The following is a 70,272-nucleotide window of genomic DNA, read 5'->3' as shown; positions in this document are numbered from 1 at the left end:
AGCCTACTGGAAACTTTTAAAAGTGCAGTTACTTAAAAGAGCTCACAGTACCCATAGGCAGAGAGCAAAGATGAAGGCAAGTCATGAGCAAACCATCATGTGTTACTGTATCAGTCATTTGCAGCAATAGAAACAGATAATGAATGTTAAGTTCACAGGTGTGTGGCATGACAGCATCATTCAACAACATGGCATGCAGAAACAATACCTGTCAGCTGTCATGGAAAAAATAGGTAAAAGTGGATATGGTTGATGCAAGGTAGTGTAACTTGCTTAATAAAACATATTGCACGTCCTTAAAAACATTAAGAAATTAAACACATAAACTGGGAGGGCAAAGGATAGCAAATTTAGAAAGTCTTGACAAAAAAAAAAGGAACCTGAACTAAATGCAGTGAAATGATAAACAAGTTCAAGATGGATTACAAAGATTTCGTAGAAGCAAGCTGTCTGTAGTGTTTCAAGACAGAACAAAGCAGTTGCAAAGGCTAGTTATGGTCAGTAATCAAAGTGGGAGATGGTAGCTCCTAGTTTGAAAATTCCCAATAGCTATGTTGGGATTTGAAAGGTACACAAAAACCAAATTCTAACAAAATCAGGAAAGAAAGACACCTGGCCAGTTGTCAACAAGTTCATGGGGGGAAAAACAAAGCAAACAAATCAAATGCCTAGCCTTGAAACACTCTTAAGTGCTGTCTTCAGTGATTTGACCATGTTTAGATAAATTTAGATTTTTTAAATGAAACAGTGAAGTATAATGTTAATATATTGATTACACAGTCACTGCCTACCTAGGATGCCAGTGTCTCAATGAGTAAACGAAAATAGTTAATATACTGTTAACATACAGATCTCTATGGAAGATCGCTCATTGTGAATTTTTAAGTTTAAAAGTTTAAGCTATTTCTTACCGTCCCATAGTCTCCAAAACTGAGTCTGTTAAGTCGTATGTTGGCATGACAATGTCTTTTGATTCACTGGACCCACACCATGAGAAGATCGGGTGCAAGTTCTGTGGGGGCTTCCTTTTCTCCAGAGGCCAGTCCCCCAAATTAACAAAAAATTCTACATCTGGCATTTTCACCTAAACAGGAGCAAAATAGGCACAAATGCATTTTAGCACAAACAGCATTCTGCTGGCATCTTGCATTTTGAAAACAACCTCACTAAGAGGAAAAATAGCCAGGTGTCTAATATACTTAATGTACCTGTAATGAATCACTGACATTTAGAAACCTGTTAGAAGTACTGAGACCACAGAGTAAAGCCTAAAAACCAGTATTTTTTTATAAAAGGTTTGTACAAAGTCACATAAGGCATAGGAGCACCCTTTTTAGAGGATGGTTTCCTGTTATACTTTACATGATTGGCCACACAATCTCTTTATCAGGCTAGCACTGGGACCTAGTCAGCAACTGTATAGTTCCAAGGTAAGTTGGATCACCTTGTTACTACATGGAAAATTGATGCTGGCTGGTAAATCGGTTTTCTGTCACATCAGTGATCTGATTCACCCTGTGTCTGCAGGATGCCTAAATCAAACAGAAGAGAAGAAACAGAAATATACAGCCATGATGGCAAGACCACATTTAGTCAGTGCTTCAGTTAATTATTAAGCATAACATCATTACTTATTTAAAATACTTGGTAGTGTGGAACCATACCTGAAATCACTGTCATAGCGAAAAGGCAAGAAAAATACTGTTGATGGCCAGGAAGTGGGACAGAGGGCATAATTTTGCTGCTTTATGAAACTGTGATGCACCCCTATATTAGACATTGTGTGTGATTTGGGTATTTTCAAGTGAATTAAGAAAAGATAAAAAGAAAGGCAGCTTTGTAGATTTCCAAAGAAAGAGCCAGCTGCCTTGTGAGGAAACACTGAAAATGGTGGAACAGTTCCGTTTGGAGAGCAAAAGGCAAAACATGACATATGGCTGTGTTTTACAGAACCCTGAAGGCACATATAAGGTCAGTGCAGAACTAATGTAGTATCTCAGTTCACTCTCTTCATTTCATTTTTAAAAAATATACACCTCTAATACATCCCCCTCAACTACCTCTTTCAAAGCAAAAGAAATCAATAATTTGCCAAATATCAAACACTTCTAAATGGTGGAAGATAGCCTTTCCCTTTCAAAGGGTGTTTGCTACACAGTCTAATGCTCAGCACTAGACTTCATTACTACGGTGCCATCTAATGGCTGTAATGGGTATAAACCCTACAAATTGTATTTCCTACACATCCTCAGCAGCAGAATCAATCAGCAGCTTTCATCTTCTTCTCCAACCAACTATCTACTGTCACTCAGTGACACTATCCTAATAAAAGCTCTTATTTAATGGTATTTAACGGGAATGAGACAAACTGTGTTTTCTAGATCTGTAAACAGTTTCTAGTTTTGGAGTTAGCAATCCTTTTTTAAACTTTTAGTCTAAAGTCCTTATATGCAATTTAACTCCATTATTTGTTGTCTAACACTACTGACACAAAGAACAGTTTACTTCCATCTTCCAGAGAATAATCTTTTAGGTAATTGTAGTCTACAATCATATCTTCCCTTAGACATCATGTCCTGCTGTAGATAGTGTTAGATGAAACAATCCCCAGTTAAATTAATGTTCATTTGTACATTTAGTCATTTGTCCCATTTTCCTGTGCAATGTTAGTTCAGCAATGTTAGTAGCTGAGCAATCCTTAAAACATGACACCCAAAGGCAGACAGAGTAGCATAACTGATCCATTACTAATTCTGAGGATAGTGGAAAGGTTACTTGGTATTTCTTTAACATGTTAAAGAATCCTTAAAACATGACACCCAAAGGCAGACAGAGTAGCATAACTGATCCATTACTAATTCTGAGGATAGTGGAAAGGTTACTTGGTATTTCTTTAACATGTTATGTTAACTTGTGTTCAGCTTTTTGCAGCAATGTACCTGCAGAGACAGAATTCTCTGTTAGATGCTACAGGATGATTTATTTATTCTACAGAAAAAAAAAAAAAACAAACCAATAAGCCCTGTCCTGACTTATCAAAGTCACCTATAAAAGCCTACTTATTCAATTAATTTTTGTGATACTCAATCAGATGGCATTCTAGAACATGACAGCTTCAAACAAGGAAAATCTATGACCTTTCCATAATTAATCAATCAGCAAGAGTTTTTTAACAGAAACAGCAACAAATACGCTGACGTGTATTTAAGCCCAGGATTCTATAAATTAGGGCATGCAGAGTAAGTGGCTGTACAGATATACTCACTTTTCTGGTCAAAGACAGCAGTATGGCATCCATGAAAATTCTGAAGCCAACATGTTCCCCATATGTCTTTATATAAACCTGAAAATAAACAAAGGTTTTACTGGGTGATTTCATTTCAGAGAATGGCTGGCACAATTCAGAGCTCTTTTAATCGCATAGTGGCTAGTCAGACAGATTATATGGCTGCATAGATTTAAGAATCAGCTGGGAAGCAACAGAAATCTCATCACAGAAAAGTGATTAAAAAATTACAAGCTTTTCTTGCTTTTGCAGATGTTTGAGGTCTGTCTCGTGAAAGCAGAAACTGTTGCCTATTTCTGTGGTGTTCCATTCTTCTAATTTCTATATAAAACTCCACTGAAATAAGTACAGTATATACATTTCTTTGTTATAAAGAATTGCAGCTCTGATCCTCAGTTCAGCTAAAAGTGGTATCTCAGAATTATGCATGATGTAATTTATTGAGGTACTTCAAATTAGATGATTGTGACACATCACAGCAGTATTGCTCAGAGAAGAGGAAACTGAATTAGCATTTAGGAGACTTGGGTGTGTGCCCAGTACTCATACTGATTGCCTGGAAAGTAATTTGCTTTCACTGTGTTTCAGCTGTAACGTGGAAAAAAAAAGCACTTACAAAGTAGGACAGACATTGCTGAGCTCATATACAAACTGCAAAGTATTCAAGGACAGAGAAGCAAGCAAAGTCTTGTTCTTAAAGAAACACTACATGAAGCTTTTACAACTCGGACAACCAAACTGCCCGTGGCTCCCCACCCAATTCCAATATGGCCTTCATATCAACAAGATTCCATACCTCATTGTCTTTGACGGTGTAGTGACACAAACTCTGTCTTTGTCCAAACCTCTGTGGAATTTCTTTTGCAATCTTATCTGGGTCAACAATGGGAAAATTTGCTAGGTCTCTCTGAATCTGTGGAATAGTTTGAGGGCAGTTCATCTCTTCCAGCCATGCACTGCTTTCCTCCTGAGGGCAGTCACAGTTTTCATGGTAAATAGGTCCTATTGGGAACACAATTATTATTTTACTTTTAACGAGTCATAATATTGAGCTGTTGAGATCAAAGAACAGGGTCAGGCATTGAACATTCATTGCTTAGGGCCAAAACTTCAGCAACTCTAAATGGACATGTCTGAATTTTTTTTTTAACTCTAATGGAGTCACGTCATCCTACATCAGCTTATGTGTGAGCCCTCTACCTGTATTTATTAGGCAACAGCTTCACAGCACTTGCTGCCTTTTGTGATTTTGAATACTATGCATAGGATGTATATAATGAATCCATAATTCCAATGGGATTTGATAGTCCAGAGAAGTACTGAGGTCTCAAAGAATCCTATGCTTCTAGTAGAAGACATTCTGGGACACGCTTTGTGAGGAAACCTGTGTGTAGTGGTGCCTCTTACCTTTTAAAATATATGGAGACTTTGCAACATGCTTATCTCCAGTTTTGACTTCTATCCTCAGACTTTTGTAGCTCGCATACATCCTGTACCTCACGAGGAAGGAACCATCTTTCCTGTCCAATACTTGTACACCAACACGAGTGAACTGTTCTTCAGGAGCAGTGATCTTCACCTGGAATGCATTTTCACCTGGTGATGAAGTGAACCTACCCAGAGAATAAATGGGAGCTTAATGAACAAAGGAAACGTACAACAGATTTCTTAGTCTGGTCCATTCCTTTGCAAGGCAACAGATTTCCAGTGAGCCATGTTAGCCATGATTTCCTCTGAGCCATGTTAGGCCTCCACAAGCACATCCAAATGTCCACTTTAACAGGTCAATAAGTCTGTTATTTTACATTCAGAAGCAAAATGTTTTCAGATTACCTTATTTTCCAGGTATTATTTAAGGAAGTAAAGAATGAAGTTACACTTCTTAATCATTATGGTAGCTTATATGGAGAAAAAAACAGGGAAAAAATTATAGAGGGATGACATAATTCAATGTATAAATGAGATATTTTGGTATAATTCACCATACACCAAACAGAAAAACCTCCATAAAACCAAATAAAATAATCTGAATAATCATGAAGTTATCACATATCATTGAGGTATTAACAAAGATAGTGCAGTCAAAATGCTGTCAACTTCCTTCCACCTTTCTTCCAGGCAGTGACCAGGCTCTCAGGCTGTAACTCCTTAGTTCAGCTACTCCCACCACCTTTCCTAAAACTTGTCCAGACATACTCGAGAGCTGCCAGTTCAATTAAATGCAAGAAATATTTACTATCCAAGTTAAACTGAATTGGCAGCTCCCATACTCACACAAGCCATGATGCACCTAATCTGGATGACCTTGATGGAGCATTCTGAACACCTATCTAGGTTGCATGACCAGGTTTCCTAAATAAATGGAAAGCAATGAGTATCCTCTGAAAAATCACAGAATCACAGAGTTGTTAGGGTTGGAAAGGACCACCGGAGATCATCTAGTCCAATCCCCCTGCCAAAGCAAGGACACCGGTAGCAGATGACACAGAAATGTGTCCAGGGGAGTTTGCAATTTCTCCTGAGAGGGAGATTCCACAGCCTCCCTGGGCAGTGTGTTCCAGTCCTCTGCCACCCTCAGGGGAAAGTTCTTCCTCATAGTGAGGTGAAATTTCCTGTGTTTTAGTTTATGGCCATTGCTCCTGTCCTACTTCATTCCTAAGAAGTTTACCTGAAACAGAGATTTTTGGAGTTAACAAAATGAATTAAGCATTTATAATTTAGCTTGTAGAGTTATGTATTGAATTTTAACCTTTTACTTAAGAAACCTCTGCCTAGTACAAAGGGCATAAGAAAATGCAAATTTCTGAAGCTTCTTGTATAAAGAACAATACCAGACGAGGCAAAGAACCCAGATAAAGAAGCTCCTCTATCTCCAAGCTTATCAAGACTGACAGACGTACTCAGATAAGCACCAAAGGACCGAAAGCGCACGCGCAGAGAGGAAAAGTTCAAAAGTTCAATCATGAGGAAGACCACAATCTTCAGCTTCAGAGACCACTGAGAGACCCCCGTACGACCACCACAGCAAACCACGCGTGCTCAGAAGGGTGTGGACCTATTTAGCATGAGAGGCGAGGACAGGCGGGGCCAGGGGTTGAATATGCATGAAAAAGTTGTGCAATGTATTGCATATGGAACATCTTTGGGAATAAAAGTGTGGGTCAGACGGAGGCTCGAAGCACAAGTTTTGGAGAGCTATCTCACTTGTGCCGGGTGCTGACATATGTACCCACTTCATAGCTACCCCAGGTTATGGAGTCTATGTATTTATTCCGCATATCGCTTCATACCTATTGGCCTATTGAGTAATTCGTAAATGATTCTACTGATCTTGTGCCTCGGCATGTAGGAGAAATACTAATGTTCCCAACCGTGGAAACAAGCAGAATGCCCAAGCCTAATAAATTAAACGTATTAGTCACTGCTAAAGTTTTGACAAAGGAGAATAAATCATGAATTTTTCCACTGAGTAACAAGTATGTTTTGCTGCTGAATGTTTTCATCCTCTTATCCTCTCGCGCCGTTATTTGATATTCCTTGTAAAGATTAATTAGCGCCTGCCAAGTGATATGCAGAAAGAGTCACGTAGAGAGAGCTTTTAGCCTGCACCTTCTACGAGCAAATCACAAGCCTCTCGTGATTCTCTCGAGATTCTCCCAGAATCTCCCCGAAAAGCCGCCGCCGCCGCCCTCACCTCAGCCCTCGGGCGTCCACGGCCTGCACATAGAAGTACCGCGCGGGGAGCGCGGCCGCGGCGCGCAGACCGGGCCCCCACACGGCGCTGCGCTCGGCGCTCGGCCGCCCGCCCCCGCCCGCGGCCGCCGCCGCGGCTCCCAGGGCGAGGCACAGCGGCCACAGCGCACGCATCGGCAGCGCAGCTCCCGAAGGACGAACACCGCCAGCACTCGCCTCCCGCCCTCGGCCCGCCGCCGGGCAGTCCCGCCCACGGCGCGGCTCCATGGGGCGGGGCCGCGGCATCGCGGGGCGGCGCTGCCGGGAGGCGCCGGCTGAGCCCCCGCGAATTATTGGGACCCAGCATAGAAAACACTGAGGACAGCTGGCTCTGACGGCCCGCGGCCCTGACGTACGCATCTGGACATCTCTGAGCCGCTGTTTAACCCGTGCCAAGAGCTGATGCTCTTCTCCCCCGCCCCCCAACCGCCCTTCACTCCGCTCCCAAAAATTAGGGTGGGAAACGGAATTTACAATCAGGAAAATGTATTTTCAAAATCCTTCCCAGAGCAGCTGGAGTGAAGAGCTTCTTTGCACTGAGGGTGGCAAAGCCCTGAAACAGGCTGCCCATGGAGGCCGTGGAGTCTTCCTCTGTGGAGACATTCCAAACCCACTGTGTTCCCATGCCACCTGCTCCAGGTGACCCTGCCTTGGCAGGGCGGTTGGATTAAATGATCTCCCGAGGTCCCTTCCTCCCTTAACAGTTTTGTGACTCTGTGATGTGTGGCTGCCGGTAGTGCAAGTCTGGAATTATCTGGAGCAGAGGTGAGGGGGCACCTCGCTCACTGCCACCAGGGCAATTGCCCAGTGCGGGCCTTTGGTGATTCCATGGCCCTTTGTCTGTCAAATTATTTGTCTGCCTCCAATTGCAGAGAGCTAGTCCCAAAGACTAATGCCGTTCTTAACTACATACAGAATCATTTAGGTTGGAAAAGACCTCCAAGATACTTTAATTACTGCTTCTCTCTTGTTAAGGCAAACAATAAAGAAAATTGAAACTCATCAGCAAGGACTCATGAATTTCAAAAAGATTTTGTACTTTTCATTTTGAAATACTGCAAATATGCTTTAAGAGAAAAGCACACAAAAATCCTTTGTTTGAAGTAAATTTCAAGCTCAGAAATCACAACTTGGGTTGATGAAGAGAGTCTTTTCTAACTAACAGTGTCATTACAAAATGCCTTAAATATTACCAAGCTCCAGCTTTTAAATACATAATTTTTGCCCTGTTATATTCTCATTAACATGAGTTTTCAGGACATTCAGCAGTTAGAAGACTTAAAATTTCCAGTCTAAAGATTCACACAGGCTCTATTGTATATCCATGACCCTTTAGCTCCTCTCCTTTCCTCATATTTACTCTTCTGATGTGTTTTACAGGCAGAAATCACACTCCTTCACAGCTTATATTTTGCTGTATGAGAGAAGCCAGTCTCTTCTAGTGGAAGAGAACTTTAAAGATGTTTTTAATTTAAAAGAAACTTGGTAGCTGTAGAATTCACAGATCATGTTTCCTCCTCTCAGCAGGATGGCACTGCCATGTTAAAAAAAGCACAGCAGCAATGAAGTAAAGGTGACACACTTCCACCCTCCTTCAGCTTTTCCTCCCCCCACATAAGTGCAGCTCAGGGAATCCATGCAGGGATTTGGCACTATTTGTCAGCACCCAAACAAGTTATAAGATAAATCATGCAACCTAATTTTAGTATTGGCTGTCAAAGCCAACATCGCTGCTATCCTAATGCCTACAATTTGGCTCAGATAAAAACGCTTTGGAGGCAGAATTATTTAATTATATCAAAGGCTTTTGGCCGACTAATGCTCAACAGGCTTCCAGCTGGCAAAGGCATAAGGGATGCTCTCCTTTACAAGGGGCAGGTTGCCTCAGGATGAAGCCACATAAACTATGGAATGGGATCTAGGTCTTCTCATGTCCAGGGGATGGCAAACATGGCTGTGCCCACAATTGCTCAAGCACTTTGGCAATTCACCTCTGCCTAACCACTGAGAACCATCAAGTAACACTAGCAATTCAGGAGCTATTAAGATTCTGGTTTTTTCCATTAATTGCAGCACCTCTCACAGAAAGTATTGCTGCGAGTAGAGGCTCTGTGGACTGAAGACACAGGGTTGTAATTGCCAGGAGTGAGTCTTCTGTCAGTAGTTTGATATTTTATTTAAAATGTTATAACGACTTTGTTATAAAATCAATCAGAATATTTTAAAATGAATTAATTTTACATATTTGGGGCAGTAGCAGAACAGCTCCAGTTGCATCTTCAGTGTCACTATGTTTGTTCATGTTGACTGCAGTGAAGGGTGAGATGACAAATATTGACAGCGATTCCAGACAGTGTTACCTGAAGTAAACTTTTGTTCCTTCATACAGTTTTACAGAAGCATTGTTGTTACACATGTTCTTACTACTGTCAGGGGAACCGAGAGAACCCTGGTGCAAATATAATTATCTGGTCCAAGCTCCCTGCCCAGACATGGTCAGCCCAGAACACATTACACAGGATTGCATCCAGACGGTTCTTCAGTATCTCCAGTGAGGGAGACTTCACAACCTCTCTGGGCAATCTGTTCGAATGCTTGGTCACTTATCTTCATATTCAGGTCGAATTTCCTGTGCATCGGTCTCCGCCCGTTGCCTCTCGTCCTATTGCTCGGCACCACCGAGCAGAACCTGGCTCCATCCTTTTGGCACCCTTCCTTCAATACTTATTGATGACATCCCCTCTCAGCCGTCTCTTCTCGAGGCTGAGCAGGCCCATCTCCCTCAGTCTGTTTCTCACTATTCTGCGCCAAGCCCTCACATCGGAGACACTTCCTTCCCCCGCCATCTCCGACCTGCTCCTCCCCTCCCTCCCCCGCCCGCCCGCGGGGCACCAGCGGGCGAGACCATGAGGGCGCATATGGGGGGAGGGCTACCGAAGAGGCGCAACTCACGGCGCCGAGGCGCAGTCGCGGCCCAGCCGGGAGGCGCTCGCCACTGGTTCCTCCGAGGCACCGGGAGGCCCCTCAGCGGGAGCGCGGCCGCCGGGCAGCCCTACGCCTCCCCCCGTCCCCGTGCGGCGGCGGGAGTTGGTGCGGGCCGGCGGCGGAGGAGGCGGGGGGCGGCGGGGGCGCGCAGGTGAGCGCGCGGCTGAGTCTGCTTCCGGCGCGCCCGCGTCCCCGCTCCGCCGCGGCCGGGGAGGCGACGCTGGCGAGCCGCGCTCCGCGCAGGTAACACGGGCCGGGGGCAGCCCCGCCGCCCCTGCCGCCGCTGCCCCTCGCAGGCGCCCAGGAGGGGAGCGAGCCCACGGTCCCGGGGGACCGCTTCCCCCAGCCCGCGGCTGTTCACTCTGGAGCCGACTGGCAGCGGCGCAGGGGGAGGGGCGGGTGCTTGGATGTGTCCGTGCGCTCCGTCAAGCGGAATCCGGCCGGCCGCGGGGGGACGGAGGTGCTCCCGGGGCGCTGCAGGTGCGGGGCAGCGGCCCCAAGCCAGTATTGCAGGAGGAGGCTGTGGAGCGGAATTCCTGCCTCCCTCGCGCCAGGTTCCCATCTGCGGCGCGTCTGCAGACGTGCGAGATGCTGAGATGACAGATAACACACACGCTGTCAGCTTGCCCTTTAAAAATGCTCGTTTAAAGCAAGCCAGCCAGCCGTCTAAATTTGGTTTTGGTAATCCTTAGCTGCCATAAACAAAACCCGCTTTTCTTTTTTCATTTTATTTTGAAAAATAAGAGGCACGTAAAAATAAAAGGGAACCTTTAACAGGTATAGGAAGAAAGCACTGGAACAGATTGAGGGTGGTGTTGTCAATTTGCAGATGATAAGGTTATAGTTACTGTAATTGTATGCTTGAACTACACTTGCAGTAGCAGTTTCGCAATTAAGACCTTAAATTATGACCTTAAATTGCTGTATGTTGATTTATTAATTTGTATAACTTATTCTGGGCTCCACAGTGTATTGTGACCGTAAGGGATAGAAGAGAGCAAACACAACCAAAAACATGAGAAAGCTTTTAATTTTTTAATTTTTTTTATTCGTGTGCTGGTTTATAAGTGTAATTACTTACTGTGTCCTCATCATGATACTACTGTGGTGTATGCTGTTGGCACCTCACAAATGATAAAAAGTGTATGCAAAACTTTTAGAGTTCTAGAGATGCTTAGGGAAAGATACCACGTGGGTTGTGGTACCTTGAAGGGTATTTCAGCATTTATTGGCTATGAGTTCAAAGATAACCTTTGTGTATATTTTATGCTGACTGAGACACCTGTACTAACTTTACATTTTTTTTCAGGTACCTCGTTGATACCTTGCAGAGGCAATGGAGGCAATGATGAAAACCCTGTTGTAATTAAAACATAAAAAGTATTCTTCGCTGTGCAATATTCTTAGTATCATTCAATGCCTACTATTTCAGAAGATGAAAAAGAAAATGGTTCTGGAAGTAATGGAAACACTGAAGACAGACCTGGGAAAGAATCCCCGGAAGCTTCTCTTCACGATCCTGTGAAGCCATACTGCATGTCAGACGCCTCCACTGCATCCTTGGTGTCTAGGGAAGATGGGCATTATCCATGGGGATGTCCTGTGACTCATACAAGAGAGAAATTTTATACCATCTGCTCAGACTATGCTTTTTTAAACAGAGTAACATCTATTTGTAAAAGTCCAAGTGCTTCAGTTAGTGCCTGCCTATCAAGTAGTGCTGCCTTAAATGTTGGAAATAACACACCTAACTTACTCAGCGTTCAAACTGGTGCTTCAGAGATTATCTACAATGAAGATGCTAACTTGGAAAGCCTGCCTGGAAAACTTGGAAAGCTTCCACTGGCATGGGAAATAGACAAATCTGAGTTCAATGGCGTGAACTCAAATCTGAAGAACAAAGCAGGTGAGGTGGTGAAGTTTTGGTGTGAAAGAAAAAGGCTTCATGTTTCTGGCTTGTTTGTGAAGGGAGCTGGCCAGCACATGTGTCCTGTGAGGAAGTGCTGTGTCCTGTGATAGAAGATCCTGTACTTCATTTCAAGGAACTTGCGTGCGTTCTGGTATCCTCCTCCCACAGCCCTTCCCCTGTGTTGTTGGAGTGTTTTTTTTTCTTTTGTTTTAGTAAGACCTAGTATATTATGCATCTGGATGTATGGCTTCAAAAGAAGACAAAAATATTTCTGCTGTAGCACGTGGCCCAACTCTCCATTTTCTACTGTCACAGTGGCTTATAAAAAGGAAAAGACTTTGGGTGTATATTATTATTAATGGATTTCATATAACTTTTTGTCAGAAACTGTAGCTGGTTGCAAGGCTAGCAGTAAAAAACAAGCATTTCATTATGTTCTGTGCCTACATAATGTTAGGAGGCGGGAGGTCCATGTTGGTCTGAGAGTCTATTTTTGGGATGGGTGGTTTAATGCATTAGGATAATCAGATTTACTTATCTCTCTAAGCAGTTGGGCAGGTCATAATTAATTCTGTTCCATGATCTAAACACCATTCGTTTACAGAGCTAATAGCAGCTTTACAAACCTGTTGACAATTTAGGTTATGTATTTGAGCTTTCTCCTTTCAGTTAATGTTTAGTCCCATTTTATGCTTACTAACACAACTGGTGTCTCTATTTGAACTGTATGCTATTACTAAAAGTATTTAAGAAGAAAGCTGTGAATGGCAAACTAGACATTAATTTGATTCTGAAATTTGATTTGCAGGCAGCATGAAGAAACAAGGGACAAAGAAAAAATCCGTGGACAAAAAAAGCAAACAATACAGGGAGTGTCCTCAGCGTTCAGCTCTTGAAGACGTGAAGGAGAGAAAAGTATTGGACCTTCGGAGATGGTAGTATTTATGAACTCATTTATGAAGTTATGAATTTATGAACTACACTAACCATGTAGTTTCTCAGTAAACACTGTTGCTAGTTACCTGATTTCAAACTTCTCAGTAAAGTCTTTGTAATTTTTTTTTAGTAGAGATGTTAAGCATACACACACTGTCTCATGCATTCTAGAAGAAGAATTAGAGCTTCCCTCCCATCTGTTGAAATTCTCAAAACATTTTTCTTTCTAAACATTCCTTTTACTTTCAGCAAAGGGAAATACTTACATGGGCATTCATTGCAAAAAAAATACAAGTTCAGTAGCATGGTCAGGCAAAAAGTAACCTTAAATGTACCATTGGTATGTTTTAATTCTGATTTTACTTTTTATTGGGAAATACTTGCTCAGAGTCTGTAATTTCTGTACAACCATTACTGTATTAATATAGCTCATTAATTTAGTTAGTTTAATGCATCTGTCTGGTTCTAACTTTTTGTTTGTGACACCAGAAAGTTAACCTAGGGAATCTGTGGCCCAGAATGACATTCATTAGTAAATTGGTAGAGATGCGGTTTGCCACAAGTGCATGTGTTAGAAGGGACTGGATAAAACCATTTTTAATATTAGTATAGAATCATATTTTCCTACACGATCATTTGTACAGATCTCCCATGGGGCTGTTATAAATTTGTTTTATATGAGATAGGTAGTGGCATCTGGCAAAGAAATTGATTAACATATTTGCTTAATTTTTGTTTTTAAGGATAGAGTTGTTTTGGATTTTTTTTGTTTGCTCTTTATTTTAATACAGGTGACATAAAAACATTCAAAATAACATGGCACTTTAGTGACATGGCACACAAAAAAGTAGTTCAGGTTTGTCATATACGTGAGTCAAAATTGTGTTACTAATATGTTTGAGGTTTCTTGTTCAAGGTATTGTGTTAGCCGACCTCAATACAAGACTTCCTGTGGAATTTCATCTTTAGTGTCTTGCTGGAATTTCTTATATAGCACACTAGGAGCTGGAAGGTAAAGTCACACATAGACTGCTTTGCTTTGCCTCTAGAGTGTCAAAACTATGTTTCTAATTGCAACACTTTTTTTTTTTTTAAAGTTTACCCCCCATCACTCAGGAAGAAGCCTTGCATATACTGGGCTTTCAGCCCCCATTTGAGGAGATTAGGTTTGGTCCCTTCACTGGAAATACAACTCTAATGAGGTATGTTTGGTCTTTTAATGCAGCTAAGAGATAGAACCTTTAAAAATTCAGTAGTAGTTGATGTGTTTAAAAACAAAGGGGCTGACATGTTAATCCTCTTAAGTTTTAGAATAATGAAGCATACCTGAGAACTCTGACAATGAAACTTCTTAAAGAGTTGTTTGCACTGGCCAATTTGAATGGTGTCATGTTGTTACACAGGTCAGGTCAATGAGAAATTCTATTTGATTTTTGGTTCAGTTTGTGTAATGGTTATATAATATTCTAATGAGTCTAGTCTCCTGGTTAGGGAACTTTCTCTTTACACTTATTTTCCTGTTTTTGAAAGTGCATGTTAAATTCTTGCTAATAGCACTGAAATGGCCTGAAAAGACAACTGATACACTGTTAGCTTAATGTAAAATGTAATTTAAGAATTGAAAATGAGATAGTGCTGAATCCGTGCTGCAATGGAGCTGTTCAGGAACAAAAACATGGGGCTGGAGTCACAGAACACTTCGAAATTTTTTATCACTTCTGCTCCACTGTTTCCTGATATTTAAAGGTTGGACCTAAAATTCTTCGTCGGTTTTTTTTTTTTTTTTTTTTTGGTATTGAATTAAAAAGACATTTGAGGATTAAACAGAGCCAAGAAGCATATTGTACTAGAGTGCTGAACATTTTGACAGGGCTTTGGAGTGTTACCTTTTGTTGAGATTACAAACTTTTGCAGTATTCTTGCTTACTTCATGAATTATATTTGGTTTAGTTAATTTTTTTAGGACAGTATATAATATTTCGCAGATCAGGGTTGTGCTGGATTTGAAAATGTGGCAGCAGTCTATTCTCCATCTAGCATACTGGCTAGATCATTGGGAAATGTAATGAAAATTTCCTTACCTGCTTTAGGAAATTCAGATCCAGGATTTGTATCTCTTCAGGAGTATGTCAGGGTATAGCAAGTCTTATAGACCAAGCTGATCTAATGTTCTGTCTCTTCATGTCAGCAGTTTATACTGTTGAAAAAGTTAAACTTATAATTCTCTTTTGATTTCTTCCTTGAGCATTCTCTATGCCACAGAGAAGTTTTGTTTTCTTTTTTTTTTCATGCCTGGTTCAATAATTTTGAAGTGCTTGGCAGATTGGGAAACAGGAGGGCTGGGAGCCAGCCCCATTACCCAACATAGCTTTATGACTGAGATATTATCTTCAAACATGTGAATTTGAATCTTCTAATGTGGAAAAATTGCTGGCCTGTCCTCACTTAGTGCTGGAGTGAGGAGTTGCAGTATGAAGCTCCTGTAATGCTCAGGCTTTGTGAAGTTTAGGTGAGAGAAACCCAGCAGGATGAGCAAAAGTCTCACTTGGAGGGTCTCTTCTCTTAGATTTCATTTATGTACCCTACAAATCACGATTGAAGTTTGGCACCTCAGAATTTATGTGTCTTTCTAAAGACTGAGTAATTGAACATTAGAAGTGACTGGGCTAAATACAATAAGACCAACATTTCACATCCAGATCTTTGGTTATTATGTATCTATGTCAAGTCTGGAAAAGCAAAATGAAGGAAAAGGCTCTGTGTGTTTACTTTTCTGTCTAGGATATGTTAAGTTTTGTATTGGGTGCTGTGGTCATCTACAATCTAAATATTAGTGAGGTAGGTACTTTGTAGCACACCAAGACTTTTTTCCCTAAACTGTCATATGTGAGAAATGAAATTGCATTTAATAACTCTTGAGTTACTACAATCTTAAGCTTATTGTTTCAGATGGTTTAGGCAAATAAATGATCACTTCCATATCAAGGGATGCTCATATGTTCTGTATAAACCTCATGGGAAGAACAAGACAGCTGGAGAAACTGGTACGTAGCTAATGCTAAAGTATCATCTTACAGCGTATAAATTGAAAAATCCTGCAGTGTGTAGCATTTGACAGGATGAAGTCTGTAAGTAGTACTTCCAGTCCAATATAAGGTATCAAATAGCTCCAAGTTGGCTGGTTTTTCTGGTTTTACTTTATCTCCTATTTAGCTAAAAATTTCATTTACACTTTTATTATGATAAAATACATTCTGCTATGTATTCTGCTGTCACATAATTGGAATTTTAAGATATCCAGGAAAACAACTGTGTTTGCAGTTCTGTGTTGGTGTGTAGGAAGATTTCTTTGCTGTCATCCACTGGGAGAACAAAAAGAATTTGTCCTTACGTAATATTTTATACTTTTAAAAAGCCCAGTTTTAAAGGTAACAAACTTACGTGTTCTGCCTGGCTGTAGCTAACATCTCTCTTTAAAGCTAGGTGATGATTCTCAATTAGCATATGAAGCTGCATTTTTGTCTGCTTTTTAAGTGTGCTGTTTAAAAAATTTTACTTTTGTGCACAGTTTACTAGCCTTCAGTATGGTCTGGATAGTTACCTTCTAACTGAAAGGTTCTTTGAAAGCACAAAATCACTCTGAAAAGTTTTAGATATTATTAAAATGGATTTTTCTTTTCCTTGACATCTCACTTAAGAATTATCATGTTTCAGTGCCTCTTCTAGTCTTCTCCTGAAACTGACCACTGTGGTCACATTATAAACCATTGCATGCCTCTATGTCTTCCTGAGACTAGGAAGCTCCAAGGGGCTCATGATACCAAAATGTTTGAGTGTTTTCAGTGGTTTCAGTATTATCATCAATGGGTGCCCCATCTGACTTACGGCAGCTGGGACTGCATTCTGTTGCAGTGTGTATTTCCTAGGTTAAGAGATACTTTTGGTTCTTTTTTAAATTTGATTTTGATCTAAACACAAAGCATACTTTATATTGCATTTCCCTGGTACAGACTGTGCAGCAGATAGTGTTTCATTTCCTGCCTGGTACAAAAAAATAATACGTTAGAAATCAAAAGTGTATTTTGTGCATGCCTGTCAGGTCATGTCCTCCCACTTAAAAAGCAGTGTAACTACTTTGTTGTCAAATAGGTCTTTTTTTTCTGCTGACTGTGTTACACAGGATCCAAAGCACCCTGGCCTGTAACCTGATCTTTCTGTGTAGCTGCAGGGGCCCTAGCGAAGCTAACACGTGGACTGAAAGACGAATCAATGGCCTACATCTACCATTGCCAAAACCATTATTTTTGCCCAATTGGATTTGAAGCAACCCCAGTAAAAGCTAGTAAAGCCTATAGGTAAGATACTGTGTTTGTGCTTATTTTAGTGGGAGCAACACAAAAACTTACTGCAAATTGATACAATTTTTCTCCATAAATAATGGTTCGGTTTGTGTCATACAGGCGTCTGTCTGAGCTAGAAAAACACTACAGTGTGCTTTGAAAGGACTGACTTAAAATGAAACGTAACTAAACAGACTACACTGAGAAAACTTAAACCAGAAAACTCTAAGTGGTATTAAGAAATTGGTTTTTTAAGACCTTCTAGCCATGTAGAGAGAAGGTGGTTATTTTATTGAAGGACAAGTGAAGGTAACTAATCTGAAAAATGAAAACATACAGGCTGAAAAAAGGCCAGGTGGGTTTTTTTTTAAGGCTAAACAATAAAAAGCCAGCTAATTATAGGGACAATCTGTTCCTAGAGCGCTTGGAAGGGAAAACAAAACTGTGTGTATGTTGCAATTTTCCTTTATAAACTAGAAGCAAAAAGTCTGCAGTGATATTAATCCTTCATGAGGTGGACGTGATGAAATTTACGTTTAGAAACCAGTGCTTGTTTATGGCAAGATCAGGAGTTGTGTAGGTATCACAAGATGGTGGTTATGTAATTTTGTTGCATTAATGTTGACTAATAATGGTGGTGGTAAACTCCAACTACTGGCATGTAAGGCATAGAAAAGTAAAGATGTGTGAAGAATTTGTTACCAGGAATTGGGAGGGAATGGGAGGAGAAAACCAGAAGAGATCTTTGGGCTAAGACATTAGGTCTGGCTTTTTTAACAATGCTTGAAATGCTGGAGTACTTCTATAAGCTTAATATGCCAGTTATTTTATAATAAAAATACAGTTCCCTGTATAATAATTTCAGATTTGTCAGAGTGACATTACTAGGATAATATAATGCAATAGTTGATATTAAATGCAGATTTAAAAAAAAAAGGTAATAGCATGAATATTCTACAGAAATTGAGGAGAGTCTTGCATTAGAGCCACAAATTTTAATTTTGCAAATATTAATTCTTGAGATATGTATTAGCTTTTGTAAGGCATTTACCTTGCTGCTTGATGTAGAGTGCTATATGTTGTAGAGTACTCTATGCACTCTCTTCAGGATAGTAGTTTGTTTTACCTCATTCACCAAGTCATATTAAGCTGTTTTTCCTCTCTCCAAGTAGTTGCAAACATGGTGTGTGTTAAAGGATTCTGTTGGACTTTCTCTGTATTCGGCCATTGGTCATTATTTATTAGTATTATCATAGAGCATAAGTAGTCAATCCCTGAGAAAATTAGGAGATACCAGAACTGGGGAATGTTAAACGATGAAAAGCGTATGTCAATAGTATAAGGTGAATTTCTGCCTATTTGCTTGCTGAGCAGTCTGACTTCGACTTTGTTGAAGAGGTAGGGTCACATCAAGGAATAGAGAATGCTAGCTCTACTTTTTGGAGTTCAAAATGGTCATTGATTGGGGTGATAAAGCTTAATCATCTGAATCTAATTGGTTCCCGGTATGAAGCTTATGATAAGGTTAATGAAAGCTTTTAAAATTTGAACAAAAGAATACAGTTTTTTATTGAGACTGAGTTCACTGACTTGCCAGGTGTGTGAGAAGAGTGTAAAAAATATTCCCCAAGTAGAAATCCAGCACATCAGTCTACTTGAGTCTACCAAAATGTTAATTTCTTGCTTACTCAATCAGTTAGGAAGAATCTGCACTAGAAGACCAAAGTAAAAAAAAAAAGAAGTTTACTAACTCCAAAACACAGTCTGAGAAATAATGTGGTCCAATGTGTGGAAGCATAACATGCCTTTTAACTAATTCAAATTTATATTGTTTAGTAATGAGTGAGAACAACTTTCATTCTTTACCCATGGCTGAAATGTATTCTTAGTCACTAGTGATGTTATTTTTAAGTTAATATTAGCTTTCTTTCTTAACAACAGTTCTCTTCTAAAAATATAACATGAAATAATAAATTCAAGAAGCTTTTACAGCCTTACTTTAGGCTGGAGGTCAGACCAGATGAGCATCCTGTTTTCTTTGTATTTTCTGATCCTACTGAGGAAAAAAAAAGTTTTGTTTTTAGAAGGACTAGCAATAGATTCTGGAGCAGTTCTTGTTTGCCTGTTTTTGCACTCTACTTACTAAGTAAAGTTTTTATTTAAAAATCAAGCTAAGAAACATTTTAGGTCCCAAAAGAAGTGGGTGGATAGGTTGCTAGGCTGAGCTTAGAGACAGTTTTTAGGTCACCCACAGACTTCCTGTATGATCTTAGGTTGCTGGATTTGGACTCGGGAGACCTGGGTTCAGTTCCCAGTTCAACCACAGACTTCCAGTGTGACTTTAGGTAAGTCAATAAATCTATCCTGTGTCTTGGTTTCCCATCTTTGCACTGATGGAATACATTGTTGTTTTACAGGAAATTTTTTGTAAGTAAACAAATTGTTCCAAGCAATAAGACCATATGCTGTCTAATACCCTAGGCAGAAAAACATCAAGTTTTGTCACAGTTGAAACTGATGTCGTTTTTCATGAGATAATTATACACAGGAAGTCACAGAGCAGTCCTGTGTATTTTGTCAGTTCTGCCCTAATACCTGTCAAAAATTTTCCTTGACAAGGTTACTGCAAGCTTTGAGCTTTTTGGAAGTTGATTACAAAGTAGTATTAATTCAAAGGTTTGGATTTTAGTACCTGGTTGGATGTTTAGGAGGAAGCGTTTGAAGTCACCAGTTTTGTTCTTACAGGTTACCCTACAGCTCTTAGTAACAGCTGTCAGCCAAGGTATAGTTTAAAAATAATGGAAAGGACTCTCATGATTGTTAGACATCACTGATAGGGAGGAAGCTGTGTATGCCACATTTATGTGGCGTTCCACAACTCTTATTTCTCTTGTTTCCTATATACTTACATTTGCATCATGTACCAGACTGTCTTTCATCCCAATAAAACTGCATTTAGTGAAAGTCTGTCTTCCTCCCAGATAACGTGTACTAGCATCCCCAAGGTTTGCTTTCAGGCCTTGAAACAAAAGGCTCCCTGTGCACAATTGCAAGCGCTATAGCACAGGAGCTGGTTTTTAGTTTGGCTGGGGAAATAATTTTAAATGTTAGAAAATCTTAAAAAGAACAAGAGACTGTTAATATCTTTTTCTTTTTAGTATGCACAGTAAATCTTACTGGGATTGCATCTTCTATTGAACAGGGGTCGTGTCTTGCAGCAAGAAGTAGAATACTGGATCTTAATTGGAGAGCCCAGCAGAAAGCATCCAACAATACATTGTAAAAGGTATGTTACTTGGTAAGAATGTAAAAGAATGTTTTCTTTCAAAACAGTTTGTAGTTCTCTATTCAGAGTCACTGAATGACATTTTAGTTCTTTTTAATGAATATAAACGTGTATATATATGTATCTAATAGAAACAAATGCTGCTTTAGTGAGAAGCTTGTGTGTTTTGACCTCAAAGCTGGCTCTGAAGTTTTATATCGCCTGTCAGAACATATGTGTGCTGCTGAGAGCCAAAGCCCATATCTCTTGTTCGAGTGTGACACAACTCATATTAGACAGGAAGAAAAGGCAGTCTCAGCTGTCTAAGGTCGTGCCAGTTGTGACTTTAGAAACTGCATGGCACTTGGAGGAGTTAACATTGGAGCTGAGGACATCCACAGGCTGTGTCTGGGCTGTGCACAGAATATTCTGCTGCTGCTGAGATATCCTAGCTAAGGTGCAGCCTGTGCTCTGTTGTGTTATTTGCTTATCTGTGCATTCAAACAGTACATTTATGATGAGGTTTGACGCAAACAAATTGTTGCCTAAATTAGACATACAGACTAGGAGAACTACAGGGTGCTGTGTAGAAATATCATGGATTACTTATATTTAATAATTTTTTTGTCAGTGATATGACCTTATCAATAACTGCAAACACCTGGGTATTCTGGACTACAAGATGAAGTGCAACAAAATTAAAATCACATTATGCATCTGATTAATGAGAAATGGTATATTATAGGTCCCAAGGGTAGAACTTTGTTGTGTGTTATGTTAGCTACAAATGGCACAGGAAAAGGTTTCTGAATATGTAATAAAACCCTTTGTAATACTAATTTTGATTGTCGAGACATTCTTCCTCCTGCTGCATTGCCAGTGAGAACTGGCAGAAAGTCCTGTGCTTAAGGAAAGGGGGGCAAAGGTTGGAGTAGTAATGCATTTTCTGAATTTGGAGGGTGGTATTAGAGAGAAACAGGTAGTTAGACCTTGATAGAAATTAAAAAGTCATGTGCAGGTTTAAAGAGATCTGGAATATAAAAATATTTATTTCAGTTAGGCTGGAAGTAATTATGAATCTTTGAAAAGCTGAGTGAATGGGGAGTGATTGAATTGATAGTTTAGAATTAAATAAAGTGGAGGAGTGAGTTATGATGAGACCTGTCTGGTAAAAGCACATTTAGTGTGTGAAAGAAACCAAGGAACTGAACAAAATAATACAAAAGGGTAGGAGAGGTTTAAATTTAAAAAAGGCTCATGTTTCTCCTTGCCTAAACCACACTTAGCCTCTTTCTTTCCCAAACTGATGGATTGGTAAGCGTAAGGAATGTAATTATGACTCATGGTGCTCTTACTCATTTTGGAAGGTGTTTCCCAAGAGCAGGAATAATCAGTGTGAATGCTTTGATTAAAAGCGACACTTCTGCATCTAGCTTGATGTCTTTAATAGTGATACTTTTGTAACTTTACACATTCATTTATCTTTAAATCACTGATAAGACTATTTTAAGCTACAGATCTGTATTTGCGTGTATGTGTACGTGAGTCTTTGTGCTGCTGAGGTTTCATAAATATCAGCTGAGTAGTAATGATTTTATTCTGTAGGTGGACAGATATTGTCACTGACCTAAACACTCAAAATCCAGAATATCTAGATATTCGACACCTAGAGAGAGGATTGCAACATCGAAAAACAAAGAAGGTAAGGTAAACTCACTAAGATAGGAGGAAACTCATCTTAGGTTTTTGCAAACTTACACATACTTCAGCAGTGTAAGATAACTTCACTAAAGGAATTTGTTCTGTTATGAAGTGTTGCTGAGGACAGAAGTATGATGTGGGTTCTTGCATACCGAAGTCATTTAGATTTACTTGATGGACAAGATAAGTATCAGTAGCTGTATCAGTAGCTTGGTATATGCTAGGATGAACCAGGATATCTGTGTATACAGAATGTATTTGGTCAGAATATTTAACTTGGTAGGTTTAAAAGGTAGCTGCAGCAAAAGTGTTCTGCAGAGAAATTACAGACCTATTGGGGTATGACCCTCCAATGACATTTAAGTAGGAAAAAAAGTACAGTTGAGCAGGATCATGCATAAAAGAATATGTGTATCTCCCTTGTGTGAAGTTACTGTCAATGCATGTGGCTTTCTTTCCTTTAGATAGGGTTGTATCTCATGGGTGGAGAATGTATTTGTGATTTGTAGATTGAAACTCTGTGAGAAATAATAGAGGAGATGATTTCAGGTGCGAAGATCCTATGGAAGACTGTGTCAACAAGATGAGAACGGACTAAAATAGATAATTGCTGAGAAGGTAGCTAGAAAGTAAAAAAAAAACTAGCAGAAGATAAGTGGTACTGTTACTTACTAAAATGTTGATGTCAAATATCTATGTGTGTTAGAAATGTACCTGTGGTGTGCATTTAACAAAGAACCTTTTTTACTTTGATTAGGTTGGAGGAAATCTTCATTGCATCATTGCCTTTCAGAGACTTAACTGGCAAAGATTTGGTCCTTGGAATTTTCCATTTGGGAATGTTAGACAGAATAAACAATCCCAAACACAAGGACAAGGAATTTCCAAATCTGAGAGTGAAGACAATATATCTAAGAAACAACATGGGCGACTGGGTCGATCTTTCAGTGCTAGCTTTCATCAGGAATCTACGTGGAAGAAATCTAATCTTCGGGAGAGGAGGAACAGTGGGTACCAGAGTTACAATGATTATGATGGAAATGATTAAAATTAACTTTAGATTATAGAGTTGATATATTAAAGTTAGTTTTAATCAAAACATATTAAGGATTTATTAGTCCTAGAACACATAAGAATAGAAATTATGGTATAAGATACAGTTTCATAATTATTAAGTAAATACGGTTGCAATAGATGAGATCTGATGTATAAAGTGACAGATAAGCACAGATTGTTGTAATTTTGCAATCAAAGGTGAATATAATAGCAAAATCAATCATTTCTTTTGAAATAATTGTACTATGTCCTGATCTGTGAAAACAAAAGAGCAGGTTGAAATCAGTCGATATAATAAACAGACTTCATTGAATATACTTATTGTTCAAAAGCATGAAAAATTATGGTATGACATTATAAAAAAGGGTTATTCTGCAAATGGTGTAAGGATAAAAGTAAACATTGCCTTTGTTTTTAGCACTTCATTTTAGTAAGGCTGCCCATATCCAGTGCAAATGAAAAAACACATCACATAGGTTAGAAAACCTTGGATTTACAAAGAAAATGTACATTCTCTGTTTAAGTCCTATTTGACTTCTGTCAGTCAGATAATCATATCTTGTCAAGCAGGTCTCAATTTCTTTTCCCTTTTCTGGTTGCCTGTTTTTGACTGAGGAATCACCTGATCGAGGACAGAACTTCTCTATTATTTTTGCTCTGTGGGTAAAGTGGCTGAATTCTTACCCTGGAGCCTCCTGAGAGCACGGACTCACTTAACACAAGCTTATGAAATTCAGCATTAAAAGCTGCTTTTACCATTAGCCAAATGAGCTAGCTGAACACTGAGTTCTGTTGGCAGTTCTTTTTTTTGTTCAGTCTTGCAATCTCTGTCTTTTGTCTGCTGCTTTTTCCATTTTGTGTGAAGGGGATGCAAGTGCTGAAAATTGCTGACCACCCCGATGATATACCTCTCAGCCAGCACACAATTCAAGCTTTTTCAGGTGTCCCAGGTGAATTATTATTTTTTTCCTTTTTCTCTTTCCCTGATAAATCCAGTTGTTTGCCCAAACACATCTCAACAGTTGTGTTGTTCTATGTACAAATGTTCATACTTGCTCAAGGATTAATTTTTTGACATAAAAAGATTTGTCATGGAATGCAGGGGTTTTGTAGGTTGCTGCTTTTGTTAACCAAAAATGGGAGACTTTTAGACTTTTGTTCATTCAATAAAATTTGTTTTCTATCTTGTTGTTTGCGTTTCATTTGTTTTGGAAATGATGGCCCTACATTTAGTGAAGGTCTTGAGCAAAATAGGTAAGCGACAGATCAGAGTTGTAACTACTGCTTAAGCAAAGTAGGTAAGATTTCTTTGGTCATAAAAAGTGGTGCTCGGTGCAGCCACTGTGACTTCTACTATTTAATTTCTCAAAGCCTGCGGCCTCATGACTGAACAAAACTCATAGGTTTTGAAATTTTATTTTCTGGATGAACTATTTTCAGAGCCTATTTTTGCAAGCTGAGTTTGGGCTGAGGGCTCAGCTTTGATTAGAATACTTGAGCTGTGTTCTTTAGGGGATTTAGGACTTACATAGCCAGAGTTACATGTGTGTCTCATAACTTTTGCTTAATAATGATAGTTGCGCTAAGAAACAGGGTCTCTCCTCTGATGGTACTGGCTGTTCTGCTTAAGTAGGTTGGGATGAAATTCTGGTTTTACAGTTATTTTGCTCTTGGGTTGGAGACTGTCACACTTTATCCACAGAGTATGTAGTATATGGATTCTTCTAGCATTAGCAGGAGCCAAGTGCATGTGCTGCAGGAAGCTTTCCCTAGGGATTCCCCAGTGGTGGGATGCCTGCAGTGGGGGGCACTGGGGCTGTGGTTGAGGCAGAACAGAGAGAGCACAGGCTGCAGGGGAAATCATGTTTGGGAGTGGGAAAAATAGGACTACTTTTGGTCTGCATTGTGGGATTTTGTTCTCCAACCAGAGAAGAGCAATGGAGCTGGTAAAGTCTCTGGAGCACAAGTCCTGTGAGGAGCAGCTGAGAGAGCTGGGTTCATTTAGCCTGGAGCAGAGGAGGCTCATTCTCTGTGTGAGCCTTATCACTCTCCACAACCACCTGAAAGGAGGGTGTGTAACTAGGTGGGGGTCGGCCTCTTCTCACAGGTAACAAGTGACAGGACGAGAGGAAATGGCCTCAAGCTGCATCAGGTGAGGTTTAGGCTGGACATAAGGGAATTTCTTTACAGAAAGGGTGATCAGATACTGGGACTGCCCAGGGAGCTGATGCAGTTACCTTCCCTGAGTGTTTAGACTGGACGTGGCACTTAGATCATGGTCCAGTTGACAAAGGGACGTTCGGTCACAGGTTGGACTCGGTGATCTCGGAGATCTTTTCCAACATAATTGATGCTGTTATTCTCTGCTGTTACGTACTAGGCTCTCCTCCAGGCAGCCGAGGAGCCTACCGGCCAGAGAGGCCGCAGCTGGAGAAGGGGCGGTGGGAGCCGCCTGCCCCGGGGGTGCGGGGCGGGGTGTGGGCGGCTGTTCCCGGGCCGGGCCCTGCGCCGGCTCCGCCCCGCGCACTGCGACTCCCAGCGGCCCGCGGGGCCGCGCCGGGCGGGGCCTGCGCTCCGTGCGCCGGGAGGCCGCGGATGGTGGGGCCTCCGTCCCTTCCGCGTCCCTTCCGCGTCCCTTCCGCGTCCCTGCGCCGGGATCCGCTCCCCGCCACAGGTCCGGGATCGCGACCCCCGCCTGCCGCTGTCCCCGCCGCTGTCCCGGCCTGAGCGGCTGCTTCGTTATTTCCGTTTGAATTAATAAAACAGTTAAGGGCCGCATAACCTTTGGGTTATTCCTTCTTTTGTGCCTCATACATTTTCTCTCAAAGCAGCTAAAGAAGGACAATGGGAGTTCAAGGACTTTGGAAGCTGCTTGAATGCACCGGGAGACCCATAAGCCCAGAAACGCTGGAAGGGAAAATTCTTGCTGTTGGTATCCTTTAAAAGTAAATCTGGGTAACCGAAATTGCAAGGGAGTTTGTTTTAACTATTTCCCTTATTTATAAGATATTTTATTGTTATTATTGTTACGTTTAAATTACCTACATTTTGGTAAGTGGAAGTTTTGCTTTACGATTGTGAAATACTAAGCTCTTTTATTTTCATCGTTTAAAAAATAGACTCTCTTTAATAGGTTCCTTATACAAGTGTTGGACTATAGAATTTTGCACTTTATAAATAAATGTGCTGCTCTCCGTAATACTACAAGACGAAGAAGTTTTATGCTTATGCATCAGCTTTCCTGTCCTGTATACTTGATTAAATGCTGGGAAGGTGTGGAAGGAAGATACCCATCATTTACCTATAAAAATAACTGGGGAGGTATTTGCTGTGCTTTTGCTTCCACTCTGCTTTTTGTGCAGGTCAATAGGGACAATGATTTATTCTTCTTCCAAGCTCATAGCTATTTGGATATTCTTGGTTTCGGTAAGACAAACTTGGAGCCGTGGGCAAAAGCCACTCAGTCAAATCTGTGCACTTTATAGGAACTCCCAATGTGGTATATGTGTAAAAGAGCACATTTTTTCCTCTCAACGATTGTTTAAGATATCAGTATTTGGTTGAACCAAGCAATAAAGGGAGCCAGAGATCGTGGTGGTATTTCTGTACGGAATGCTCACCTGCTCACTCTGTTTCATCGACTCTGCAAGTTACTGTTTTTCCGGATTCGACCAGTCTTTGTTTTTGATGGAGAGGCACCGCTTCTGAAGAGACAAACCTTGGTAAGTGCCTTTGTGAGTTACTGCAATGTAAAAGAGGCTGTGTGTCTGCTGATGGTAAGCAGCCATTTTCAGTTTCCCTCCTGTTGTTCTGCTTATGTTTCTGAGCTGTAGGGATGGAGGATTGAAGTCCACTGCTCTGCAGGTGTCCTTTGCAGTCCCAGCCTGAGTTAGCTCTTGGAGCATGCAGCAGCTCTTTAATCTAGGCAGGTTTGATTTGCATGGGAGCCAGGTTGCAGAGAAGTGGATGATGGCACAAGCCTGGCTTGTATTCCAGAATGGAGCTGAATGCAGCTCTGCAGGCATTTGTACCCAGAAGCTGAAAGCTGCTCCTGAATCCCACAGAGGAAATGGACATAGATTTAGAGGCTCTGTCCCTCTTGGTGTAGAATGAATTAGGAGTAGCTCATAGGCTCAGCACATAGAATTTTAATATGGATTCACTGGATGTGTGTCTTCAGCATCCAGCAAAATCTTGTTGGTGTTAATCTTATTTTCATAGGCAAAGCGAAGACAAAGAAAGGAAATTGCCATCAATGATTCCAGGAAAACTACAGAGAAACTCTTGAAAACACTTCTGAAGAGACATGTTATCAAAACTGCTATTAGAGGCAAAAGGCAAGAATAAAAATTATTTTTCCCTTTTTTATAAGTGACAGTAAGTCTTTCTGAAGCTGTTAATTGCTGTTTTATTTTTTTTTTCCCTAAGCAATGAAGCTTTGCCCAGTATTACACAAGTTCGAAGAGAAGGAATTGATGATATGTATGTGTTGCCTGCTTTAGAGAATGAAGAGAAGAATAGGTAGGTAGAATTAAGAAAAATAGCTTAAATGGTTTTTAATAAACTTGGGTAAAAGTATAAACCCCATTTTTTGATGCTGATCAAAGACTTTTGACCTATGAGACACTGTAATATATATATATATATATATATATAAAAAGTATAGTTCTTTAATTTGTATTTTATTTCAGTTTCTTTTTGGATATAGAGGCCTCCTAGTTATTTATGGGAAAGTAACAGAAGTTTTCAGCCCACAGATTCATTTTCTACACTGGATTCTTGTATAAGGATGAAAGTTCTACCTCAGTCTCTATGGCCAAGTCCATACAACTAAATGGGACTGATTGTTCAAGCTTGGGTGTGGCAGTTTGATTCTGTTGTGTGTTGGCATGTTCAGCAGAGGCAGGCTTTGTCTGCACTTGTCATACCTGTGGCATCTTCTTAAATAATACTGAGAATGTGAAGCTGCTATGTAGGTTATTCTTTGCATATCTGTACTTTTATATACTTCTAATGCTGACCAAGTAAGAATTGTGTCATGATCTAAACAGCAGCACTTGTCTCCATCTACTTTTAACTGACATAAGTTTGCCTTCTTACTTTCTGCTCAGATCTTTATGACCTGTGTGCATATTTATATGTATATATATTATATATATACACATATTAATATGTATGTAAATATATATGTGTGTGTGTGTTTGATGCTGCAAATTTTTGTGCTTGACCAGCAAAGGCATGACTAATGTCTTTTTGCTTAAAATATAAACTTTTTTTTCCTGGGTAAATATCTACACATTTGTTTTCTCTGTGATTTTTTAGCTCAGAGGAGGAGGAAGAAAAAGAATGGCAAATGAGAGTGAGCCAAAAACAGATGTTGCAAGTAAGTGCAACTAGTTGCCTTGTTACTGTGGTCAATCCTCTCATTCATGTCTGTGCTTAAAAGACAAACAAAAAGCTTAGAAAATCCAATTATTTGGAGATACAGGTCTTATTATAGCATTACTTATAAGAAAACAAGTTAATTTTCAGTACTCTAAAAATTCCTATTAGTGAGGAAATATAAATGTGATTTCTCCACTAGAATATAGCAGAACAGAAAATTCTTGTGATAGCCTTTTTCTTTTTACTACTTCCTTTGAACATATGGAGAAGACATTGGTTTTTGTAACAATGTAGGAGAAATGCATGCATTTATGCATGTGTATGTACATAACAGCATATTTAACAAAACTCATGTGCTTCTTCAAATATGAACTGAAGTTGAAGCACTTAAGTCCTTGTGTTTTCAGATAAATTATGTATTTGCTTCTGATCTGCTGATCTGATTGGAAGAGGAGAAGAGAAATACATAACCTAAGAGGAAGACATAATAAACAATAAAATTGTCTCTGCTTTCATCAATAGGAAAAAAAAGAAACACTGTTGGAAAGATTGCTTATCTTTGAAGCAGTTCTCATTCAGGCGGAGAACCTCTTTAGAAGGACAAAATCTGAGTAGCTGAGGCTATATGACCCAGTTCTGTGTTTTATACTAAGTATCTTTTTGTAAAAAGAATAAAACCCAAGTTTCTCTGTATAGTGTACATCAATAATGAGGTACTTAGCATTACTTTATTACATAGTAGTTACTTTCTTTTTCTTGTTTTCACTATGTGGGAAGTAGCAACAAAGTTCTTGAGGGCTTGGGTTTTTTATCTTGCTTGGAATAGTGCTCTAAATATTTTATTATTTTTGTTCTGCTCTAATATAAAATATGTATTCAGTGGTATCCTGGCCTGCATCAATGGCATCCTGGCCTGCATTAGGAATTGTGCATTAGGAATTGTGTGACCAGCAGGAGCAGGGAAGTCATTCTTCCCCTGTACTTGGTGCTGGTGAGAACGCATCTTGAGTACTGTGTCCAGTTCTGGGCCCCTCAGTTTAGGAAGGACATTGAGATGCTTGAGCGTGTCCAGAGGAGGGCAACAAGGTTGGTGATGGGCTTGGAACACAAGCCCTATGAGGAATGTTTGAAGGAGCTGAGGTTGTTTAGCCTGGAGAAAAGGAGGCTTGGAGGTGACCTTATTGCTCTCTACAACTTCCTGAAGGGAGGTTGTAGACAGGTGGGGGTTGGTCTCTTCCACCAGGCAGCAACTGACAGAACAAGAGAACACAGTCTCCGGCTACGTCAGGGAAGGTACAAATTGGGTATTAGGAAGAAATTTTTCACTGAAAGAATAATAAAGTACTGGAATTGTCTTCCCAGGGAGGTGGTAGAATCATCATCTCTGGATGTGTTTAAAAAAAGACTGGACATGGCACTTGGTGCTATAGTCTAGTTGAGGTGTTAGGGCATAGGTTGGATTTGATGATCTTGGAGGTCTCTTCCAACCTCATTATTCTGTGATTCCGTGATATGTATTCTTGTTTTCCGTTATTATAGGAACAATTATGTGAAAATCCTTATTCTGTAGATATTGAATCAGAAGATTTCCACAAGCTGCCTCCAGAAATAAAACATGAGATCTTGACTGATATTAAAGAACTTACAAAGCGAAGAAGAACGTTATTTGAAGCAATGCCAGAGGTAATATTTAAAATAGCTTTCAAGGCATTGGAATGGAGCTATTGCCATTAATGCAAATGGAGAAAGAGTACTACTTCTGGAAAACTTTACACCCTGGACTGTTTAATAAGAGATGTTACCATGAGGAGAAAAAAAATCCAATGAGATAATGACTCCTAACAGCCTTATCTCTTGATTTCCACTAAAATTAGCAGAGCTAATTCATTTTGGTAGAAATGTTAAAAATTGTGCTGTATTTTGTGCCTCATCAGCATTATGCCAAAGATTGCATAACATGCTACTGGTGTGGATGAACCAGGCAGGATGAACACAGCTTGGATTCCAAACCCTGGGGTTGTTAGAGGAGCTGGCAGCTGGGAAAAGATTTTTGTAACTTAGGCAGATGTGTTGAAGCTGTTCAGACACAAATGGGGAATCCTATAGTAGCACTTCTACAATGAGGTTTGGAAAGTACAATATACATCAGATCAAATGATGGCTTGTGTCCAAGTGTAAGCTAAGAACCATCATTTAAAAATAATCCACATGTGGATTCTCTTTTAATTGCTTTTCTTTTTAAGATGGAGATGAGCTCTGATAACCAAAATTGAGATGTTCTCTGGCACTGAGAACTACTGGTACCTTTCAGAATTGTATGTTGCCAGGATAATATTGCTGTTTCTTGCAAGTGCAGCAGCCCGTGAAAGACAAATGTTAGCTGCTTAAAGAAACTCCTGAAAGAATTCCCACACTCTTCCAGAATGCGGGAAATGAATTTGCTTAAAAGGGGTGTTTTATTTAAATTGATTTGTTTGTTTTGTTTTTTGTTTTGTTTTTTTGAGGACTCCAATGACTTTTCCCAGTACCAGCTTAGGGGTTTGCTTAAAAAAAGCAACCTCAATCGGTGCATAGAAAATGTACAAAAAGAAATGAGTCAACAGCACTCAGGTGAAATCCAAACACAATATGAAAATGAAGGTGGTTTTGTGAAAGAAGTGGAATCAAGGAGGGTAGTCTCTGAAGAGACTTCTCACTATATTCTGATAAAGGGTATGTTGGGTCTTAATTTTGTAAAACCTGTTGTTTGGAGTGTGCACACTTAAAACTAGCAGTTTAAAGACAAACCTGAATATTGTTTATTGGTGCACGTAGCCAGTACTTTGTATGAAATGTGCTTTACTGTTATACATCATTAACTGTGATCTGTAAACCTGCAGAAAAGTAGTTTAATAATCTTTATATAATGATGTTCATTATGTAAAATGGAATGTTTTTATAAAGCAGTATTTTTCCACACAAAACTTTCTTTCAGGTATTCAAGCAAAAGAGGCTATGAGTAGAGACTTGGAAACTACTGCAGGACCCTCATCAAAAATGCATGAATTGACTAAATTAAATAAAATCAATGACTCTCCTGCTAATGCAAAGCAGGAAGATGACAATGTAGTGGCAGCACCCCCCTCTCCTCGGACTTTGCTTGCTATCCAGGCAGCCATGGTGGAAAGCAGCTCAGAAGAAGAACTGGATGCAGGACAATTGAACGTGGACCAATTTGTGCCAGAGGAAGGCAGTGTGTCTCCAAGAACACTGCGGGCAATTCAGCAAGCTCTGAGTGAAGATGATAAAGGGGAGGAAGTTGCTATTGCTACAGCTGATGTAGTGCTGTCAGAAAGACCAGAAGGGAAGGATTTTCTGCTTAGTAGCTCAGATGAGGAAGAGCAGATTCCTGAAGTTAAGGAGGGAAAAAACATTCCTACAGCTACAATTCATTCATCAATCCAAGTGACTATGCAAGATGCTAAATTTAAACAGAAGACTCAGGAGTTGGAAAAAAGTGATATTACACCCAAAGACACTGGTATATTCAGAGATGAAAATTATTCTGCTATTGAAAATACTAGAAAAGGCAAAGAAGATATAGACAAAGAAGAAAATTATTCAGAAAATCATATTACACCCAAGGACGCCAGTATATCCATAGCTGAAACTTATATTGACAATACTATAAAAGACACAGAAGATGTAGACAAGGAAAAAAATGGTTCCAAAGATCATATTTCATCAAATGATACTAGTATATCCAGAGCTGAAAATTATATTAACAATACTAGAAAAGATAAAGAAGACTTTGACAAAGAAAAAAGTGGTTCCAAAATGGACTTAAAGTCTCTGGGAGATAAGAATATGAATTTGTGTTTGCAAAAGCCAAGCTGTTCCCCTGTGCAAACTAGTATAGATGCTTTGATTCACACTGAGACAACAGACCTTTCTAAAAATGAGAAAAACTTGAAAATTTCTGAAAATACACAGGAAGTAATTTCACAAACAGAGGAGAATGTATCTGAGGATACTAGATTTTTTCCAGAAGCAAGAGATCCTGAGGCAGAAAGAGAAGGGGTATCACAGTCCGAAGACAGTGATTCTGATGGTATGTGCTTTTTGATTGTGTAAAAGGATAAGAAAATAGGACAGTATTGTATTTGTAGTCAGTTGAAGGTAACCTTTTCTCTTAGTAAGCAATCATTAAAAATGCATCCACTCCCATATATATAGGAGGCAGGAAGAAAATTTGACCTGTGTTTTTTCCACCTGGTGTCACATTTTATCACTAAAACCTGAGTATAGAATATGTAGAATCAGGAAAGCATATTGTGTACATTGAATTTAACTAGTGTTATTAACCAGTCAGCCACTTGGTTTATGTAATTTCACAATTCTTATATATATCTGCTGCATATAGAAAAAAAAGCCACTGCCCAAGTTAAAAATGTACAAGTCTCTGTTTTCCTTTGATAGGAAGCTTTATTGAAGTGGATGCTGAGGTCAGTAATGATGCTGAGTTTCCTACTAAATATGATGAAAAAATGAGTGACGAACCAACATATGCAGAAGTGGAGGCAGACAGACCTGATGTTGTCACACTGGACTTGCTGAAGGAGTCTGATGAGGTGCAGTTGGGAAACACTCAGAATATTGAAAGAGATGCTGATGGTAAAGCTGCAGTGGATGAGTGGCAAGACATCAGTTTGGTAACTCATTGTTTCTTGTTTTGAGCTTGTAATGGAGTGCTTTGTCTTCAAATAGTTGTTAAGGAAAACTACTGAACAGCTTCTTATTGTTTCATTGCTTTCTCACATAGCTATCTAATTGTATGGGAACTGATTTTTCTTTAAAGGTGGTTAATTATAATCTCCCTAAAATCAGAGGAAAACTTCAAGGTAAATTAATGACTCGACCATCTCTGGTCTTACAGCTTGCTGCATTAGAGAAGCTGTAACAACCTCCTAGTGTGAATTAATGGAACAGGTACTCGTAGAATAATTGTAGTTGGAGACTTTGTGCTTTGCTTTCCTAAGTGTACCTGAATTGTTGAAATAATAAAAAACTTTGGTTTATATTTTCAGGAAGAACTAGAAGAATTAGAAAAGGACCTTTCTGCTGAGCAGAATACACTTCAGTCTCAAAAACAGCAGCAGGAACGAGTTGCTGCTTCTGTAACAGGACAGATGTTCTTGGAAAGCCAGGTAGTATTTGTTGAGTCATTTTGATTTGTTTCCTTCCTCTATCCCAGTCATTTACTCAAAAGCTGTTAGTAATTTTGCTTAGCTATAGGTCACCTTTTTCCCTCTTAGGAGCTTGTTTTCTTCAGTTTGCTTATTTTAAAATATTGCAAGTGTTGAAATAATCCAACTATTTTAAGTAAGTGTAATAACATAAAATAATAATATAGTTATGAATAAATCAATATATCTTTTAAGCACCAACTTTTAAAGGTTGGGCCAGGTTGATCTTCAGCTGTTTTTGTGAAAGGTGCAAAATGAACAAAAAATATTAGGAAGCTATGTACAGCAGCAAAGAATTGATGCAGTCTGTGTGTTAGGTAAACTGTGATTTCCCCTAGGGATTAAAAGGTTAAAAAATTACAAGAAGTCTGTGTAGTTTATGCCCTGAGTAAGCAACTTGAAGGAATCTCACCAGTAATGACTGAACAAGCCTGTTACTTCTGTGTCAGTGTTTCAAGGTTTAATACAATGTGTTTGGGTTAACAAACCCATAACACAGTAGACTAGTGGTAGTGTCTGTGATGTAATAAACTTATGCTAACAAATTAATTCTGAGAAATATGTAAATGCATGTATTTTTTTTTTCTTAATGGGACAGTTTAGGTAGTTTTAAAATAATACTTAATCTTGGTTAAATATTTGCACATAATTGTTTCTTCAGGTGATTTTTTTAAAGTGATCTATATATAGATCTAGATATAGATATATAGATATCTATATCTATAGAATATATATCTATATTATCTATATATTATCTATCTATATATATATCTAGAATATATATATATATCTAATATATCCCATTAAAGCAAAAATGCTTCAAAATAGAGGCATATCAAAACAATATCCAAGGAACAATTAGTCTTCCCACTGTTGTTTCCTGCTTTATATGAATGTTTCTCATATGCTTGCATACTACTTTCTTATATGAAGTGGTGACCACATTTTTTTATAGATACGTTTTTTTTTTTTTTTACTTTTTATGTTTTACCTGCATCTTTGTTGCAGTGAGCCCACATAATTGTAATGCATGGAGTTTTCTCCTTGCTGTGCAAAACAATAGTTAAGTATGCTTGTGTATTTAAGATAGCAAGTTCTCAAACTGTGTGGTAAAAGTGTGCTCAAGTAGTGCTTGACTTATATGGCACTGTCTGCTTGAGAGGAGTTGAATGGGACTCCCTCTTGACTTAACTGAGCTTGGCACTTTTTACCAGAGTTTAAGGTTTGTTGTCAGGTATTAAATAACTCCCAAGTGTGAATCTAGCACTTCTGAGTCAAGCAGAAGTGCTAGATTAGAAGTGTATTAGAAATGAACTCTTTAGATTAATTATTAACTGTTTTCCTTCCATCCTCCAGGAGCTCCTCCGTCTGTTTGGGATTCCATATATCGAAGCTCCAATGGAGGCTGAGGCACAGTGTGCCGTATTGGACCTTACTGATCAGACCTCTGGGACAATCACGGATGACAGTGATGTTTGGTTGTTTGGTGCACGACATGTTTATAAAAATTTCTTCAGTCAGAACAAATACGTAGAATATTATCAGTATGTTGACTTTCAGAACGAGCTAGGTAAGCCTCAGGTATTGATTTGTTAAACACAGTCTTTAATAAGACAACTCTGTCATCTGTCTCTTTGTATTTTCTACAGAATTTTGTGTCTGTCATTCAATGTCTGCTCTTTGGAGAAAGAACAGACCATTCAGTTAGGTTGCTGTTTTACTGCCAGATGACCCCCCTGAATTTGCAGACCACCTGCATTTGATATACTGAGTTAGTGTAATGATCATCAAGGCTGGAGATATGAACTATTATACCAGTTTCTGAGTAAATTTTAGTATGACTTTTCTGATGTGGTGGGAAAATGATATTCTAATGTCATCAGATTTTTAGTCTTCTGGAAACAGAAGTTAGTTTTGGACATACTGAGATGTAATATATTAAAAGTGGATCTGGAATATGTGTAAAACATTTATCATATAGTTGACACTGAAAGACTTTTTTCTTCTATCTGATTGCTCTTGAGCTAGTCTAATCAAATTGTTGCCTATTTTGTTGAACTACTAAGCTTCAGTGTCACATAAAGTATTAGGCAAAATACGAGCCAATTTAAACTTGTTGTTATGTCTTGAGCAGAACTCTTTTAAAATCAATTTTGACATTTTCAATTTGAGAGGCTACAGACTTTGTAATAGTAGTGTGTAAAATTTCATAACATTTTTATGTGGTGAAAAACGTAGCTTTGGTTTCTTCCAGCAAATTGAATGAAATAATTTTGCCCACTTAAGTAGCTAATTGGAAAGGATTGCTGTAAAAGCATGTCTTTGATTTTTAACTGGTTTTGATGTGATAAGCCAAATATTTATTTATTTATTGGGAAAAAATAGTCATCATCAGTCTTTATGTCACATTCCTCTGCTGTCTTGTGCTTCCAATTCCCATGCATTGCATAAATTCTTCTGTCTGAACAGCTGATGGATATCATGACTAGCATGATGATGGTCTTGCTTTGTGAGTTTAGACTCACATCCCTTCTTTTCTGCATGGAATTAAAAAAAATTTTCAAATCCCAACTCTTGAATCTGGTCACTAAAAATCAGTCTAGTTGCCTCAGTCCTTATAACCTATCAAATAGAAGTGGTCAGCTGAATTCTTCTTTCTTTCTGGCTGTTTCACAGGCTCTTCTGGTCTACTTAGTAACTGTACCAGCACAGAGCAAAAGGCTCCCAGTTGAGGAACTCTTCTAGGAAGCAGAGGCATTGGTATTATGGACTAGAATTCAAACAGAATGTTTTTATTTGATTCTGGCATTACTCAATTCAGGTCAGCATTAGATGAAATCAGAACAGTAACTGGATGTAATAAATGTAAAAAAAAAATCTTGTGACAACCCCAAATTTTGAAATTACAGAATCAAAGAATTATTTAGGTTGGAAAAATATCTCTTGAGAAAAAAAAGGATCTCTGAGATCATCAGGTCCAATGTTTATATGATCACCACCTTGTGAACTAGACCATGGCGCTGAGTACCACATCCAGTTATTTCTTGAACACTTCCAGGGATGGTGACTCCACCGCCTCACTGCACAGTCCATTCTAACAATAATTTCCATGAAAAAAATTCTTCCTGATGTCCATTGTAACATTTTCATTTTGGCAAAATCTATTTGCCAAATTAGCACAATTATTAGTGCTGGAGCTAGCAGGAGTATATTGATACTGCTCCAGAATAGAACTTAGGAAATTCTGATGTTGAATTAACTATAATTTTATGGAGTTAATGCCTTTGTGTTCCTTTGCCTTTCTGATAATATTTTTTATTTTGTAAGATAATAAATGCTGAATCCATACACTTTCTTTTTCAGGGTTGGATAGAAGCAAGCTAATTAATTTGGCATACTTGCTTGGAAGTGACTACACTGAGGGCATTCCAAATGTTGGCTTTGTAACAGCAATGGAGATTTTAAATGAATTTCCTGGGCATGGCTTGGAACCTCTCTTAAAATTTGCGTATGCTTAATTATGATTTGCTTTTTTGTATCTCCATATTGTGATTATTAGTAAATACGCTTTTCTGATGCTTAAGTATGCAGCAAAACGTAATGCCATCATTGATTAATGGGACCGTTATTAATGGGACTAAGTAGGCTGTAAAACATGACTCCATTGTATCACTATTTGGAATGAGAGGTAGATAAGGTGACAAGTTGATACAGCAATCACAGTGTGACAAATAAAGACAGCAGAACAGCTGTAGAATTGTACATCTGCCTCAGAGTTTATTGGAGAGCTGGATCCATAGTGGAGCAGAGGTTCATTCTCTCTGGGTTGGTGAGAGGTTGCTGTAATTTGCTCATAGAGAAAGGGGACTTGATTGAGGAATGGATGACCTGGAAGGAGTCAGGCAGGTAGGGTGAGGGCAAGAACAAGATTTGAAGAGGGCTAAGGCAGCTGTATCAGCAATAGCAAGGATGGTTTTCCTTTCTCTTCCGTGCATACTAAAAAAACTCCAAAAATAATCATTGTGTATGGAACATCCTCTGCAAGTGAGGCTAATGTTGGAGCCTTCTGTTTAGCAGCTTATGGGGAATCCAGGTGCTATTTACCACTTTGGCTTATAGTAGCTGCATTTAATGTGTATGTTTTGTCTTTTCTGCTTTTAAGATTTTTTGTCCCTTTGGCCAGCTTTCATTTGGACATTTTAAATTGTAGTAATTGAAGTAAAGAGAATAAGGCTATTGAAATTAGCATGGTGGTTCTTGATATTTCAAATTCTATTTTATGAGGCAAATTAATAATTTTCTCTGTTTTTCAGTGAGTGGTGGAATGAGGCTCAGAAGAATAAGAAAGTGATGCCTAATCCACATGACACCAAAGTCAAGAAGAAACTGCGGGAGCTACAGCTTTATTCAGGTTTCCCAAATCCAGCAGTGGCAGAAGCATACCTGAAACCTGTGGTGGATGAGTCAAGGGGTTCGTTTACCTGGGGAAAGCCTGATGTAGAGCAGATCAGAGAATATCCTTTTGCTTGTTAGGTGAAAGTACTCAAAGTTCATAAGGAGTCAGTAATGGAGTGTCAAGTTTTTAACATCTCTTTGTTGTGAGGGGCCCCAAGCCCTATCTGCATGTGCTCCCTAAAATGATACCAGCTCTAGAATAGAAGGGAATGCAGCCATGCATGTGTAGCAGTCAGGGCTGCTCTGCCCTCCTGAGACAGTGGGCTGCCTCACTTTGCATGCAAAGAGAATCTTATAGCTGAAGTGACTAATTTGTTGAGATACTATATTTCTGTAACTGTTATATTTCTGTAACTGTCCTGTGCCTGTTTCTGCTCTTGAAGTGGGATTGCTTGTGCACTCCCTCTGTATGTTTGCCTTTTTTCACAAATAAGTCTTGAAGTCTAGACAGAAATGGTGTTTCAATCTGCACTTTATCCCTAATTATTCCCTGCATTTCTTCCAATAATGTCTACTTTTTGCTTCAGTTGCAGTCTGAGCTGCAGCGAACTATTGAAAAGTAGATGGCAATAAATGCAGAGATAATAGTGTTTTAAACAGTAAATGAAGTTTCCAGTAGGTACAAGTGTAAAAATAAGGTTTACTTATAGGCATTTCACTGAGACATGCTTTTGGAAATGTTCATCTTAGAGAAAAAGTTCTGCAACTAATGGAGATGCATGTGATATGTTGTTTTAACCGAGAGTCTTCTGTCTGATTTTGTAGTAGAAAAAGCTTTGAAGTGGAGCAACTTTCCTCCAGACTTTGTTTACTTTGGGAATTTTCATTTTATGTGTTTAGAAATGACCAGTAGTAGCCATTTTGTAAAGTTCCTTAACTTTCTTCACATTCTGTAAGGATCACTTTGGCTGGACCAGGACGAAGATAGATGGAATCCTTTTGCCTGTGATGAAACAACTGAACTTGCAGCAGGTGAAAAAATACCTATAGTTTAAGGGTAACTGGAAAATTGTGAGAGAAGCATTTTAAAAAGAACAGCAAGGCTTTGAAGTAAAATATCTTTCTCAGAAGCTGGGCTTTGGGTTTTAATCTTTTTATGTATTTTTTTCAAAGTCACTAAGCTTGCCTCTCTAGACTTCATTTCTGTATGATTTGAGTGTGCTTTGAGGGACTCTGCATAATTTCAGACATTGGTTTCAAGTTTCCTTACCTATCAAGCACCTATCTTAAGTCCAGGCTGCTGCTTTTTCTGGACATGGTCAAGCTACAGGTACCTCAAGCAACTTCAGTATTTCTAGAAGACAGTGTTTCATAAACACTTTATAAAGTATATATAAAAGTGCCCTTGAGATTTTGGTGGAGTGATACTGCCCATTTGATATTATACCCATCCTTTGAGCACGAGTGCAGACTGAACTGTTGAGCCCGTTAATAATACTAATCTCATTTCCAAGAAAATGTTCTGTCAACTCTATTACTTGAAAGTGAATGGTGATGTCTGCTGTGGTAGCTGTCAAAGTAGGTTGGAAAATTTATACCCAGTGTGAGATTCTTTTTTCCTTTTGCCATACACAAGATAGATACATTGTCTAAACGAGTGTTTTAGGTTGTCTGTATCACTGAGTGGAGTGAAAGCCCCGCAGTTATATACATATACTTTCAGGTTGACTGAAATATCCTTTGGAAGAGTCTGCCTCACTTAGGCAATGTTAGGGAAAAAGTAGATGACTGGCTTGGCCTATACAAAAAGCCGAGCTGTGGTTGAAGAGCACAAATCCACACTGTGTGAGGACTCCTAGTTCTGCTCTTCAGTCTTTATACTGTAGCAGCATGTGGTGCAATGAACTGGAGTCAAACGCTTGCGTGTTCTTTCACTTGGAGGCACAAATGCAAAGTGCACTTACAGCATTTACTTAGTAAACATTCTGCTTTCACAGCTGGAAGCTAAGGATGTGTTTGTAAGGACATACTTAAGAGCACTACAGAGATTCTCTATATTAGGGTTGACAATAGCAACATATGTCTAATCACCAGCTGTGCAATATTTATGAAATCTCACTGGAGTTTACTAATTATTAATTTTTGTAAAGGTTCTTGTTGCCTAATTCATTGTAAAGTATGGGTATTACTATAATGATGCATCTTATTGTTCACATCTGTGTGCATATGTATTGATTTCATTACTCCTTTGTCCTGCTTTAGTTTCAGATGCTTATAATATATCTAACAACTGAATTCCCACAAAAACATTCAACTGTGTTTCTGTTTTATTTTTGGTAGACTCAGCTTCGAATTGATTCATTCTTCAGACTGGAACAGCATGAGAAACAAGCTATTAAAAGCCAGAGACTGCGCAGAGCTGTGACTTGTCTGAAGAGAAAGGAAAAGGAAGCAGACGATGAAATTCAGGAGGCCGCTGCTGTCACAGAGATGGAACTTAAACAGCCCAGGAAAAGGAAAGGGGAAGGTTCCACAGACGACACAAATCAAGCTGCAGCAACAAAACAGAGTGGAAAGAGAAGAAAACATTCAGATTCCAGAAAAGAATTTTTATATGGAGGTGGTTTTGTTGGAAATTTGCATCTTTCAGAAACTTCTAGTGACTCCTCAATGGAGGAATCCAAAGGTAGAGATTTAGGCAAGAGCAAAAGGAAGAAAAACACGTCTGCAACAGAGACAGCAGACCATAAAGAGAAAAAAGGGTGCAGTAGCTCAAGTAGTGAGGATGAAGACCTGGTAGATGTAGTCATGGTGACTGCCAAACCTGTGTTTGAAGGCAGAAAAAAGAAATCACGGAGCAAGAGAGGAATAAGAAAGAAAATGTCTTAAATAAAATAATTATTTAAAAAGACTGATTTTTCTGACTTGAGCTTTGTAAATATTCTAATGAATTCTTCTTAAAATATAATAAATTATCCTTATTTGTACTGCATTTTGTCACACATTTTCTGTCCAGAACTTAAATAGAAGTGATTCCAAACAAAACACTAATTTTAGCACACTTAGAAACATCTAGATTTCACTTGATAGAAGTTTCCAGGCTTCAGATTTTAATACTGAGCCAAAACATACTGTCCATTTATTTGCATTCTAATTGAGTTGGTAGAGCTGTTAAAACCATCTGCAATCAGTTGCTTCCTTAACTTCAAATTTAAATGAAATTCTGAAAATTTCTTGGGTTCTTTCTAGGTGTTGGGAGAAATAAAATAGGCTAAATTTTTTTCTTTTCTTCTTCCTGAAGCCTGTCTTGAAAGTTTTATGCCCAAAGTAATATTTTTTATTGAAGAGAGATGATGCAAACCCTCAAAAAATCTCAAGGAAAAACATTCAGTACAGTAAGCCCTTCTGTAATCTGATGTGCAGTAATTGTCCATATTCTGAATGTAAAAGACATGTTTCTAGATTTGGAGTTACATGTTACAAACTCTATTTGGAGTTTGGCTGTGTCCAAAGACAGTATTTGTTTGCAAAGGTAATATTCAGAGGTATCTACTGGTTGCAGCACTCACATTGGATTAATTTGTGTGGGGTGATGTGAAGCTCAGGCTTCTCACATGCCTCTCTTTGAATGTAAGATTTATTTCCACCTTCTGGGTGTAGAGGGAAAGCACAGAATTCTACCCATCTTACTTGTGTTCTTACATTACATTTTAGTCCTTCTTGCTTTTTTTATTTTGGGTTCTCATTTGATATTTCTACTGCATTTCTCATTGTTTCATTATTTGAAATCCAAGACCATATGTTTTGTATCAGACATTATCCTCCCCTATTCGGGCGAGGGGCTGAGGTGAACTGCGTGGGATTTTTGGCTCTTACAATTGTGGAGAGTCTAATACTTCATGTACAGTTTATACTGGGTGAAAATCATCCCTTTTGATACTACTTTTAGAAAATATTATTATATTTTAAGCAAATTATCAGTCTATCCAGTCAGTTTATAGCACTATTTTATAAATCACTCTTCAGCATTACTGACTTTTACTTTAAAAGTATGTATCAGGTCCTGGTGAATTTTTCATAAAAGTAGATGTGCTCCCTTTAACTTCTGCTAACTATGGTACAGAGACTCTCACTTCTCTGTAGGGCTTGTTTAGTATTTTGGTACAATAATTTATCATTTTTTGGTAACACCTAGAAAACCCAGTTGAGGTTGAAGTCTAATTTTTCTAAAAATTGTGTAAAGTGAGAGATGGCTCCTGTCCTGAATTGATTACAATCTAAAAACGAGAAGTCTTAGATACCTGTATTTGGTCTCATGACAGTGTTTGTGATCTGTTGAGTGAATGGACATCTTGGATATGAGGAGTGGTATGTTTGTATTTGTGCAGGCTGACAGCTGTGTCGTGGGGTTAGGTTTTTGGGGGTTGTGTACCTTGTTACAGTTCTGCGTTCCAACAGGAGCATGCATTTCTATACCGCAGCTGCAAAAGCACCCCTTCCCCTTGGTAAATTTTTCTCTCGGAAGACCCTTTTGGCTCTGAAGAATGGCTTTGTGCTCTTCGGTTACCTTTTAGTAGCAGTGCTGAGTTGCTAACACCCTGCCACTATTTATTTTGTACACAGTGGTGTTGGTTACTTTGTGGTTGCAGCTCCCTTGAGCGGGAGGTGTCTCTTGCTGTTACAAAATTGCTCCCTTACGTAAGAGCTGCGTGGTGACCTCTTTGTGCTCGGGCTGCAGCTGTCGGGATTTGTGATTGCTGCCGATGTGGGGATGTTGGCAATGTGTGACACAGGCTTCGGAACACGCCTTTGCCTGCGGCTGTCTGGGAGGGAAGCCACCGGCAAGATAAGGACTTCACTGTTGGAGCACCATCTTTGGAAAGCTGTGAGATTCAGGTAACGTTGACCAAAATGCAGTGGATGCCAGTGGTATTTCACTTGACTCTGTCTTTTGTGCTAAATTAGTTTGTATCATTCACTTTAAACAGTGTAACTGAGCTGTTCTGCACTGTTTAGTTGCTTGGAGCACTCTTGAACGCCCATGTTGGACTATTTTGGGTTGCTGTGTAGTTCAGTGCGCCTCAGGATATTTTTAGAATGACATAAATAATGTAGAGGACCACAAAATACAAAGGCTTTGTCCTGTAGGGTGATTTTACCTTTTATTTTGTCTCCTAATGAGAAGAAAATCTGTCATTTTTAATACTTCTGATATAGACAACAAGCTGATGATTGTGTGTAACATTTTCTGCTTAATGTTTTCTTTAATTTCTTATGCCACTTGTTATTCTGAAGATGCATACAAAGACTTTGAATCCCACTGAGTCTCTTTTCTGGTGCCTATCTAATGATGTTGCTATTGCTAAGTTAATGTAGAGACAGAAATATAATGTCAATATTTTTGTTCTGTGTGCCATGGTGACATGTAGGAAGCCCCTAAGTTATTTTCACCTTCGAACAGGATAATGGCTGCTGGTATTGTAGTAGTAAAGTTAAACATTAAATCTGTGTGCCTTTTGTGGTGTGAAGTCAAGAGAGTAAGGTCCATCCTCTCAAACAGGAGAGGGCTGTTCCATACTGTCCTCTTGATCCTGAAGTTTTGAGAGAAAAAACTACCTAAGGCTTTGCACTCTGAGGATGATTTGATATTCAGAATATATTTTTATTTTGAATGTCCTTTTTTTTTTTTTTTTTTTTTATTGTTTGGTCTCACTAAGGAGAGATACTCTTTCAGTCACCGCCTTATTTAATTGCATCCCTACTGGGTGTTTAGTCATCTGTAGATTATTAACTGTATGCTGCCTGTAACCATCCTGGAAAAAATCAGTCAAATTTCCACATAAGAGTGGACATTTAAAAATCATATCAAAGTATCAAAAATAATCAAAGCTCTGTGTGGTTTGTTTGTTTGTTTGTTTGTTTTTTCCTGTGAACTCAGCGTTCTTTCTGATTGTAAAATATCAAGAATTGGAGACTGTTGGTTGTCTGTTTGCTTTTCTGCAGACAGCTGAAAGTTGCATTGTCCTCTGTCTGACTTTTCCTACTACTTTTTTCTCCAGCATACTCTTTGTCTGTTCATATAGGCACATATGCTTTCTGTTCAGCACATTATTTATAGATCTTGCTCCCTTATTCTCATGTGCAGCTTTTACTATTAGATTGTTTCCTTCCCTTCCAAGCCAGTTAATTCAAACAAGATTAGATCATATTGGAGCAATTTTTCTTCTCTTTCAGGAATTTGTTTCTACCTTTCCTTTCAATCCTTTATAAGCCTACCGAACCCGACTTTAATTGATTCTAACTTTAAAATTTCATAAAATAGATCTACACATTAAGCAAAACTTTGTTTTGTTTTTAATCTGTTCTTTTTCCTCTGTGAGAATATAACAGTTGAACTAGTTTGCTGTGTCTTGTACTTTTATGCCTTGAATATTGATACTTATGTATCTTCATGTCTTTACTATCAATAGAAGTAAATTGTAGCATAATACTTGTAATTTTTTTTTTTTTTTAATGAAGCATTTGTGTGAAAGAAGAAATGAGGTAATTTTATTGAGACAGACTTGTGTTTCTCTGTTCTAGGGTTTGTGGCATAGTATGGATTTGACATCATCACAGCATAATCATCTAAAGAATCAAGGGGTCAGAGAATTCAAAAGACAAGAGGGTAAAATGGTTCTTATTTCACTATGTTTCCTTGTTGCACTTAAGAATATTATTAAGGAACAAAGTGTCTTGCTGACAATGAGCTATCTTCTAATTATTTTTTTTTCTGAAGAACTGTGTTTATGGCATTTGTACAGAAAACATTTATACAGATAACATGGTTGTAGTATGCTAGCAATGCACGAGGTATTTCAAGTATGTTATACCTGCATACTCTTGTCCTGGCAGCTTCCTGCTGGTGCCTGGCATCTGTCCTCCAGTTACTTGCCTGTGTTTGGTTCCAAGGAATGAAGCTGTGATTATGATCAAGCTTTTCAGACAGATTTGTTTACAGGCTGACAGTTAGGAGAATTGGTTATTACAAGCTTGATTTCTGTCTAGACAGCCTCAGACCTTACCTTCAAATACCTTCAGGGGCTGTTGGCAGTGGTTTCTCTTAAGTACTTGCATGGCTGCACACACATCTTTGAGGATTCTAAAGCTTCATAAATAGTCCCCTTTTTAGTGGTTATCAGGAGTAGACAAGGTATTAGGACAAATGCATATGTTTTGCCATGGGGTCTAGTTATGTTCTACAACTGAGTGCAAAAGGAGGACATTTGAAAAATTATTTTATTTTTCATAATATTTTTGTGTAAAATCTCAGCTGAGTTGTGGTCTCTGTAGAGCCAGGTAGTTCTCTTCCATGTCTAAAAACATTAATCTAAGAGAATGAGGAGACATGAATTGGATATCTTTACAGACTTTGCCATCTTAAATTCTGTGCCAGGTTCAGGAGGTTGATCATTCTGGATGTTCAGATCATGCATCATCTGAATCTGATGCATGGAGATTTGTCTGCTCAATTACTTTGAGCCTGTGCCTTGTTCTCAGCCTTTTTCTCTACTGCTTTCCCCATTCCTATTTCATTATTTCACCTGCCCAGTCTCAATATCTGTTTCTCAGGGTTCTTATTCCAGTTCAGTTTCTTTGCAAGTTTCAGTCATAGGATCATAGACTCACAAAATGGTTTGGATTGGAAAAGACCTTAAAGACCATCTAGTTCTAAACCCCCTGCCATGGGTAGGGACACTCTCCACTAGACCAGGTTGCTCAAAGCCCCATCCAACCTGGCCTTGAATACTCCCAGGGGGAGCATCCATAATTTCTCTGGGCAACCTCTTCCAGTGTTGCACCACCCTCACAGTCTGAGCTCTTTATATTTGGTGCCTTCCACTTTGCTTATTAATTTACTTGTCATACATTCTCCAGTTTAAAACTCCTTATTTTTGTTCATGGTTCCCATTACTACTGGTTCTCACCCAGTCTGATCATTCCTTTTGTGGCTTTAAACAATCAGTTCTCCACACCTGCATTGTTAGATGTCTCTCTTTCCTCACAGGATTTCTTGTATTAGCTTTAACTCTCCTTGGCTAAATGTTTCTGAGACCAGATGCTACCACTCCTGTCTTAATTTCTTGGGAAACTAAATTGCTTTACCCTAGTTACATTATGTAAATTCACCCCAGATTAATTTTATCTCTGGGACGAAAGGAGAAGAACAAGTTTGCAAGGTGTACTTGTCCTTAACAGTCCATCATCTCACTTCACTTGGCCATGGCTCAGTTTTTAATCCATCAATATCTGAGAAAATGCTGACCTAGTAACCTTCTTGTAACTCCTGACATTTTAAAAGGGACACTCCTTCTACTTGCCACGCCTGACAGGTGTCCTAATTGATGGCAATTCCTGCCCTCATTTAAAACATCTTGGTGGAGTCCAGAGCAGTACCTTAAATGGGACATACATGGAATGGAGCCAAGTGAAAAGCATCCTAACCCTGTAATTTACAATTTAAGATAATTCAGCTGGAAGGAGGGAGTGATGTAGCACCTCATTCATATTTCCTGGGTTACTTCTAAAGATACTTCTTATCTCTCTCATTCTCTTCTGCACTGACGCTTTTTCACTGGCTTCAAATACTTTGTTGTAAAATGTGAAAAACATCCTGGGACCTGAGTATGGACCCCAAGTCTGCCTCTTCACAACTGAGTGCTTGATTTGTAGTTGGACTTTCCCTTGCTTGTTATCCTTCCAGCATGATCTTTGCAATCCTGGTTTCCTGCTGGCTTATCTTATTAATTTAACACTTCCCTGTTGTCTTTCTCTCCCCTCAGTAAGTAGACGGGACAGAGCCTTGTCCCAAAGACCTAAGCAATGTCTTTGCTTAAGACATTGCTAAACTCAAGTGAAAACTTCTTGTGTATGGGTAGAACAGAGGCTGGAGGCAATACTCAAATAATCAAGGCATTACGTGACCTTTGTAGGGAAGTCTGTAATTTATTCTTCCCTCTCAGCCATGTGCCCATCTTTCCTATTTTCACATCTTTAATCTTTGCAGTAGCTGCATTTTGACAATAAATAATATATCTCAACTTCCACATAAGAAAAGTGGTATGACTGTATAGGTTGGTGTTGTTAGGTTACTTTCCGGTCCTTTATGCAAAGGAATATTTTAGAAATCAAGAATTATTGGTAGGTGAATACTGACAGTGTTTTTTTAGGTCTCTTCCTATCTGTCAGGAAGTCAGCTGCCTTTTATAATGTATATTAGACAATCTAATTTAAGAATGGAGTCTGCTTTGTAGTCAAAGGAAAATAATTTAGTTATTTTTAGAAAGTAAATAGCTTCTGAGCCTAGACTTGGTGATGTTTTCAATGACAGACAAACATGATGAAGTAACAAGGGAAGAACTTGGCAAACTTGAATTCATTATGTGTTCAGGAGATAAAATGACTACAGTACTTCTATTTGCAGCCATTTAATGGTTTTTAGATGACCTTTGACTTGGATAGGGCTGGGATATCAGTGTTGTAAATTTGAAATTGAAAACACACCTCTCAGTCCTGGGTAAATACATTGACTGGATGCTGTGAGCAAACCCTTCTCTTGTTCTTGTGTCCTCATGCTCTGGGCTAAGTGCATCTTGTCTCTTGGCTGAGAAGAGGCTGCCTGTGGGTTGCAGTTTTGTATTTCTACATTTCAAAGTATAAAGTCTCAAGCATTTTTTTACCCTGACATGCTACCTCAGATTAATCAATATAATACGCGCCCTCATTGCCATCACTTCAGCGAACTGTGCTTGTAGTGAATGTAGTGGAATGACTACACTTACGTGATGATATCCCTTTTTGTAGGTAGGGATGAAGTAAGGAAAAATTAACTGTGCAGTTTGGACATACTGGAATGATACTTTGCTTTATGTTCTTAGAAAGGTGTAGGTTACATCTGACTTCAGTGAAGTCAAGAGCACAATTAGCTTTCCTTCCTAACACCTTCCTATGAGAGCCCTTAGGCTGAAATGGAATAAATGAGAAATAAGTGGAAGGAAATAAAGATACTAAAGTGATGCTGCATGAAATTTAGGGCCTATGTTGTGATTCAGGATTGTGTATGTTTCCATGGAGCCATCTGTAGTGCTTGTAGGACTAGGGCTCTGATCCTGACATGTCAGTAGCTCAGTAAAAGTTCTGAGACTCCAGAATCCCTTACTATTGTGACCTTTATGTAGTTTTAGAATAAATTTGGTGTGAGCCATTGGAAATCCCCATTTGGATTTATTGGGATACCTTTGGATAATTTCTATCAGTGGAGTAATGTAACTCTTCTCCAGTCACCTTTTACAGTCACAGAACTGGTTGCAGGTATGTTCCCTTACTGATCTTTTTGTAGGTATCCTCTTGACTTTGGGGTATATAGGTAGCAACAATACATATATTTAATATAAGCAATCTGTATTATATCTATTATTTCCACATTATATAAATAAAATACATCTTAAATATCTAGTTTGGATGACTTCACTCCTGTGTGTCCAGAGTGGGGAGGTGATCTGAAAAGTCCTGGATATTATGAATTCTTGGAATCCCTTAGAAACTCTCTAGTGTCACTCAATCAGTAATATCAGCACAGGTAGTCCTCCTTTGTGGAGGCAGTTGCTGAGAAGTCATAGGGGGACCATCTTCACAGCTGTTGTTACAAATATTAAAATATTTGTAAGAACAAGTCTAAATGGTAAACTTTAAGCTCTACAGATGAGAGTATACTGCTTCTGAAGATGGGAGAATATGTTGCTGTAGGGCTGAACTTTGTCAGGGCAAGTTCATGCTAAAGTCTTAGATTTCATTCTTTTTGCCAGTTGGAGAAAATCCATCAAAGCAGTAGAGAAGCAGGTGACTGGATCTTATTTCCTTATGACATTGGGCTGTGACACCATTTGACCTCCTGAGATTAAGAGTCAGGCCAACACTCGAAAGAGACTAATATGTTTTTTTCTTCCCTGTAGTCTGTTTCCATGAATCAATGGGTGAAAATATTTTTTTTTTTTGAATGAATGCTTCTTCTAATCCACTGGCAAAGTACTTGGAGTATGTTTTGTTACTGTATGTGATTTTTGTGAATGAGTCTGAAATTGGAGATATTGAGTGCTAGTATATTCTTCATAGCTTCATGGTAGAAGGGTCCTTTTACTTTTTTAGCTATGTTTTAGTTCAAGTATCTAGATTTTTTGTGACAAGTGCTGTAAATAGCTGATCATGTAGCTTGTTTCTAAACAGGTAATATTTCTACTAATTCTAAGCAGAATTGTGCACATAAAGATTGCCTTCATTTTTATAGAAAAAGATGCTGCAGTTTGCAATTTTTTCCATTCTGACGTGGTTTATTTCCTGTTATTTTCTTTCTACTTTCCCTTCCCTACTTGAAGGACTTCTCCAGCTTTCTCCTAGCAGAACTCATATAATTTTGTTTCTTTAGGCTTTTGTTCTAACATATAATATTTTAACATTTGTTTAACATGACGTGTGAATATGTCAGCAAAATCCTCTGGTTCCCTACATAGGATTTTGCAGCTTGACACACATTTCTCTAACTAACCTGCCACTGACTTCACAACTCCAGGTTTTCATATGATTAGTACATCTGTCTGGAAAACTTTGTTTGCATTTTAGTTGCTTTGCCTTTGTGAATGATGTTTAGGCTCATTTGACGTAGTTGATTCAGTGCAAGATGTGTCAACAGTACATGAGGTTTTCCTTCAGTCCTGATAGGAATGTAAAATAAAGTGAGCTCATGGAACATGCTCCAAAGATGTTAGACTTCTATAAAAAGCAATACTTTATCTAAAATATTCCAAAGAACAGTGTAAGTAATTAACCTATTAGGCAAAAGTCTTAAGAAGCTTAAAGATATTCTTGAAAAAGAAGCAACATTTGTACACAAGTTCAAGACAAAGGAGTTTGCTCTGTTTCACTAAGAAAAATTATCTCAATTTCTATATGTTACCTCGACTGGATCAAACTTCCTCATCTTACTGTAAATAAAGTTCTGGCACTAGAAACTCCAGTGGTTTCTGTGTTTGTTTGCTCATGCAAATAGATAAATAGGCTGAAGAACACAGTTCTGTGTGTATACCACTTCCACACTTCTCCACATCAAAGAAGAGGGGTGAGGGCAAACCTCTCTGGCTGAACACAACCTGTGTGTTTGTCTTCTTCTGTCTCTGTGAAGAAGGGAGGAGCCAATCCTGGCAGACTTCTAAGTTGTAATGGTTCAGTATCTGTGCTCCACTCCTATTGCTGGAAATGCCCATTATGCACTTCCATTCTTACAAGAATTGATAGCCAGGTCGGTCAAACCTCCTCTTCTCTTATCCTACCCTATTCTACTGATGAGTCATCTCTTTTTGCTTAAAATGTCATTAGAGTCCATTCATTGACTCATAATTTCAGGGCTTTTTTTTTTTTCTGAACAAGAGAATATTCACTAGGTAAATACTTCCAGGAGAATAGCCCCCTTTCAGCTTTTTACACCTGTTATCAAAGAACTGGTTTGATCAAAGTACCAGCAGAATTTCCTTAATGTTTTCAGATATTAAAAGAGTTAATCTCACTTGGATTTTACTTACTCTTACAACAATTTTTGTGTTGCTTGAAAGATTTCCCACTAGTTCTTTATTTTTCTATTCTCAGTGCTTTGAGGGCAGTTACAGAAAAAATAACATGCACTTTTGTGCACTCCCACAAGAAGTTGTTCTGAAAGATAAGAAGCAGCAAACAGGGGAGTGTTTTGCTGTTCAAAGGGAAACTTGTATGAAATAAGTGAATCTGACTAAAATTCAGTACTCCTTGTTTGTCAGCACTCTTTGTCAGGATCATAAACATCCTGGTTCTGATAAAGTTTCTCCTTTGGGCCTTGTCTAACATATGATAACTCTGATGAAACAGGTATTATTTTTGGTTCTTCACAATAGTAGTGTTTTCATAAAGGGCAAGGAAAAAAAAAAAAAAAAAAAGCATAAACTTCTCCAGATAAGCCACCTGGAAGATTACCAAAAGGATAATATGGGCAAAAATTCAAGAGGTGTTATCTACAGATTTGGGATTCTTCTTTCAGGGGTACTGACAGTGCTCAGGAAGAAAGCAGTGGCTTACAAACTCTGTTAGTGTAGGTCCTGTGCAAACCTGAAGTAGAAAGTTTGCTGATCCTATACGGAATAGGTGGGAAATGTTTATTGAGTGCTAGAGGGTCAGCTGTAATACTGCTAAACTTTTATAGATCTTCTCACAGGAGCTTTATAAGTTAAGACCTAATAAGTTACCAGCTTCTCAACAAAATTGGATCCAAAACAGATGTCAAGGGAGGAAAATCAAGAAAAATGCTTGTAATTGAAAGGTAATAGAAAGAACAGCTTTTACTTCCACAGCTAGTAATGATCACAGAACAAAATCAGACTGCTCTAAGCAATCGGAGAAGATTAAAAGTAGGTTATATCTGGTATGCTTGGAAACAGGATCATCTGTTAAATATACTTATGATATGTGTAATAAGACAGGTTTTTATTATTTCTTTCATAAGATAAAGATTAATTTTGCCCTGAAGCAGCATTTCCCTGGCACTAAGCTCATGTTTGGCAAGAGCTCCCTGATTACAGGCACAGTGATGCATGTGTTTTCTCTCAGCTTAACATCAGAAGCTTGAAGAGGCTGACACATACTGCTTGTTTCCTGACATCTTAAAATACCATAGTTTCAATGTTGGGCATTTTATTTTAGTTATATTAATAAAATTTGTGAAAACGTTTTTTTCCCAGTAGTATATGCATGATATTGTTTTTAATTTTGCTGTATCCCATGATTCGGGTTCTTTCCCCCTGCAATAAATTCTAGAAGTACTGTGGTTGGTTAGTCAGTTTTTATTCAGTTTTTGTGTCTTAGTGTCAACATAACAAATTCAAATATTTTTGTTTTTTTTTTCCTTGTTTGCTGCTATTCTCTATTTTCCTGTGATGCTGAAATTTGAGTTATAAGCTTAAAGCAGTGCCTAATAAGTTTGAGCAGATTCATGATGTCTTTTTGTCTGGTATCATCTTTTTCTTTGTTCACTCCTGCTTTTGTTCCTTAGGCCTTGTATCACAAGGAAGGAAGGGAGACTTTGTCCGTAAGTTATCACAATAAAAATACGGAGGCATATGGCAATATAAATGATAACACTTGGGGCCATTATGTCCTGTGACAGTAATGATTCAAGGGGGAAGAAAATGTGAAGAATCCTCAGTAGAGCAAAGTCTTTTATGTTGATGAAAGCATAAATGGTTTCATTTTCCAGAGGCAGCAGATCCCAGAATTAATATCTTTGATTTTGATGGGAACTGCAGGCTTGATACAGAAATTCTGCTTTGGACAAGGTGGTAACTGAATTATCTAAATCTCTAGTATGCTTTCTAGAAGGTGTCTCTTGTAAACATGTTTTTCTTTCACTGGTTTGCCAACAGATCATCGTTGGCTATGAAAGCAAAATTCCCATGAAAACTTGGAATGAATCTAGACTTTGCTAAGAAAATGCACTAGACAGCTTCACTTACATATTTTCTTTTCTGACATTGTGGTTCAGTTTTGTGTGATGATGGCAAAACTGAAACTAGCTTGGTATTCCGCTAAAAAGGAATGAAGCCTCTTCTGTTAGAACAGTTATCCAGGATTTTGTTAGTTATCATAAATATTCTTTGCTTAGCAACAGGGATGGCATTGAGGATATCAAGCCAGCTGGAAAGAATCCTTCTGACAGGGCTCTGTTGGGGTGGGTGGATAAGCTTTCCTGACAACACAAGTGCTTTCACTCCTGTCTGTCATAATTTGTGTTGCTAGGATCTGTTCCACAAGTTTTGTGACAGACTTATAAATGATATTCTAGCTCCTTTTGTTTACCGTCAAAAAGAACCAGAATATGGGGAAAGTGAACAGTAAAAGGATATGGAGAATAATGGAAAATCCAGGTGCTTAAGGCTGTGAGTGTCTATACTAGGGCAGCTGTTCTTGAAAGGAAAAAGAAGTTTTAAAATTTCCTTTGGGTTGCTGAAATGGAAAGCATTGTATGCTAACATTCCCCTTCTTTACTTTTTATGAACTTGGCTGCTTCAGTGAAACATTAAAGAAGTTATTTAGTCACACACTGAAAATTTAAATTAGAATTCAGGAGAATAGCTGTGTACAATGCTAACCATTAATGGTGAAATGTATTTTATTCACAGATGTAATTTATATTCTTGCTTCCAAATCAGCTTTTCAATATGAATTAGTAGTTTTATTATCAGTCCACTCAGCCTCTCTGACATTTTATACTTTTGCTTCCAGGGGAAAAAGAAGATGAACAGATAGTTGCAAAAATCATGGAGAGGCGTTTTTTTCCTGATCATATAGCTTATAAGACTTGGGAAGGCTTTCACTTTGCTGGCCATGAGATAAGAATTACAGAAGCCACTGATTGTTACGGGGCAGTCGTCTGGCCATCGGTACAATATTTTTGTAGTATAGTTATTTTTAATTTGTGGACCCATCTAGCATTTTAAGATTTGGTTTGTATCATAAATATACTTTTTTATATGTTATAAACCCAAGGAAATAATTCCTTGCTTCTCTGTCTCTGTTCTGCAAATCCTAAACCTGAATTTAACCTGGTTTTGTGTGGATTTATGTTTCTCAAAGCTTACTTGGTATTTCTTGTGCGTGCCCAAATCACCCAAGATGTATCATCTTGTGTCCCCTCCTTGCTTGCCAGTAGCTTTTAATCCTATTAGCCAATTACGAGCATATTTTGAAAGAAATATGGCAGTTTTATGATGATTGCATTTCTATACGTTTTATAAATACAGATGGCTGCGTGGCAGGCAGATCCAGGTTGCGGAAACAACAGTGATACGAGCTCACAAGGTGTTAGCACTCATAGAAGCAATTCAACCTATTCATGTAAGGAACAAATTTACCTCATTAACACATAGACATGGGAAAATGTTCAGCTGGAGCTTTCAGTTTCTTAACCAGCTGGAAATCTAATTGGAGAGAACCATTGTCCTTGGCTCTTGATATAAGAACCATCAACACATTCATCATACAAGTAGTCTTCTTCATGTTTTGAGTCTGTACAATGCAGTAAATTTACTGTTTTGAAATAATTGAGACTGAAAGAAATCTCCAGGGAGGTGCCACAATGCATGATTAAATTTATGTCCCTAAAGGAGAGACCCAGGATGCTCCGTTTCTTTACCAACTGCCTCAGCCTCCTAGGATCATACTGTTTTTCAGAAGTATGACCATAGCACAGCTGAGGATAGTTGTCCTACTCTCCTGCTTTGAAGTCCAAATGATATTCCTGGTTTTAGGAGACCAGGACCAGTCATCTGTACTATATGTTTTGGTGACCTCAGTGTGGGTCTTCATGACAAGTTTGGCTGACTACCAATTATTCGCACAATGTCATGGACTTCACTGAAAAACATATTTTTTTTCTGGAAGGGCTTAGCCAGTTTTGTTGTGGAAGGAAGATAACCCTTTGATCTCTGTCTCTTGATGTTCTCCCTTCTACTTCCATCTAGCTGTACTTGAAATCTTCTGAAAAATGTCAGCCAAATTTGTCAAGAGTGCAGAAACTTTAAGGAAAGTAAAGTTTCTGCATGTTTAATGGAAAGGAATGCAGATTTCAAAGTTTCCCTGATTTAACCCTCAGAAACTTTGATTATGCCAGTTAGTTTCTACAATAGAATATAACAAAATCCTGAGGGAAGGATTTATAGGAATTAATGTAACTATGAGGAAATTCTAATATAAGGTCAATTATAATGTCAATATAATGTCAAATATCAGACCCAGTCTTTAGGAACCTGACTTTAATTATTCCTGGTATTCACAGACTGATTTCTATATCAAAGTGCTGTTGATTAAATGATATATGTAAGTTTGGATTACCTTATCTTCTGTGCTCTGAATTAAGAGGTAGAAAAAAAAACCCCTTTGTTTTGCTTTCTAGCATGTTAACACTGGGTCAGCAGTCCTCCTGTTCCATTCCTCATTCATAATTAGTCAAAAGCAAAACTAATTTTGCTGTGCCAGAGCAGCCTGCTAATGATTGCCTATCCAAATGGTCATCTGTATTGTGAGAGGATATAGCAATCATCTTATTTGTCAATGGAGATTATATAGCTATCAAAGTCTGAGAAAAATATGGAAGTAAATATAGAAACTATCTTTATGAGAGAAATAAAATTAGCAATTTCTATTTCAACAGTGAACTAAAACTCACTGGTCAGTGTGAGATAGGGCAGAAAAGCTGAAGATTCTTAATCACTTTAAGATTAACTGATTCTTAATCAGTTTATATATATGTGTAAGTAGTCTGTTGTAGATGCTCTTTGTGGCTTAACAAAGCCACAAAGCTTAACTTAAGCTTAAGATAAGCAAATAGAAACTACAAACAAACTGAACCAGAAGAAAAGGGGGTAAATCCATTTGTCCCATTTGAATCCTCACAATAATTAATTATTGTCAGAAATAATTGACTATTGGAAGAACTTAACAAGGGTTGTTGTGGATTTTCTCTCAGAAAGTCTTTATATAAAAATGTTTTTGTGAGGGACACATTTTATCTCAACCAGAAGTAAGTCCAGTTATAAAATTGATGACCAGAATTTTACAACTCATGTCATGTGTCGTGACAGATTATCTAATTGTAGTTGCTCTTTTTTTCTGTAATAATTCACAGACCTATATGGATTTTGCCTATGAAAATGCATTTTGTAGCATTTATTTTGTGACCTATAGAGCCCAAAGAACATAGAGAGCTGTGGTCCGTTAGGGATAGTGCTTGAACAAATATTGCTCATTTGAACAGACAACAAATTTTTTGCATGCTTTTAAATGACAATTCATATTTAGTAAAGGGATTTAGTTAATTATTTTGTTCAGTATGTTCATGAATTTCCTTCCCTACAGGCTCTTGTTCTGTGTTATTTTTTGGAAACTAATTCTAAACAATGCAATTTGGTTGACAAAAATGTGATTGAAATTGGAGCTGGAACTGGCTTGGTCTCCATAGTAGCCAGTTTGCTGGGTGAGTATGTGATATCTCTCTTATGCTCTTGGAAACACCTCTCAGATGAATAATGGAGGACAAATGATGTGGCTTGGTTCTTCTAAGAGACTGTTGTTTGAAAGCTTCCAAGAGCAAGAAACAGTAAATTCTAAAAGGCTTGTTTGGAAACATGCTTTGGCGGCTTTTTTTGTGGGAGTGTATTGATACAATAAAGGAGGTCCCAGTAGATATGTTGTCATTAGCCATGTTAAACTGGGGGTCAAAATAATAAATTAGTGGCTTTGCAGGGGTCAGTGGCAAATAGGTTGAGCCAGATGTAGGTATGACCAGTGCATCCCTTTCCTTTGACCAAACCAATTTTGGATGCCAGGTCACCTTCTATCCATTTGTGTTTCAGTATTTTCCTTCAGCAACTTGATCTTTCTGCTATAGACATGGTTGTGTTTTCTCTCATGGCACCCTATTCATCTGCAAGAGTAATCCAGGTCAATGGGTTTTGCATTTTAACAGACCTTTAGCTTTTGGTAGTCTGAGAAAACTTCTTGTGTGAGAAGGGAAGAACCTGAGGTAATGCTTAAATCTCATGCTGACTTCTTGGATTCAGTAATTGGTATTCATCAATCCCTAGTCAGCCACTGTACTTTTAACCAATGTGATTTCAAGATAGAGTAAGTATCTGATTTCTCCCCAGCAGTTGCATTTAGATGTCAATCTGTAGAGTAGAACTATAAGGAAGCAAATATTTATGTTAAGCATAATATTTAAGAGTTATTGGGAGCATCTACATTTTTTTATTGTCCTCAGTGAGAGTTACCTGATAAAACCAGTTGCTTGTGCAGTGGCTTTTGTGAATGGGCTTTTACTCAAGTGGTGATGTATATTCAAATACTGTATTTGTTTTCTCTGTGTCACAGGTGCCTTTGTGACTGCCACAGATTTGCCAGAACTACTGGGAAACCTTCAGTACAACATTCTCCAAAATACAAAGCAGAAATGCAAACACCAGCCTTGTGTTAAGGAGTTGTCTTGGGGAATTGATCTGGAAAAGAACTTTCCTAGGTCTTCCTGTCACTTTGACTACATTATGGCTGCTGATGTAGTTTACCACCATCCATTCCTAGATGAACTCCTCCTAACTTTTGATCACTTGTGCAAGAATGATACTGTTATTCTGTGGGTCATGAAATTTAGGCTGGAGAAAGAGAACCGATTTGTGGACAGATTTCGGACACTATTTGACTTAGAGATGATTTCTAATTTTCCCAGTTTGAACATAGCCTTGTATAAAGCAATGAGGAAAGGCAGGATGAAAGCCAGACCTTCCAAACTGAAGGTCTGAAAGAGAGATATGGGGAGGTGACAGTTGCAGCTGTTCTGCAGCTTTTTCTCTCTTTAATAATTTCCATTTTAGTAGCTGCTGACACTTACATGAGTGACATTTCTAGAGATAGGTAAAACAAATCATCAAACTCCTAGTCCATTCCTATAAATTTCTAAATTCAATTTGCCAATAGTGATATACACAGAAGAGATATATCTGTGATATTGTCTTGACTTTTATGTGCTAAGCTGACAACTCTAATAACTTTTACAAGTCTTACCATGATTGTTATGGGTCATATAATGAATATTCCCAGAAGTTTTCAATTACAGCTTTGAACAGTCTCTTGTAAGTTTGAACAATTATTTAAAACTTTAGACTATAAATCTTTGTATTTAAAAGTTTTGGTGTTAAATCTGATATTTCCCCATTTTCACTATCATGTTAATCCTTCCTTTGAATACTCTTAATAGGACATTAAATTAGCTGAAGAAACCTCACCACCTGGAAAACACACTTTTGTGATAAAGGGATAGAATACATTAATTACTCCTAATGTAATGATCATGCTTTCATTTTTCTATTTAAATTTAGGGATTCTTCAACACAAAGTGCACATGAGGCAAGAGGGATTTAAATGTTTTGCTTGTCGTTTGAACAAAGGTCATGTATTAGAAGCATACAACAGCTGCCCTTTACAAAGACTTTTAATTCTTGGTCTGGAGCTCTGCTCCTCCAAAAATAGACGGTTATCTGAACCTGAGGGAGTAACAATGGAAAAAGGACAGTGGCCATCAGGAAAGGAGCTTTGCACTGCTGGCTGCTGGTGGCTGGAGGCAGAAAACTAAAGCAGCCTGTCATGGTGTGACTAAGGCATGGATAGAATTAGATATTTGTTTGGTTTTTTAGTATGGACAAACAAAATAACTTTCCTCCTAGCCACTCAGTACTGCATGCTCCTGTTTTCGGTGGCCTATCAAAGAGTTTTCTTTTGGGGAGGTTAATAAAATTATTCTTTCCACACACCACATTTTCTAATTCTGTTTGTAGTTGATTTTGAGGCCTTCAAGTCTCTGTCAGGCTACAGAAAAGAGCTTTATCACCTCTACTGTAGCAGGCAACTGCCCTAGTAATGTGGAGGCTCTGGGGACTGTCAGTATTTATCTTTAAAGTCCTATTTGTATTCTCTCAAGGAGTTTTTTATTTTTTATTGCTGACTTCCTGAACATACTATTATTTTCATCTTTGATTGTGGCAGATGCATGTCACTTATTTACTCTGGCACAAGTCTGGGGCAGAACTGTGGTAAATGTGATGTGGAATGTACTTTTTGTCCCAGCTGAACACTGGTGCCCGGTGTTAAAGGTGAAGTGGTGCAGAGAGGAGAGGCTGATCTGCAAAACTTTTCCAGTGGGAGCTGGATATCCTAGGGCATCCTTGGTGAAACACAAGGAGTGACTCTAGGATAAAAATAAAGCAAACAATAGCATGTCTTAGCCCAGAAGCAAAAAGAAAAGAAAGGAAGTTAAGTCTATTTTTTACCTCTCCTGCTGAGAAATCACATGTGAGATTTTGGCTTGGAGGGTATTAGACAAAAATCTAATCCTCATCAGTAAATTTCCTGTGACAAAGTTTGTAGAGGTAGAATCCTGTATTGGATCAATCAGTATAGCTAAAAAATTAGACTCTATGCCAGCTGACAGGGAGTATTACCCCTCCTTACAAAAGTTACTGTGCCTATGTCCTTAGATAATTACAGCTGTAGAAAAACAGACTGCAGAATGGAAATATTTTGAAATAATTTTCTTTCTATATTGTGTAATAGAAATAGTTTAGTGTAAGTGAATAAAGAAACAAACAGGGATCTCTGCCATTGCTTGATTTCCTCTCCCTGCTTCCTTCCTCTTAACTTGCTTGCAATCATTGAATCTACTGCAAATGTAATTATAATCTTTGTATCTGAAATGGCATCTCAGTCTACAAATGTTTCATGGATAAATGGATTGGCACTATAATTAGTGAAATGACCTTGTGAGCTCCAAAATGGTGAACGCAAAAGAGGAAGACTACAGCAAAGCCACTAAGTGTGATCACTTTAAATAGCTGTCCTGCTGACTACCCCTCCTGTTTGAGCCACAGACTGACCCCTGCTGAGCTTCTGCTGAATTCAACAGGAGACGGGTTTGTCAAATGGAATCAGGATTCAGCACTTTAGGCCCGACAGCTTGTTAATATGTACTGGAATGTAACATCAGCTCTCTTTCTCACAATTCTGCCTAGCACTGCTGTGTGAAGCTTCTTGGGAAATCTCTAGTGACTGGCTGCTCTATTGTACAGCCACCTTTTGTCCTCTGGTGTGATGGGCAGGTTATTAGCCATGACCAGTGGAGGGTGAGCTTGTATTTGGCATTTGCCTATGGAGTTTATTTCTGCTCTCTGAGAATAAGTCTCACATAAACATTGAGTATTACTGACCCCTGAAGTCACTCATAATTTTAATAACCACTTATTCTTTGTTCTAATACCTCAGATAAAGGATCAAACTGTCATTCAGTGCATTATATTACTAATACAGATGGCATTTGTAGCTGTGGTTTCTGAAAGGCAGGGGGCAAGAAGGTCAGTTAAATTTGTGGGTGAAAGAGCTCCACTTTTAAAGAATGCCAGAGGAGGATCTGCCTATGCTGGTAGGCTTTTACAATCTCTTATAGGGTGTTATGGTAATCAAACTTAAGAGATAAATTTGGATGTATGGTATAAGTTCAATCCATTCCATGGGTTTTATGTATTTCAACCTAAGACCAGCAGTATATTTAAGTAACTTGATGGTATTTGCTAAATTTTTCACAAACAATATGTTTTTCAAGTGCTAATATTTTCAGAAAGGGTTCTTTTTGAATAAAGTGTATGTAGAATTATTACAGTGATTTACTTTGCTGCTTATTTTATATTTCCATCAAGGTTTTTTACAAATCTTTTCCTTTTCCTTCTCAGAATTAAAGAAACAAACATTTTCAATGTTGTAGAGTTTCCATATGGTCATATTTTGGTTTTGTCTCTCTCTTGCTGAATTTCAGGTTTGCTGCTCTGAGTTATTTGGTTTTGTTTGCGTTATTACACCCACCCATTTGGACTTTTACCTCTTAAAAGCTCCTTAAAAAAAAAACCTCTTAAATCTCTTCTACCTGTAAGAAAAAGCTGTAGTTGCTGAAAATTTAGGAAAAAAAAAATCAAATGGCAGTACAGATCGACTGTGCAAATCTCATTTTCATTTAGAAGCAGTAATGGAGCCCCAGCCTAAGAAATACAACTGCTAAAAATACCCAAATAACTACCCCTGGCCCAAACAGTAGTTGAATTATACACAACTTATATTGGCCATTATACAAGCACTAGTCAGTTCTAGGTGAGCAAAAAAGACCAAAGAATACCATGTGTGTCCTCCTGAATGGATCTTCATTGCCAGTCACATTGAGTATATCAGGTGACTCAGTCATCTGAAGAAATAGTACATATACCAAACAACCCAGGACCTTGAAACCTAAATGGATTTAGAAGTCACCAATTCAGCCAACACCCTTTGAAATCTGGAGACCTGAATGGTGCAGAACTTTTCCCTATTCAGCCACTGCTACTGCACTGGTAACCTTGAGGTGATCTCAAGATAAGTTCAGTGGCAAAGAAAGAAGGAGCTGTCAAGATGTCATTGCTCCATGGGTGTAATTAAGAAATGGACATGTTCATTCTTATAATAGGTCTGTGACTTCAGGCAAATGTTGGTACACACGTGTAAAGCAAAGAGGAAACTGAGCTAAATGTCAAGGGATTTAAACCTAACTAACAGGTGAAAGTCCAGTATCACAGTAAAAATAACACTTCCTGTGCTCCACCTTGTTTGAATTTTTACATTAGGAAAAAACAGTAAATTAATTTTATTATTGCATAAAAACAAATACTTCTGTGCCACTCTAGATAAATTATAAACACCCTAAAAGTATAAGCACTCAGCAGTAGGTCAGAATAAAATAACAATTTTTCCTTTTGCATAATTAATCCATCCAAACATATAATACACAGACTGTATTGGATAGTCTGGAATTTCAGAACCATTCAGGTTGGATAACACCTCTGAAGGCTATCTAGTCCTACCTTCTGCTCACATCTGGGCCATATTCAAAGTCTGAACAGGTTGCTCAGTTTCTCCAGTAGTGCATGAAAATCTTGAAGAAAGAAGATTCCACAATACACCTGAGCAGCCTGTTAATTTCTTCCCCTCCACCTCACATATCCAACTGGAATTTCTCTTGCTGCAACTGGGCATCTTTCTATTGTCATTTTGCAATGCACCTGTGGCTTCATCTTCTCTATAACCCTCTTGTTATGTAGCAGAAGACAGCTATGAGATCCACCACTCAGGCTGAAGAAACCTAGTGCCCTCAGCTTTTTGCTTCCTCCTGCCCCTTAACCCTTTCAGTCCTCCTCCACATTCTCTTTTGTTTGTTAAGATTCCTAATACTAGTGGGTCCACAAGCTGACACAGTCCTGCAGAATAATCACTTTGAATGATCTGCTGGCCACACTCTTGCCAGTGCAGTTAACTTGCATCAACTGCAAGGCTACAGCACTGTCTTTGTTCCTGTTTCATCTAGATATCCAGTTCCTCTTCTGCAGATCCAGTCTCTAGGTTGTCAACTCATGAGTTGCCATGAGTTAAAGCCTGTGCTTTTGCTTTCTGCTACTCTGTTGGATCTTATGTGAATTTTATTGGTCTATTCCTTCCATCTGCCAAAGTCGCTCTGAGCAGCAGCTCTGCCCTTCCCCTGTTTGGTGTCTTGGTAGCATTTAAATTCAGTTTATATAGTCCATTCTCCAAGTTACTGATGGAAATTAACAACATCAGTCCCAGCCATGACCCCACCTGCATCACTGCTACAAACTACTTGCTTGGGCTTTTTCTTGTTCACTAGTTTTGAGTTAAAAGGCCCATTCAGTTTTTAACCACTCATCCATCTGCATCTCTACAATTGAGCTACAAAGCCCCTATAGGAAAAAAATGTGATAAAGGGATGGAAGAAAAAGCACTGTGCTCTGCTTTTCCACAGGAACAGTCATAGAGAGCAGTTAGTTTGTTCAGATCCTTAGCAAATTTGTATTGGTTGTTTGCAAACATATGTGCTTGGAAGTGTCTTCCAGAAGCATTTCTTGCATAGCCTGCCTGGAGATGGGATGATTCAGACTGGACTGTGGTCTTCTTGAGCCTCCCTCTAGTTCTTTTTGAGTATGGACTAATATTTTCTTTTGTTCTCAGAGACTAGGAGCTGCCTCTGTCACCTTCCAGAGTTGATAGCACTCTTACAGTGACATCAGCCAGCTTCCTTGGCATCCTCAAGACACTGCCTTATCCCATGGATTTCGGTGTGCCCAGAGGGCTTAAGTGGACCCCAGCTTGGTTGTTCCTACACCTACTGCTTTCACCAAATTCTGTCACTAAACAGGAAGATACAGAAATCTTGAGAGCTGGCTTTGCCAGTAAAGACCAAGGAATGGATTAGCTCAGCCTTTGTCACATCCTTTTTTATACGCTACCCCACTCAGAGTAAAGTAATATTTTCAGTTGTCTTCCTTCTGCTGTTCCTGTGTAAAACCCTTCACATCCATATCTTTTTATCCAGCCTCAGCTTTCCCAACTCCTGCACTGCCTGTTTGAGCTATGGCTCTTATTCCTCCTTGGTAGCCTATCCATGTTTCCACTTTTTGGGTATTTCTTCTTTTTTCCATTTTAGCTCAGTCGGAATATATTCCTTTTCATACATGCTAATTTTTTGCAGTTTTCTTGGCTTTCCACATGATAGGATAGACCAAACATCAGTGAGGAAGTTGCTTCTGAATATTAATTAACTTCTTGATATTTTTGCTCTTCAGGGTTGTCTGCAATGAAATCTTATCTACTCATTTCCTGAAGCCTTCTCTTGGGAAATCTAATTCTTTAGAATATCTTTTAATGTCATAGAATTGAAGTCTTTATTCTGCAACTTGCCTTCTTCTCTTTTCTCAGACTGTACAACCCCCATTTCAGGGTTACTGCAATCAATGCAGCTACAGGCTCTACTCATTTATGAGACCATTATTATGGGTAGAATATCCACCAGAGCACTTTCCCTATCTGGCCAGTCCAGCATCTGCTTCAAAGAAGTTGATTTTTGACCTCGAAGTGCTCCAGAACCTTCTTGAATTGTTTGAAGTGTTGCAAATTACTTTTCCAAGATACATCAGGGAGGATTAAATTCCTTGTGAGAACCAGGGACCATGATCCTGATGCTTTTTCAGACTGTTTAAAGAAGGCTTGCCCACCACCTTTTCTCTATGGGATGGTCTTCAGCAGATGTCTGTGTTAGTCTTCTCTCTGATCTTATCCATAAGCTTTTGGCTCACCCATTGTCTATTTGATAGCAGGGTGTGATTTTTTTGAATTTCTTCTCATAGAGTGCAAATCCACTCCTGTTTTTTGTGGGAAGATGGATTGTGAGAGAATAGAGATAGTGCTGAAAGCAATCTTTTCCCTGAGGAGCTGCAACTGTACTAATTACCAAAGAGTTGGAACAGCCTTGCCCTTAATAGGTCACAGCTGTGTCCAATAAAGATGGGTGTTATAAAAGAGTGGATTAGTTGGTCCAGTTGGCTATGCTGTGAGGAGTAAGGGCCAGGTGGTCATGCAAGGAACAATAAAGGTTAGTATGTGCTGTGAGGGACAGTAAGGAATCAGCTGGCTGTGTGGAAGGAAGAGAAAAGGAGTCAGTGTTGTGAGGAGCTGCCTGTGAGAACTCGCAGAGAGAAGGTATGAAAGTTTTGCAGTAGGATGGTAAACTGATGGTGACAGTCAATTCCTATCCACCGTTGACTGGTGCCAAGCACCAATGCTGACAGTTTTTGTCCTCTTTTCCTGTCCTCCTTAAAGACCTGTGGATTACAGTACAGCAGTTATGCCATTTACCTGAAATACAAGAGCCTAAAATATACCAGTGTGACTATGATTACCTCTGAGGAAGAAAGATAATTGGAAATCAGGAGAAAAGTAAATCAGGATTACTTAAGAGATGCTGTAGTCTTAGGGGCTATCCAGGCATCAAGTCCAAGTGCATTGAAATCTTGAACGCTTATGTCCTAGAAGGTCCATAATTAGATGAATTTTCTAGAGAAATTGATTTTTAGAGATTATTAACCTCTAGTATGAGTTGATTGCTTTATTGGATTACCCAGATTATATATTATCAGATGATTATTGTAACAAATTAGCTATAGGCCATCTGTCCTCCATGTTATTGACCCTACTCACATTCTTTCAAGCTTGAAAGCCATTTATGTAAACAGAAAATGTTGTTGCTTGTGGGATGCCTGTGTGCAGCAATGACTGTTGCACTCTGAGGGGCTCAGCCTTGGCAACAGAGTAGAAGGGTCATTAAATTTTGGCTGTGTTCCTGTTGCATCCCAGGTTGGTTCAGTTAGGGGTTTTAATAATGTTAGTTAGCCGGTTCTATGTACCCCCATTTTCCCCTCACAATGGTCTTCTCCAGGTTGTCTGCCATAGGAGCATTCCCATGTCAGTCTTGTAGTCACCCCCTGTTCGTTCCTGAAACTTCTGTGTCAGTTACCCCATCCCCATGTTCCTGTTCATCCCGGAACCCTGTACCTACCCCTGTTATGTTCCTGCAGGCTGCTGTGGTCCACGTCACTCCCCCGTTGCCTGTCCCCATTGAGCAAGGGGGGCTTCTGCCCCTGTCTGCCCGCCCCCTATATAATCCCATGCTTCCTTTGTCTCGCCGCCATCTTGACCACGCGTGCACTGGGAGCGGATGCCGCCCTCCGCCGCGGCGGCCACGCGGGAATAAACTCTCTCCAGCTACATAGGACAAGGTGTGCCTCCTTCACCCCTTTATCTCCTCTCAGCTCCAGCTACAGAACACGGCTGGCCCACGCGGAGGCTCAACCCCAGAGCTCCGCACACATGCGGCAGCCCCGGTATTCTGGGCAAAACGCAGAGCCTAGCTGGGCTCCCGAGCTGTCTGGACCAGGGCGAGAAGAGCGCAGTGCCGCATGTTCCTGCCAACAGTCAAGCAGTACTCTATCAACTGGTAAAAGTGTATGAACACTCTGGGTAACTGTGCAGATTTCTTCATGGTAGAAACCATCTTTGTTCACACCTATTGCCTGGGGACCTCTGTTAGTGCTCTGTCTCCCAGAATGGGTGGAACCCAGTGCTCCAAGACAGGTGCCTGAAAGACTTTTGCTCAGATGAAACATTGGATGCAGACTCTTCAACTTTTGAAATCTGGTTTTCCTAGAAGCACAAAACCCAAGTAACTTCAGTTAAAGTGTGTTTGTTGAAAACGATGTGTGCTGTTAAACTCACTGTTTTATACTGCAAACTAACTTTGTCCATAGAGTCCCAGCAAATTCTAATCAGGAAAATGCAATGGGAAAAAATTTTATTAAACAAGCTGTGCAAAAACTTGCAGACATAAGAAATCATATGCAAATTATTGCTGAGATATGTAAAATAGCTCAGCTTTATTCAATGTTTGTTTGCAGCCCAGTGTCCATTTTTCAGTAACCTCCTAGCAGATAGTCCATATAGGAGCTCTAAGCAACTGAATAATAGATTCAGGAAAAAGTTTTAGAATACAAATTGTCTGACACAGCATATTAAGAGGAATCTGCCTTTTATTTAGTATGTAAGGATACCTACTTGTAATCTCAGCACTAACAGAAGTTGTGATAGCTGTGGGAAAAAAAGGATGTCAGATTATAGAAAGAGGAGGAAAGAATAGATCTGTTTTTTTTTTTTCCTGTGTGTGTGGCCTAATCCATTTTTTTCTGTCTCATAGAAGTTTGATATAAAATGTATATTCAATTTAGAGAGTTATTGGGAAACTCCTTGCTGCATCTTCTCACCTGAAAGGGCTTTGTCATTTGTCATGCAAGGCTAAGCTTAGCCTTGGGTCTCTGGTGTCTGATGCCATAACTCCTACCTTCCTGGATGCAGAGCAGTCCAGATGCAGAACCAAAGCAGAGATTGTTCTCATCTAATTCCAGGATGAGAAAACATTGAACTTCAGTCTTTATCTTCTTGAATAAGTGCTGTAATCACTAGACAAATACATGAAGTCCTGCACCACTACTTTCCAGTCTGGATCAAGAGACACCTGCTCTTTCTTTTGGTGGGAGAAGGAGATCTATAATTTAAGAAAACTAGATCATTACCACGGTGCTTAAATTCTGTGTAATACAAATGGAGATACAGCGACACTGATGACAAGTGAATTTGAAGACTTGACAGACCTCTTGAGGCATTGTTTCTCTGCTAATTGTCTAAGAAGTATCAAAAATAATACTGAAGGGACTGGATATATCCTTGCAGCCCCAAGCAAACACCTAATATTTCACCAAGATAATGTTGAAGACAAGCATGCAAATTAAAAATATTTTTTTTTGCGTATATTACATTTCTCTTAGCCGTTAGAAGAATTTACTTAACCAGTTCTTTAGATGATTAGTATTTTCTTCCAAGAGGATCTTTTCTCCAGCTAAGACAGCAATTCAGAGATAAGCCTATGATATTGGACAGAGAGTTCAGTCAGTTGCGGTCCATAAGCCAGATACCAGATGGCTACATGAGATATGGATTCCTTATTTGTATGAAACAGAGCCCTTGAAGCTGTGTCCATTACAGATAGATGCAGACACCATGAAGTTCCCACAGAGACTCAAATTTGTATATTGCCCAAGGAACAGGTAATCTGAGTCAAAGCAAGCACTTCAATATATCAAGAGCTGTGAGTCCTCTCCCCTCCCCTCCCCTCCCCCTATGCCATTTGTGTCTCTGCTGAAACACAAACCCTATTTTTCAGTCTCTTTTTACAGGGTTTCTTCTTTTGAGGGTCATTGCAACAGGAGGTAGTACCCCTGTTGCTATGCAAGAAGTCTCACTTGACCTTGTCTTAGCATTTGGAGTTCATGCCACCCTTCTGCTGTTTCTTGCAATCCAGGTTGACAGTGGCAGGTGTCTCCTCCTTCAGCCAGAAAGTTCTTTCCAACAAGCTGACAGCCTGTTCTCTCCTGTGAAATGCAATCCCCACACAAATGTGCTGATGCTCTGAGAAGTTAGAAAGGAATCACACCACCCTTTTTGCATGTTTAGGGCCACTTTGTGCCAATAGAGATGCACAGCACAACCATGGGCTGAGGCTTCAGTGATCAGGGATCTGTTCATACAGGAGGCTAACACACTGAGTAATGGGTATGGCTCTTGCTGATGTATTTTCCCAAAGCTCAGCTGTAACTGAGCTGAATGATGAACAGAAAGATTGTGATAATATTTTAATAAAATTGGGTGTAAATGTGGGTTTTAAATAACTGGAGAACATGACTGTTCAGGAAGACCCTGGCTGTATCTGTCTACAGCTGAAAAACCTAGAAGCCTTGTCATCTTGAGACAAAGATGGGACCAGGCACTATGATAATTCAAAGTGGATTCTGTCACTGTTTAAGTGGCTGTCCTGCCTCCCTTTTGAGTATTATGGGATGCTACTTGAAGTTTTATGGTATTACTGGGACATGTCAGTTTGATGACACCTCTGTTCCATTGTCCTTCAGTCTTTTTTTCAACCAAGACCCCCTCATCTCTCAGGGGGATATGTTGATGTGAGTCACCTGCACCATGAATGAACCTGCAGGGAAGCTCTTGGCACAAAAAGAAGGAATACCTATGCCTTTTAAATATGTAACTTCTGTAGGTACTTTAGTACTTGTCCTATCAAGGCCTAGAAAGTTTTCCTGGAAATCTGGTGTTGAGCTGGAGGGACATGAAAAAATGCAGGTAGTTGTGTGGAGGGGACTGGGAGCCTGTGTATGCAGAAGAGAAAAAAGGTTGTGCTACCACTAGTGGTGAATGCATGTGTAAATTCCATAGTACCACTTGGAAAAGGATCAGTAAGAATTGCTTTTTCATTATTTGAGCTTCTCTTAAACCCAGGCTTTTTTTCATTTACAAATAATACATATACAAACAATCAGGCTTCTTACTGCATCAGTATATATCCTCAGAAACCATGGGAGTACTTTGGTAACCTAGAAACCATAATGAAGAATGTCACTTACAAACATGAGTGGTAGACAAGATGATATCTCCCACCTCAAACCATGTCTGAGGAGGTTGAGTGTGCTGGCTAGAAAATCTGTCTGTCCTCTGAGGCAGGGGCTGCTGACAGAATAGGATTTAACAGACTGTGGGCTATATAAGGGGCTACACCATTACAGCCTTTCTCCTATGACAGTTCATTAGTCCAGCATGGGACTGAACAAAGCTGTTGCACACATCTGAAGCGGAAATTGATGAAGTTGTTGAAGTATAGTACCAGAAAGTAGTTAATGTTTAGTATATGTGTTTCTGCACTTTTCTCTCACACTTTAGCCGTTCATTTTTGTGACTTGGAATTTGCTTTTCCATACTTTACAATATTTGATGGGTATTTTTACTGCTTGGGTTTTTACTGTTTGATGAGAAGGCATGAAATTTATTCCTCTAAAATGAAACTGTAAATGCAGAGATGCTGCTGGAAGGATTTATAGATAGATAAACAGACTCTGTTTAATTAAAAGCATACCAGCTAAAGAAATGTCTAGATAATGAATACTTTAAACTTTTCTCCTGTTACTTAATTCAAGATAACGATGATAGTTAGTCTTCAGCTTTGATCCAGAAGTACAGGGATCCAGTTTCCGTCTCCATTTCCAGACCCACCTGTTTAGATAATAATCAGGGATAGTTTTACCTTTCCTAAAATAAGTCTAGAAGCGCGAAAGGCTTCTTTTGGCCACTGGAGGTCACTGTAGCTCTACAAGAAAAAAAAAAAAAAAAACCAAACCCACACAACACAACAAAAAACCAAGCCAAAACCACCCCCACCAAAAGCCAAAACAAAAATACAAACCCCTAAAAAACATTAATTAGCAACTGACCAGGGAAAGGTTTAAAGATTGAGTGTTCTGAGGCTTTCTTTACTGTGTTTACAGTGTGAAAACTGTGAGATATAAAACAAAAACAAAACCCACTGAAAAATATGACATATTTTTGCACTTTTTTCTTTCAAATTGTGCATATTTAGGATATATTCTGAGCAAATAGTGTAGGAGTCCACTTCCCACGTGCTCCTCTACATGCTGAGAAGATTTCATGTGCTCCGTGTGAGATAGAAGGCACTAAGCTAATGCTCATTCTCTCATCTTTACATAGGGAAGGATTTTTTTTCCAGCCTCATGTGACTGTTATCTGAAGTATCTGCATCCCTTTGCTGGCCACCTCTTCAGGCGATTTAATACCTGAGGATACAGGAAGCATAATAACTGGAGTTTTGTGGTTTCTAAAAATTTCACCTTTGTCCTTCTTTGCCCCACCAGATGGTAAAAGTGCAGCATCTGCCTCCCAGCAGTTAGATGAAATGCTCAGCCACAGCAAGCCCTGGTGCACCAGGACCTAAACCCAGCTCTCATTACTCCTGATTACTGATGCATATGCAAGCACTGTAACTGGCACTCTAACGAGCACTGAGCTGCCTTCACTGAAACTTGTTACCTGCTGCATGTGTAGCAGTGACACCAAAAAAGGCTGCAAAA

At 38.9% G+C, this 70,272-nt stretch overlaps 4 protein-coding genes across 8 annotated transcripts in view; 3 read left to right on the top strand and 1 right to left on the bottom strand.

Moving 5' to 3' along the window:
- POGLUT2 (protein O-glucosyltransferase 2) overlaps window positions 1-7,185 on the bottom strand; it is a 9,813-nt gene extending 2,628 nt beyond the window's left edge. The window contains exons 1-5 of the mRNA XM_053970955.1: window positions 6,981-7,185; window positions 4,694-4,899; window positions 4,083-4,288; window positions 3,266-3,343; window positions 912-1,084 (exon numbers count right to left, since the gene is read on the bottom strand). Coding sequence (XP_053826930.1) covers window positions 912-1,084; window positions 3,266-3,343; window positions 4,083-4,288; window positions 4,694-4,899; window positions 6,981-7,153 — 836 coding nt within the window. The 5' untranslated portion in view covers window positions 7,154-7,185. The remainder of the gene's footprint in view (window positions 1-911; window positions 1,085-3,265; window positions 3,344-4,082; window positions 4,289-4,693; window positions 4,900-6,980) is intronic.
- Window positions 7,186-9,981: 2,796 nt separating this feature from the next.
- BIVM (basic, immunoglobulin-like variable motif containing) lies at window positions 9,982-24,393 on the top strand. Of its 3 annotated transcripts, none has more exons than XM_053970303.1 (11): window positions 9,982-10,154; window positions 11,313-11,909; window positions 12,721-12,847; window positions 13,765-13,860; window positions 13,946-14,050; window positions 15,798-15,892; window positions 17,071-17,203; window positions 19,462-19,533; window positions 20,391-20,474; window positions 22,059-22,155; window positions 22,912-24,393. In XM_053970303.1, the coding sequence occupies exons 2-11, from the start codon at window positions 11,420-11,422 to the stop codon at window positions 23,200-23,202; spliced, it is 1,590 nt and encodes a 529-aa protein (XP_053826278.1). In that variant the 5' UTR covers window positions 9,982-10,154; window positions 11,313-11,419; the 3' UTR covers window positions 23,203-24,393. The 3 variants fall into 3 exon arrangements, with proteins under 3 accessions (XP_053826278.1, XP_053826277.1, XP_053826279.1); XM_053970302.1 differs by having other exon boundaries at window positions 9,982-10,246; XM_053970304.1 differs by lacking the exon at window positions 19,462-19,533 and having other exon boundaries at window positions 9,982-10,246.
- A 734-nt stretch (window positions 24,394-25,127) lies between these two features.
- ERCC5 (ERCC excision repair 5, endonuclease) lies at window positions 25,128-41,202 on the top strand. Of its 3 annotated transcripts, XM_053970301.1 has the most exons (15): window positions 25,893-26,142; window positions 26,757-26,932; window positions 27,432-27,547; window positions 27,639-27,731; window positions 28,533-28,593; window positions 30,135-30,278; window positions 31,100-31,307; window positions 31,570-32,685; window positions 33,054-33,286; window positions 33,662-33,781; window positions 35,177-35,390; window positions 37,184-37,328; window positions 38,134-38,334; window positions 39,163-39,247; window positions 40,556-41,202. In XM_053970301.1, the coding sequence occupies exons 1-15, from the start codon at window positions 26,055-26,057 to the stop codon at window positions 41,102-41,104; spliced, it is 3,549 nt and encodes a 1,182-aa protein (XP_053826276.1). In that variant the 5' UTR covers window positions 25,893-26,054; the 3' UTR covers window positions 41,105-41,202. The 3 variants fall into 3 exon arrangements, with proteins under 3 accessions (XP_053826275.1, XP_053826274.1, XP_053826276.1); XM_053970300.1 differs by lacking the exons at window positions 39,163-39,247; window positions 40,556-41,202 and adding an exon at window positions 25,128-25,362 and having other exon boundaries at window positions 26,042-26,142; window positions 38,134-38,545; XM_053970299.1 differs by lacking the exons at window positions 39,163-39,247; window positions 40,556-41,202 and adding an exon at window positions 25,830-25,884 and having other exon boundaries at window positions 26,042-26,142; window positions 38,134-38,545.
- Window positions 41,203-44,776: 3,574 nt separating this feature from the next.
- On the top strand, window positions 44,777-58,593 carry LOC128803734 (protein-lysine methyltransferase METTL21E-like). Its single transcript, XM_053970961.1, has 4 exons — window positions 44,777-44,882; window positions 53,552-53,709; window positions 56,183-56,300; window positions 57,197-58,593. The coding sequence occupies exons 1-4, from the start codon at window positions 44,813-44,815 to the stop codon at window positions 57,619-57,621; spliced, it is 771 nt and encodes a 256-aa protein (XP_053826936.1). The 5' UTR covers window positions 44,777-44,812; the 3' UTR covers window positions 57,622-58,593.
- The last annotated feature ends 11,679 nt before the right edge of the window (window positions 58,594-70,272 follow it).

Source organism: Vidua macroura, chromosome 2 (genome assembly GCF_024509145.1).
Source record: "Vidua macroura isolate BioBank_ID:100142 chromosome 2, ASM2450914v1, whole genome shotgun sequence".
Taxonomy (NCBI): Eukaryota; Metazoa; Chordata; class Aves; order Passeriformes; family Viduidae; genus Vidua; species Vidua macroura.
Note: the sequence above shows the minus strand (reverse complement) of the source record. Positions and strands in the feature narration are given on the sequence as shown.

Excerpts from the sequence above, each read along its gene's own strand:
- BIVM (XM_053970303.1), top strand. The coding sequence starts at position 11,420 with ATGCCTACTATTTCAGAAGATGAAAAAGAAAATGGTTCTGGAAGTAAT. Across the intron at positions 12,848-13,764 it reads GTATTGGACCTTCGGAGATG|GTATTGTGTTAGCCGACCTC; the intron begins GTAGTATTTATG and ends TTCTTGTTCAAG. Across the intron at positions 19,534-20,390 it reads GACTTCCAGTGTGACTTTAG|GGGTCGTGTCTTGCAGCAAG; the intron begins GTAAGTCAATAA and ends TCTATTGAACAG.
- ERCC5 (XM_053970301.1), top strand. The coding sequence starts at position 26,055 with ATGGGAGTTCAAGGACTTTGGAAGCTGCTTGAATGCACCGGGAGACCC. Across the intron at positions 26,933-27,431 it reads TTCTGAAGAGACAAACCTTG|GCAAAGCGAAGACAAAGAAA; the intron begins GTAAGTGCCTTT and ends TTATTTTCATAG. Across the intron at positions 37,329-38,133 it reads GAACCTCTCTTAAAATTTGC|TGAGTGGTGGAATGAGGCTC; the intron begins GTATGCTTAATT and ends TCTGTTTTTCAG.
- LOC128803734 (XM_053970961.1), top strand. The coding sequence starts at position 44,813 with ATGGATTTGACATCATCACAGCATAATCATCTAAAGAATCAAGGGGTC. Across the intron at positions 44,883-53,551 it reads AGAATTCAAAAGACAAGAGG|GGGAAAAAGAAGATGAACAG; the intron begins GTAAAATGGTTC and ends TTTTGCTTCCAG. Across the intron at positions 56,301-57,196 it reads CATAGTAGCCAGTTTGCTGG|GTGCCTTTGTGACTGCCACA; the intron begins GTGAGTATGTGA and ends TCTGTGTCACAG.